This window comes from Cavia porcellus, unplaced genomic scaffold (genome assembly GCF_034190915.1).
Source record: "Cavia porcellus strain 051 isolate PalLab524CR breed Dunkin Hartley unplaced genomic scaffold, mCavPor4.1 scaffold_8, whole genome shotgun sequence".
NCBI lineage: Eukaryota > Metazoa > Chordata > Mammalia > Rodentia > Caviidae > Cavia > Cavia porcellus.
The window spans coordinates 29,844,903-29,916,991 of record NW_026947491.1 but is presented as its reverse complement, the minus strand read 5'-3'; the positions used below and the strand labels follow the sequence as shown (position 1 = coordinate 29,916,991).

Genomic DNA, 72,089 nt, shown 5'->3' with positions numbered 1-72,089 from the left:
TTTCTTTCTTTCTTTCTTTCTTTTTCTTTCTTTCTTTTGTTCTCTCTCTCTCTCTCTCTCTCTCTCTCTCTCTCTCTCTCTCTCTCTTCTTTTTGGTCTTTTTGAGACAAGGTATCACTAGGCTGTTCAGCCTGGCCTTGAGCTCCAGGCAGGCCACAAACTCATGGCCATCATCCTGGCTCAGTCTCCCAAGTGCTGAGATTATAGCTATGTGCCACCACACCCAGCAACAATGTGCTTTAATATAATCATATTTTAAAAAAAGTAATCATTCATCATATTTTGGATTATTCTTTATATTGGTCCTGAGGATTGAAAAGTTAATAAGACAAGAGTTTTGATGTCACAGAAACTTATATTCTAAAAGAAAGCATGGGTGTGTAACATATAATAAGGTACTGAAGTAAAGTTCTTGTGAATGAAGGCTTTCAAGTTACAGCTGTAAAAGGATGTTTCAGAGTACATCAGTCATGTGGAAAGAGCACGGTATGGCAAGATCATGCAATAAAATGCTTGCCTACACAGAAGACATTGTAGCACTCTGGAAATGAAAGATAGTCAAAAGAAAAGTATTTGGGAAAAAAAGTAAGAAATCTTCACATTCTGCCTTAATGATCACCACTCCTAACAATTGAACACTCTTAAGGCCAGCACAAGAAAGCACTATATTTCTCTTCGTTTGTCTCTCTGTGTTCAACCTATCCTCCTAAATTCCCCCACTGTATGAAAAATGCCACTGTAATCCAAAAACATGGCCTCGGTGAAGTTGAGGGTTGGCAAGCCAAAGGGCCTTTGTGGGAGGACTTGGTATTGGAGAGAAGTGATGGACTGGAGAACTGCACTGGCTTGGGTGAGTGTGAGGAACTCAGTTCTCTTGTGGGAGTGGATGATTGGTCAGGAGACATTTTGGTGTCAGGAAGGATAAGCCTGCTACCAGACACTGCAACTGGCTTCATTCAGCCACTCCTAGCACAGAGCAGATTGGTGAGAATTGCTTGGACTGAGTCCCACCTTGTGCACAATCCAATAGCCAAGACTGAGGTTTCCCTGAAGCTATCCCTACCAGGCCCTGACTGTGTGGCACACCCAGTGGTTAACCAGCTCAGAAAGGAGCGGCCAGCCTGCCACACCTCTACTTGTGCTCCAATGGTCATCAGCAGACTGGAGAGGGCAGCAATCCCTAGCCAGCATGCTTCAGAAAAACTATAACCAATATAGGAAGTTTCAGGGACCCCACTAATCACTTGTCTGGAAAAAAAAAAAACAGAAACATGACAAGATGAAGAAACAAAAGGATGTCTCCAGCCTCCAACCCAAACAGTACTGGACCAGGAGAGATACACACAGAAGAGATCAGGCATTGCACACCTGCAGTTTATGAAGAAACTTCATCTGACATAAAGAAATATCTTCATGAAATTATAAAAGAACTCAAAACAGAAATACTAATACAAGTAAAGGAAGAAATAAGAAAAATAATAAAAGGAATGCTAAGCACTTCCCAAGAAGACACAGATGGAAGAATGGAAGAGCATAGGAAAAGGAGGGAAACCTTTGATGAAGAGTATAAAATATCTAGAATACGTGAAACAGATTCAAAGAGATTACCAGGAAATTAAAAAAAAATCAATTTAAAGCTGGCAAAACTGCTTGAAAAAAGCTAAAGATAGACTATCAAACCTTGAAGACAGGTTTGCAAATTGTGATTGTGAAAGGAAAGATCTCTTAAAAATGACAAGGAACCAGGAAATAATAATACAAAGGCTAGAAGATGAAAAGAGGATCTATAACTTAAGAATAAAAAATGTGAATAAAAGAAGCATGGGTAAACACAAATGAAATACCAATGCTACTTAGAGATATAATTAAAGAAAACTTCCCAAGCATAGGAAAAGATATTCAAATATATGAGGCATACAGAACTCCAGCCAGCTATAATCAAAATAGATCTACACCCAGACATACAATAATCAAGATTCAACACAGGAACAGAGTATTAAAGCTTTCAGAGAAAAAAAGAAAAACAGATTACTTATAAAAGAAAACCCGTCAGAATCATGAGAGACTTCTCAATACTAATTGTCAAATCAAGAAGAGCTTGGAGCAAAGTATTCCAAACTCTGAAAAATAACCTCCAACAGAGATTATTGTAACCTTCAAACTATCTCTCAAAATTAATGGAGAAAAGGATGCTTCCCTGACAAAGAGGAACTGTGGGATTTCATGATCACCAATTTTACCCTACAAAAATATTGAAAGACATTCTAGAGAGGGCTCACTGAATGGGGTAGACATTAGAATGAAGAGGAAAAGTAGACAAAGAATGACAGAAAAATAGCATGGCATAGATGAGGCAGACAAGGTTGGACATAACCTTTTCTGCCTCACCAACTAATCCTGCTAACATGGATGGCCTCAATACACTAATAAAAAGAAACACAGGCAGAATGGATCACAAGATGGGGTCCATCAAGATACTCTATATAAGAAATTAACTTGAAAGAGAGTTTATGGACTGAAAGTCAAAGATGAGAAAATAATGCTCTATGTGACAGGGAACCAGAAAAAAAGAAGGGGTAGCTTGCCCTTCAGCTATGGATTGGTTGGAAAGATATAACACTTTTATACAATGGAGAACTACTCAGCTATAAGGAAGGAAAACCTTGAGGTTCTTGTAGGTAAATGCATACAACTTGAGACCAAGATCACGGGTAAAAAGATTCAGAACCACTAAGGTAAATAGTGGGTTGCCTCCCTAATCTAAAAACTAAAGGGGTTAATGGGATACAAAATGTACAATGCACCCTGTGAATGTGAAAGGGGAGGAATTGTCTAAAAAGGGAAGGCAGAGAACATTGTTAATCTTGTATCATGATTTGAAACCCATATTGCTTTCATCGCTCTGTTTAGTTTGGTTATATTCTGTTCCATTTTATCTACTTTTACTAGATTTGATGCCATGGACCGCTATTACAAAAAATAGCAAGATATACTACGGTAACCATTTTTAGCTTCCTATTAACTTAATTTGAAGCCCTGTATTGCTTTCATTGTCTTGTTTTGACTGATTGTATTTGAATCTGTTGTGTTTGATCACTGTCTTGTCTTATTTTATTCAAATCTGATATGCTTGATAGTATTGTCTGAGAGTACAGGCAACTACTCTGAAGACAGTAAGAGTCACTATGATACCCATTCTGGTTTGACTATTACCTTCTTTGAAGTCCTATAATGTCTCCAATGTTTTCTTTTTTTGATTTTGTTCTGTACAGTTATGTTCAATTTTATTGTGCCTGATGATATGGGCAATTGTATTGAAGATATCAAGAGGTATCATGGTAATCATTGTAGATCACCTTGCATTTTGGTTTTAAAGTATGTACTATGTTCATCCTTTTGTTTTGAATGACCCCATTTTTTTCTCCTTTGGTTTTATTTTTTTCAAAATAAAAATAAAACTAATAGGAAATGTAGGATCATGGGAAACACACAGAATCAATAATCATTTATACTTAGAAAACATCTTGGGAATAGACATTCCAAGGTAAGCCTTGACACTAGTGATAAAGCTATCTACTGTAAGAAACATAATTGTCAACAGAGAAAATAAAATGGTAGAAAATTATAAGACACAGAAGCAAAATTCACCCCAAGACCTCCACCCCACTCAGGACAAAACCAGGAAACAAAAAGAAAAAAAATCAGAAACCACTTACTTGAACTCTCTGGTATGATAGCAGCAGAGGTAAAAAATAAAAACAACTAAAAATCCCAAATGTATGAAGCTATAGAGGAAATAAGACTTAAAAACATGATGATCACAATGATAGACTTGCTTAGCAAACCTAAAGTAGACTGATTTTTAAAAACCAGAAAAGCATAATAAAATGTTGGAAATAATGAATACATAGCAAAAGAAATGGAATCCATGTAATATATTCAAATAAATCTTCAGGAAATTAAAAGATTCATTGAACATTTATAAAAGAAAACACGAACAGAATGAAAAGACAATCTACTTCCCATGGGATGGGGAAAAAAGGAACTCATCTCTACTGTTAATGCGAGTGTAGACTGGTTCAATATCTGTGGAAATCAGTGTAGAGATACCTCAAAAAAAAAAAAAAAAACCACTAAAGCCAGAACTGCCATTTGAGATAGCTATTCTCTTTCTTAGTGTCTTCCCAAAAGAATTAAAAGCATCAGACTACAGCAATATAAGCACACACATGTTTAAAACAGCAAAGTTTGCAACAGCTAAATTTTGAGAACAGCCCAAATGCCCACCAACTAATGAATGGACTAAAAAATGTGGATTTTTTAATACAGTGGAATATTACTTGGCCATAAAGAAGATTAAAGGAGAGATTTATAGGGAAATGAATATACGTTGAGACCATACTCTTAAGTGAAATAAATCAAACACATGTGTTAATATTGCATGGCTTCTCTGGCATGTGAAACTGAAAGTGTCAATAAGAATCAACATGTAAATAGATACTGTGAAATAGGAAGACATTGTTCAAAATGAAAGGGGAAGTAGGGACAGGGGAGAGGAAAAGAAAGAAGTGGAAAAAATGAAAAAAGAAGGATAAAGTGGGGGGAAAAGCTTTGTAAATCAGGCAAAGAAGAAGAGTTGAAGGGAATGGGAAAAAAAGAGTACTCAAGACATGTCACCACACGTAAAAATTCCTTATGATGAATGTGATCATTGTGTATATCCTAATTGTACCAATAAACTTACCAGTTAAAAATATGGCCTTTTGTTGGTCATTTTTGAAGGATGGCAGAGTCTAACCAACATAGTCTAATTTCTGAGAACAGAACAAAAATGAAACTTCATATTTAAATATCATATCCAATGTTTTTATCACTGGACTCAAGTTAACTGATCTCATCAGTCACAGAAAGGTCAGTCTTACTGCCTGGGTAATATGACAAGTGACACAAGTGGTGACATTTCAAAATAGATTGAATCAAACACTAGGAAAAAAGTCACCAAAGGTTGACTCGGCATAAAGATGAATTGGTTTTCTATCAGAACATCCTATGATTTGAAGAAAGCTGTAATACAATCCAAATTTAAAATTTTTGTGCTATATCATAATTTTTAAAACATTAAATATACAGACATAGAGTTGAATGTAAACCACCTTCAGCTCCAACTCACAACTCCAAGTAACCACCGTATCCTGGGAAAGGGAGCACTAGGGAAAGTATTGTCATTCTGGCAGTATAATAATCTCCAAAAGGTCTTCCCACAATTGTTCAAAGTTAGATTCTTCAGGCTGATAAAAACATGATAAACTCAGTGAGTTCCATGAACTTGAGTTCATTTCTAAATTAATTTGCTAGGAAATAAGTTTCCTGATCAGAAGCATTTCTGTGTGGAATTCTGCGATGGTGAGCAAGGAATTAAGTTCAGTAACAGCAGTTGTGACATGCATACACATTGAATGCGGGAAAGCAAATTCACATCTATAGTAAGTGATTCATCTTTACCAAATCTATATTAATTACAGTAAGAAAAAAAAAAAACACTGCTCTTTCCATGATGCAATCAACATGTATCAATTACTTGGCTGGTATCCACAGGGAATGGCACTGTTTCAAGGACTTGTTGCTCATCTTTCCTGCTAACATTCTGAGCACTCAAGAGTGGCCATAGACAGATTACCTTTGATAAATACAAGTTCCTGTTTCTGAGCCAAGGTATAGCCTTCCTTCCTGCCAAATGAACACTTTGTTAATGAGTCTATGGGAAATCACTGTAATTAGGTGACTGTGGACTTAACTTGATTACTGAGGTCACCCTTTCATGAGCATCTACCTGGAACACAAATATGTTCTTGTTTTTGCTCACGATAGAGAATATACATCTTTTCTCAAGCTCCATGTCACCAGTTTTCCAATTTTGTTTTAATGCCCCAACCATACAGCCAAACCAGCAGCCACAGAGTCTGAATGTATACATAATTTGACCTCAAAAAATTTCTCCTTTTAAGCAAAATAAAAAATTAGGACTGGTATTGAAAATATGTCTGCTGGGGATTTTTGGTGCCAGTGTATTTCCTGTTTGCCCCAAGATGAGGTGCAATATATTTACTTTCTACTTTCCAGTGGTGCCTGCGTAGCATGCAAGTCATGTGTGCACCAGAGTCAAATCTGTGCTTTCTCAGACAACTGGTCCTAACAATTTCCCAAAGTAGTCACGTGTTTAGGGTGTGAAAGAGGAGATAATGCAGCAAGAATTGAGATCATGAGTATTTGGACTTTTTTCCTTTTTTTTTTTTTAGACTTTTTTTTCATATAGCTTGAAAATAGGAACATACTTCTGTCCGATATTACATACATCACTTCCACTTGGTGATGGAGTCTCACTATATGCAACTGAACTTAATGGTTTGTTTGGCTAAACAATATCTAGCTAATGATAGGCAGCTTTCCTCACTGGTATGGTTTATCTCGTTGTGCTCCCAAAGCCACGTTCAGTCATGGGGGCACTTTTCAGAGGTGGCTGAATCCAGAGTGTAAGGTGCTAGAATCAAGAGTACGCGATTATTAAATCAGTCCACCAATTGGTCTGGCTTAGTCCTGGTAGGTTTAAGGCATCCCGCCCTGTGTATGAGTGATATCAGCTCTAAGAGTGGGTAGGCCGGATAACGTACAAGGGATAGAGAGCTGCTGCTTGCTGCCTTCTGCCTGCCTGCACTGTGATAAGCCTTTGCTGGAGCCGTCAATTATGAACTGTGAGCTAAATTAACCTTTATTCCTTTAACTTTGGGTGTTGGGAATTTTGTCTCAGGAACAATAAAAGTAACTATGGCATTTTATTATCACTATGTCTCACCAGAATAGCACAAGCATTACTATGGATGGACCTACATTAACACTGCATTATCACCCCAGATCTTCACAGTAGAGTTCACTCGTACTGTTGTACGTTTTCAGATGCATAAAGACATGTGTCTAGCCTTACAGCACCCCCCATAAATTTTCTGTGTTCCATTTATTCATTCCCCCTTTCCCACCAACATCTGGCAATCACTGACCTTTCTACTGTCTCCATAGGTTAGCCTTTTCTGGAAGGTCATATAGGTGGACTCATACAGCACATAGCCTTTTCAGACAGCTTTCTTTCACTTGTAATATGCATTTAAATGTCCTCTGTGTGGCTCAAGGCTTGATATCTCATTTGTTTTGCTTGTTTGTTTATTTGAAGTGTTGAGGAATCAAAAACTCAGGGCTTTACACATGATAGGAAAGCACTCTTATCTTTTGGCCAAACCTCTAACACCTATTAGGTCATTTCTTGGTAACATTGAATAATACTTCATTTTCTGGACATAACATTGTTTTTTTATTGATCCATTTATCCACTGAAAGACACGTTAGTTGCTTAGTTTTGGCAACTCTGAATAAAAGTGCTATCAATACCCATGTGTAGGTTTTAGTGTGGACAAAAGGTTCCAATTCTTGGGGCTGGGGATCTCTATATAAATCAGTGGCATAAGCGCCTGCCTTGCAAGCAGGCAGTCATGAGTTTGATCCCTGGTACCAATAAATAGGAAAAAAGGACAAAAAAAGTTTCCAATTCTTTTAAGCAAACATTTCAAGAACATATTATCCAGATGATATAGTCAAAATATGTTTAATTTTTTAAAAAGTGCTCAGCTGTCTTCCAAAGTAGTTATACCATTTTGCATTTATACCACCAATGAATGAGGGTTATTTTTGCTGCATATTGTTGCTAGCATTTGGATTTTGTCAGCGTTAGTGATTGTGATCATTCTAATAAGTAGGTAGTAGGATCTCATTGCTATTTTAATTGGCATTCCTCTGATAAAAAATAATGTAGAGAATCTTTTCACATATTTATTTGCCATCTGTCTAACTTTTTGGTGAGATGTACGTTAGGGTTTTGGCCAAATTTTGTTTGTTTACTTTCACACTGTTGAGTTTTAGGGGTCCTTTGAGTATTTTGGCTAATAATGCAATAACAGATAAGACTTTTATAAATATTTTCTATAATAGAATGGAAAACAAGCAGCTTTTCTTTTATTCTACTAGTAGTGTAATTTTGAAAAAGCAAAGCAGAAAATTTTCATTTTAATGATGTCTAGCTTACAGATTTATTCATTCATGTACCATGCCTCTGTTACTGTATCTAAAAATTATTGCTAAAACTAGTGGTTCTACATTTTTCTCTTGTGATATCTTGTGGGACTTTTAAATGCTTTAATTTTATTTAAGACTGTGCTTCATTTTGAGTACATTTTTTGAGAAAAGTGTGAGGTGTGTGTCTTGATTTATTTTCATGTGATTATCTTGTTTCAGCACTACAGATTAAAAAAAAAAAACTATTGCCTCTGCTCCTGTGTTGAAAATAGTTGATTATATTTATGTGAGTCTGTTCTGGGATTCCTACTCAGTTCCACTGATCTATTATCTATTCTTATTATAATGCCTTTACTGACTACTGTAGATTTATAGTAAATTTTAAAGTTGGGTAGTGTCAGTATTCCAACTTTGTTCCTCTTAAATATTTTATTATGTATTTTGTCTCTCTATATAAATTTTTAGATTCAACTTGTTGACACAAAAAATAACTTGCTGGGATTTAGACTGAGAGGGCATTGCATCTGTAGTTGAAGCAGGGAAGATGTGACACTTGAGTCTTCCTCTGTGATGGTTAATTGTAGGTGTCAGCTTGGCTGAGTTAAGGTATTCTCAGGTTGCTGGTGGAATGCTGCTTCTGGGTATATCCGTGAGAATTTTTCTGGGAAAATATGCCATTGGAATCAGTGGACTGAATACGGTAGATTCCACATGTTTAGGCACCATTCAATCACTTGAGGGTCCAGACAGACAAAGAAACAAAGGAAAGACAAACATGGTGACTTGTGGACATGGAATGCTTGTCTTCTCTTGTGTTTGTTAGAACTCCAGGTTTCATGTCTTTAGACCCTGAAACTTATGGCAGTTGGGCCTTTCAAAGTCTCAGACCTTCAGATTGAAAGTAAAAAGAACATTTCAGACTCCTTTGGTAAGACATGAAATGAATTATGCTACCATCTTCCTACTTATCCAGTTTGCAAGTTTGCCTATTGTGGAATTTCTTAGCCTCCGTAATCCAGTGAGCCACCTCTGATAATAAATCCTCTCTTCCTTCTCATATGCAGTATCTATATTGAGTTTTTCCTACTGATTATGTTTCTCTGAATAATACTAATATGCTATCCATGAACACAAAGTAAGTCTCTGTTTGTTTGTATGTAACTTTCATAAGAGTTTTGTAGTTTTCCCATATAAATTTTGTATGGATTTTGTCAGATTTATACCTAAGTATTTTATTTTTAGATCTGCTAATGCAAATGGCCATTATGTTTTAAATCAAAAACACTATTTTCTCATTGACTATCTGGCTCAGCTTTCTATCACTGGAACAAAATGCTTGATATTCACAATTTGAAGGAGGAAAGGTATATTTTTTTTCTCACAGAATTAAAGGTTTCAGTCGACAGTTTGCTTCCAAGAGAGTAACATTATGATAGAACTGCAAGTCAAAAGAAAGCCACAGAAAGCGGAAAGAAAGAAGGAAAGAAAGAAAGAAAGAAAGAAAGAGAAAGAAAGAAAGAAAGAAAGAAAGAAAGAAAGAAAGAAAGAAAGAAAGAAAGAAAAGAATCAGAGAGAAAGAGTCCAGGAACAAAATACCTTCTCTGAGGCTGCTCTCAATGACACATCTTGAGGAGGCCGAACAATATAGTAGCCCATTCAGTTTGGAATTCATCAGTGGGTTACTCCATTGACAAGGTTAATGCTTTCACAATCTAGTAAGCTCCCCAAAAGTCCTTTAATATAGATAACTATGAAGATTAGCTTACATACTGATATAATATTAGCAAATGATTAACTTCTAACCAGGTGCTTGTTAGGTTTTTCTTTCAAATTTTCTCAGAAATAATCATATTACTTAAAATAAAGGCAGCTTATTTCTTCCTTTCTAATCACTATACATTTTATTTCCCTTTCTTGTCTTTTTTCATTGTGTTGAAAGGATTGTAGTGAACTACTATATGTTTTACAATGTTTTGGAAGAAACCACCGATGAACTCATTTAGTCTTCATGCTTCTGTTTTATAAGGGTATTGTTTATTCAATTTATTTAATAGATGTAGGCCTAGTCAGAATGCTTATTTTTTTCTAATATGTGTTTTGATAGATTGTGTCTTTTAAAGAACTGGTCCCTTTCATCCAGCATATCAAATTTGTGGACATAGAGTTAAGCATAACATTTCTTGAGTTTCCACTTTAGGTGTTTATTTGTTTTGCTATTGTTGCTTATTTTTTGAGAGAGGATTTCAGTATATAATCCAGGTTGGCCTTGAATTTGTAGTGATCCCATCATAGCCTCAAAACTGTAAGTCTTCTTCTTTGGTCTTGTGAGTGCTGGAATTATAGGCATGTTCCACCATGTCTAGCCCTGAGTATCATCTTACTGTCCATGGAATCTATAGTGATTGGTAGTCTTTAATTTCTGATTTCAATAACTTTGTTTTATTTTCTTTTTTTTTAGTCTTGCCAATTTTATTTATTTAAAAGTGTGTTTAGTTTCATTTATTTTCTGTTTTTAATTTCATTGTTTGATAGTTAAGTTTTACTATTTTTTTACTCTTTGGTTTGTTTTTAATTATTTTTCTTTTTTATTTTAAAAAGGGAAAACATTACATTGGCTTTTGGCCTTTCCATTTTCTAGCACATATACTCAAAGCTATAAATTTCCTCTAAGCAATGCTTCTGATACATTCCACAAATTTTGATAAGTTGTATTTTAAATTTAATTCAAAATATTTAAAAATTTCTCTTGTGGCCCATGTATTAATTATAAGTGTGTTGTATAATTTTCTCATACTTCATGCTTTTCCAGTTATTCCCTGTTATTAATCATTAGTTTCAATCCAATGGTGTCTGGGTACAGATAAATCATGATTTTATTTCTACTCGCTTAAATTTGTTAAAGTGTGTTTTATCACCCAGAATAGGAGCTACCTTTTCATGTGAACTTGAGAAAAATGTATTATGTAATATGTACATAAAAGTATGTATTTGTTTACTGAAAAATGTATGACTTTTTACTGAAGTTGTTTATAGATGTCAATTACATCCACTTTATTGATGCTGCTGTTGAGTTTAACTGTGGTTTTAATGATTTTCTGTCTGCTGAACCCATCTACTTCTTTCAGAATTTGAAATTTTCAAACATAGTAGTGGATACATCTACTTGTCATTGGATTCAGTCAGATTTTGCCACAGATATTTTGATACTCTTTTGGGCACGCACATATTAAGGATTGTTGCTTATTTGTCCATTATTTTCACCAACTGACAGGTATTTCATTGTTTTCACTTTGGGGCTATGATGAATAATGCAAGTATTACTATTTATATAGAAATTTTCATGTGGACATATGATTTTACTTCTCTACACTCAATAAATAATTGGAAGTAGAATTTCTGATTCATATGGTAATGATTTTGACAAACTTTCAGGAAGTTTTTTAAAGTGAGCATACCATTTCACTAATAGTATATTAAACTTTCCAATACTATTATACCCTCATCAGTTCTTAATGCCTATGTTTTTATTGTCACCAGCATAGTAAGTATGAAGTGATATCTCATGATTTTTACTTCCACTTCACTGAGGACTAATAATGTTGAGTATTTGCCATGTTTTCACTGGACATTAGACATATTTTTTGAAGAAATTCTATTCAGAGTCAGTACTCTCGTTTTATAAATTTGGATTGTCTTATTATTGAGTCTTAGGAATTCTCTATATATGTTAGACAAATGTACATTGTTACAAAAACTATGATTTACAAAAATTTTATTCTGCTCTGTGGGCTTTTTACTTTATCATATTCTTTTGTAGCATAAACATTTCAAATTTTGATGATGTCTTCTTGTTGTAGTCAGGAGTTGTAAGGAAAACAATTAGAATTAGGACACAGAATTTATAATATCATTTTATGATGGTCACCCAGAGTTAACAGGAGAAAATATAGGAAATATGTCTACAACACTAAAGACTCAGAATATTCAGCCCAGGGTCTGAATCCCACAGCAACATCCTGCATGACTCCAGATGAAAACCTAGAGCCCACAACAATGCCCCCCACCCACCCACCCACAAGTCCAACTGGAAGTCTAGAGCCCATGAGAACTCATACCAGTCTGTTTTATGGATTGCTCTGGAAAGGGCCAAGGGTCAGTGGTGGAAACAAGGTCTATGCCAGTGAGTTGAAGGAGCTGTGCTGGTAGGTTGAGCTTTCTACACTGGAGAAGAAGGGTAACAGATCCCTGGGGCCTGACAAGGACTGAAGTAAGAATTGAAGCTCACAAGGAGAGCAAAGAAAAAGATTACAATGCAGAAGGAAGAGGTGCCAAATGGTGTTTTCTCCCTGAGGCCTGACTCACTGCATTGGAGGGACAGTTGTAATCTCTAGATACATGGTGACTATTGGTGGTCCCAGGGTCATTCATGGAGAAATGCACCAGTTAATTGGAACAGTGGACATAGAAGACTGCAGTGACCAGTGAGATATTTGGATTCTGATGCCCCACTGGGGACAGCAAAGGGCTAGTAGACAACCTAGAGAGGGATTAATTGAATTTGGAATTCAGAGTAAGTGCGTAAACTCTATCTAGAGACTTTTAGTGTAAGTGCAAGGTGGAACCAAGTTCAAATCAGCAGAGATCAAGGGGATGAATTCAAGCCTGAAGGAGACACATGGAGTGGTGCCAGTTGAACAAAATAGGTTCCAGACTCTTGGCCAGAAAGCAGCTTGAGCTTCAAGGTAACTAAAGGTACAGGCTTGTGAGGATAATCCACTACCCTATCATAAATCTGTGGCTAGCTTGCTGGACTTAATATAGATCCAAGCTCTGTCTATGAGTGACAGCAGACACACATCCCAAAGTGGACACTTTCTTTTCTTCTTTTTTTCCCCCATTTTATCTTGGCGTTCCTTTTGTTTTTGTAGAACAGTAAAAATTGTTTCTAGGGTTTTTTTCATTGATGTTGTTCTTCTCTGGCTTTTATTCATCCTTTTCTGTTTCCCTCCTATCTTCTCCACCTGTTTCCTAAAGTTCATACACCAGAGTCAAAAAATCCAGAACTAGGGAAAATGAGCACTACCTTCTCCTCCCCAATAAGTGAAGAGATGGGATCTTCAACAGACTCAAAACAGAAAATTCAGGTACTTATCAAAGACATCTCTGAGAAGCAGTCTTTTCTATTTCTTCCAGCCAACATCTATATACTTTGAAAGACTATTTTTCAAATTTGATGCCAAAATAAGATACTTTGATGACAAAGATCATCTAAAGAAATTCATCACCAACAAACCAGCACTAAAAAATATTATGCACCTTCTAAAAAGAGATAAAAAGGACTACAACTCCATGAACATGAACAGAATGAATATAACAGTCAAGGCAAATAATTAAACAGAGGGAAGAGAAAAGGGAATCAACAATTCATCAATCAAAAGAAACAGACTGGTGGAATAGATCAAGAAACAAAATTGAACAAGAAACTGCTTTCAAGAAACATTTAATTAAACAAGATATCCATAGACTCTAAATCAAAGGATGAAAACTAATACTCCAGAAACCTGTAAAAAAGCAAGCATATCTATTTTATTAGTAGACAAAGTATTTCAAGCCATGACTAAGAAAGACAGAGAGAGAACGACACTGCACTGTAGTGGGGACATTCCAAAAAGAAGAGATGACAAATATTAACATATATGCACCAACTACCACTGCACTCAACAGTGTAAAACAAAATTAATAGTTATGAAAAATCAAAGGCAATAACACAATTGTAATGAGGGACTTCAATACTTCACTGTCACTAACAGAGAGATCAAGTAGACAAAAAATCAACAAGGAACTATCAGAAGTGAAAAAAAAACATGAATTATTAGCTATACACAGAGTTTGGAGTTATTAGGTATACACAGAGTTTTCCATCTCACAACATCAGAATACACATTGTCAGCTGCACATGGGACATTCTCTAAAATAGACCATATATTAACCCATAGAACATGCTTAAATAAATGAAAAAGGAATGAAATTATCCCATGTGTATTATCTGACAACAGTGCATTGAAATAGGACATTAATGGCAAGAGAAGCTGCAAAGCCTACATAAAAATATGGAAATTAAAGAACACCCTCCAGAACAACCAATGGGTCACAGATGAAATTTAAAAAGAAATTAAACAATACCTATAATTCAGTGAAAATGCAGAATTAATTGGATGCAATGAAAGTGGTACTATGAGGGAAATATATGGCAAGTAATTTTCACATCAGGTAAACAGAATGAGCACAAATAAACAGCCTAATGCTGCATATCAAGCTTCTAGGAAAAAATAGAAGTCAATAACAAAGCTCATAGAAGGGAGGAAATTAGAAGTATCAGAGCAGAAATTAATGCAATTGAGACTAAGAAAATAATACACAGAATTAATGAACTGAGGAGTTGGTTGTTTGAAAGTATGAACAAAGTTGGTGAAGCTGTTGCCAAACTTATCAAGAAAAGGAAACAAAACATGCAATTTCATGCAATGAGAAACGAAAAGGGTGAAATTACTGCAAATCCTCTGGAAATTCAGAAGATCATCAACTCCTACTTTACTCACATACATTGGACCACACAGAGGAAATGGACATATTTCTAGAAAAGTATGAATTACCAGAGCTGAATCAAGGAAATATAAAAATTTTGCATAATCCAATATCAGTTATTGAAATTGAAAATGTGCTTTAAAAATTGTCAATAAAAAAGCCTAGAGCTGAATTCAATTTATTCAGATCTGAATTCTACAAGAAATTTAGAGTAGACTTAAGACCAATACTCTTTAAATTCTTTACAAAATTGAAAGGGAAGCAGTTCTCTCTAACTCATTATTGGAAGCAAGTACTGATCTGACACCAAAACCAAAGAAAGATAAAAGCAAAAATGAGAAATACAGGCCAATTGTTAAATAAACATTGATTCAGAAATAAAATACTAGGAAATACTAGCAATAAAATACTAGCAAACAAAATGCAATAAAACATCAAAAAGATTATACATCATGATCAAGTAGGATTCATTGCGGTAATGCAAGTATGATTCAACATACACAAATCAAAAAATATAATTATACACATCAAGAGAGCTAAAGGAAAAAAATCACATGATCATCTCAATCAGTACAGAAAAGGCTTTTGATAAAAGTTCGTTGCTTGTTCATGCAATAGGTTTTGTAGGGACTAAAAAGGGTTTTGTAGGGACTAAAAATCAGAGCAGATAGTCTTTACATCAATTTGATAAAAGTCATCTATGCCAAACTGACAAGCAACATCATATTAAATGGACATAAACTGAAAGCTTTGACTATAAAATCAAGAACAAGACAAGGATGTCCACTATCACCACTCCCATTCACTATAGTACTGGAAACATTAGCCAGAGCAAATAGGTGAGAGAGAAATATAAAGAACAAGGATAGGAAATAAAGAAATTAAATTAACATTACTTGCAGATGACATGATATTCTACATAAAAGACCTTGAAAACTCCATCAAAATGCTACTAGAGTTAACAAGAAAATTCATTAGCATAATTGGATACAAATTTGACACTCAAAAATTAGTAGTATTCCTGTATATAAACAATAAACTTACTGACAGAGAAATTATGAAAATAAGATCTTTCATAGTACCACCCCAAAAAATGAAATACTTAGGAATCAATCTAACAAAGAATGTAAAAGATCTATATCCTGAAAATTATGATATCTTACAAGAAAGGAGATTGAAAAGGGTATCAGAAAATGGAAAGATATCCCTTGCTCATAGGTAGGAAAAATCAACATAGTGGAAATGGTCATAATCCCCAAACTGTAATACAGATTTAATGCAAGGCTGATTAAAATATCATTAATATACCTCACGGATCTAGAGAAATCATTTCTAAATTTCATTTGGAAACAGAAAATACCTAGAATATCAAAGGCAATCCTAGGCCTCAAAGGAAAGGCAATATTACAAACCCTGACTTGAAATTATAGTATAAACCTACTGCGATAAAATCACCATGGTACTGGCAAAATAGACCTGAGGAACAGTGTAACAGATTAGAAGATGCTGACACAACTACAAAGACCACCTTATCTTTGACAAAGAGGCCACACATGTTCACTGGAAGAAAGAAAGCCTCTTTAATAAATAGAAAGAAAGCCTCTTTAATAAATAATTCTGGGAAAATGGGCTTTCCACATGCCAAAGTCAAAAACTAGACCCATGTCTATCACTATGCACTAAACTAAAGTCAAAATGAATTAAAAATCTAGATATTGTAACAGAAAAACTAAATCTACTGGATAACAAGGTAGGTAGAACTCTTGCCATGATAGAGGTAGGCAGCAAATTCATGAACAGAACACAAAATGCACAGGAAATACTTCAAAGAATCAACAATTATGATCTCATCTTATTAAAAGATTTGTGCACTTCAAAAGAACTCACCACCATGTTTTGTTTTGATTGGCTCTGTTCTGTTTCATTTTATTTTTATAAAATATAATTTTTAAAAAAATTTTAAAATACCAGAAAAAAAAAGAGAGAAACCACCAGCACCATGAAAAGCAAACCCACATAATGGGATAATACTTCAGTCAACTGTTCCTCAAAGGACTTATATATAGAACACATAAAGAATTGAAAAAGATTCACCCCCATTCAAAGACCCAATCCAAAAATGGACATCTGAGATGAAGACACATTTCTCAGATGAAGAAATACAAATGGCAACTAAATACATGAAGAGATATTCAAGATCACTGGTCAGTCAAAAACGCAAATTAAAATAACACTGAGATTCCATCCTACTCTAGAAAGAATGGCTGCCATCAAAAAAATCAATGAATAACAAATGTTGGCTGGGCTGTGGGGAAAAAAGGAACAGTTCTCCACTATTGGTGAGAGTATAGACTGGTACATCACTGTGGAAATGAGGCTGGATGTTCCTCAAAAAGCTGGGACTGGATGTCCCATTCAATCCAGGTATTCTCCTCGTGGGTATTTTACCAGAAGAATTGAAATCATCATGCCACAATGATATATGTGCACCTATGTTTATAGCAGCATAATTTGTAATAGCCAAATCTTGGAAGCAACCAAAATGCCCATCAACCACAGAATAGATGAGAAAGAAGTGATATTTTTACACAATGGAATATTACCCAGCTAAAAGAAGGAAAAACTTGAGGCTTTTATAGGCAAATGAATGTAACTAAGATCATACTCATAAGTTTAATAAATCAACTCACTTGAGTTAATATCATTTGTCTCCCTAGTGTAAAAAAACTAAAAGAGTAATAAGATCCAAAATATACTATAGATATTGTGAAAATGAAAGGGAAAGAAAGTCCTCAAAAGGAAAGACCAATTGGGATAGGGGAAAAGTGAAAAAGTAGGGAAAAGTTTATATATAGGTATACATATATGTATGTATGTTCAAGATAGATAACTATGCCACTATTCTCTTTAAGTCCATCAAGAACAGTTTTTGCTCTCATTTTTTGATTGTTCATTTTTTATGCCTAAATCTTATAATCTGCAGAACTAAGATAACAATATTCAATATGTTAACTAGTGTTAATTTTCTGTTTTAAAATTACATATCATTTCTATCCTTTGTTTTGTTTTATTTTTAAAATAAAAAAGAAGTTACAGAATAAATTAGGCCATTTACATAATTAAATGATAATATCAATAGAACATACCAGAACTTATGGGATATAATGAAAGCAGCCCAGAGAGGAAAATTTATAGTAGTGAACTCCTATATGAGAAAAATAAATTTTTAAAGAAGAACAACATGTCAAGATCAAAGTTCTTACAAGGAAGGAAGTTGTAAAGATCAGGGCAGAAATGAATGCAATTGAAATTAAGAAAACAATACAAAGGATCAGTTAATGGAAGAGTTGGTTCCTTGAAAGATTAAATAAAATTGATTAAACTTTAACCAACCTTAACAAAAGAAAAAAGAAAAAAGAAAAGGAAAGAAAAGACTCCAGGCAAGCAGGAATGAAAAGGGTGAAATCACAACAGATCTTGCAGAAATTCAGAAAATCATTAATTCTTACTGCAAGAACCTGTGTTCTAATAAAATAGATAAACAAAATAAGTGGACAGATACCTAGACATTTATGAATTACCAAAGTTGAATCTAGAAGATAAAAAGTTCTAAATTAACCAATGTCAATGAAAGTACAGATGCTCTTAAAAACCTACCAACAAAGAAAAATAAAAGTCCAATCAGATTCACTTCTGAATTCTATAAAAAATTCAGAGAAGACCTAATACTGCTACTTCTCACATCATTTATTGAAATTGAAAGGAAAACAACATTGCTAAATTCATTCTGGTATGTAAACATTATTCTGATACCAAAACCCAGAGAAGGATCCAGTAGCAAAAGAAAATGCAGGTCAGTCTTTCTAAGATAGATGTAAAAATCCTCAATAAGATTCTGTAAATAGGATGAAGCAAATCATCAAGAAGATTATACACCATGACCAAGTAGAATTTATTCCAGGAATGCAGAGATAGGTCAACATAAGCAAAGCAATAAATATAATACATCATATTTACAGAGCCAAGAAAAAATTAGCATGATCATCTCAACTGAGGCAGAAAAAGCAATAGTTACAATAAAATTCATAAAAAAATTGGAATGGATGGTCTAAATCTGAAAAAATACATGACAACCCAACAGCCAACATCCTACTAAATGGGAAAGATATGAAATATTTCACTCTAAAATCAGGAATAATACAAAGATGTTCAGTATCACCACTCTTATCTAATACAGTTCTGGAAACGTTAATCAGAACTAATGTAAAATATATAGGAACGGAAAAAATAAATTATCATTATTTGCAGATCACATAGAACTCTACATAGAATGCCCCCAAAACACAAAAATAATTCTAGATTTAATAACCAAATTCTGTTACACAGCTACAAACAAACTCAGCACTCCCAAGTGAATAGAATTCCTATTTACAAATAACAAACTCACTGAAACAGAATTAGGGTAACAATGTACTTCATAATAGCATACAAAAATTGAAATACCTAGGAATCAGTGTAAAAAGGAAGTGAAAGAGCTATATATTGAAAACTTCAGTAGCCTGAAAAAGGAGAACAAAGAAGTGATCAGAACCTGGAAAGATAGACCTAAATCTTGGGTAGAAAGAACCAATGAAGTGAAAATGGTTACTTCCAAAATTGTTATACGTTTAATGCAATCCCTATCAAATTGTCTACAGCACATCTTACAGAAAGGGAAAACATTTCTAAAACTTATTTGGAATTAAAAGAGAGCTAGAATAGCAAAAGAAATTCTGGGCAAAAAGATAAGGCACAAGGCAATACAGTCTCTGAGCTGAAATTATAATGCATAGCTACTGTGATTAAAAACAAACATACAAACAAACAAAAATAGAAATAGAATGGTATTGGCAAAGATCCAAGGATTAGTGGAACAGATTAGAATATGCGGAGAGAACTCCAAACACACTCAGGTACCTTTTCTTTGACAAAGGAGCCACATTCCTTCACTGGAAAAAAGATGGCCTCTTTAATAAATAATACTGGAAAAATGGCTTTACACATGTCCAAGATCAAAATATGTTCATATCTTTCACTGTGTACAAAACTAAATAAAAATGAATCAGTGGTCTAAATATTCAAAGAGAAACAAAAAATATACTGAAAGATAGAATATGTAGCACTGTTGAACACTTTTATATAGGTAAAGACTTTATTAACAAAACCCCAAAGGCACACGAAATACGAAGAATTAGCAAATGGAATCTAATCTTTTTTTAAAATTTTATTTTAAAGTGGGTAAAACTAAACATAGCAAAGCAGAACAAAGTCAATCAGAAGAAAACAATGTAAATTACACAGATTTCAAAGCAAGGAAACAGGATATCATCACTGGTTACCATAATGTCTCGTTTTCTTCTAAATAGTTGTCCGTATCTTCAGACACAATGAATTCATACCAAACAAAATAGTATTAAACTGATCAGAGCCAGACGACAGGGAAATCAACAATTGCTGCCATAATGTCTCTCACTGTTTTCAAAATACCTTCATGTATGTTGAAATTAAACAATACAAAACAGACTAAAATCACTCTGAACAAAGAATAATGGTGCTACTGGATTTCACAGAGCCCAGCAATCCAGGCAATCGACCCCTACAGCCAAGAAAGAGAAAATTCTGGCTACTGCTCCAGATGCCAGCAAACCTTGGCAGCATAAACATGGTATTCATTTTAGGTGCAAGGATAATGCACAAATTCTAAGGGTAAGACAGCTTCCACCTCAATTGCAAAGGGCCTGGCAGGCCAAGCAGTGCGCCCCTGAGAGGGCAATTTGTAATGATGTAAGGGTGAAGCCAAAGGTGCAGTGGAGACCCCAGAAATTTGGAAAAGCCAAGAACGTGGATCATCCAAGGAAAGCTACAAAAAATGAGCAGAGCGTGTTTAAGAGAGAAGCTGCAGGAGCTGAAATCCCTGAAAGTCCCATGGGGGTGGAATCACTCAAGCCTTTTGGAGCTTGCAACCAGATTGCTTCAAATGCTGAGAATGAAACTCTAGAACTTAATGTTCACTCTGCTGGATGCTGGACTTGCTTTGTTTCCAATGCTTAATATCCTGTTTGTAACTTTTGGAATGGTAATGTTTATCTTGTGGCTTTGCATCAGAAGTGTTTAACGTTGTTTCATCTGTACAGGGGGTTATGGTTAAGAGTGTCATAGATCTTAGAGGAGACTTGGGACTTGCACTTTTCAGCAATGCTGAAACTGTTAGGACTTTGGCAACTCTTGAAGATGGACTAAATGTCTTTTGTATAAAAGATATACATGAGTCCTGAGGGTCAGGGGTGGAACGTCATGGTTTATGTTGGTGGCCTCCAGGCCTTATGCAATTGCATTATGCATTTGTGATTGCATCAGGTCTACAGCTTGGATTGATGGTGTCAGTGCTACACCAACATAGGGGTGGAGCTAGCATACAATTTAATGGCAGGAAGAAGATATGTCTCTCTCTCTCTTGCTAGTTCCCACCTTTGGTTTCCAGCCACCATGAACTACAGCCCTGCCATGCCACCTTGCCTTGGAGCCACCTGAGTATGGATTGAAATCTACAAAAACTGTAAGAAATAAACCTTTCCTTTCCCAACTTTGGGCATCAGGCACTTTGTCTCAGTGATGAGTAAAAAGTAACTAAGGCAATATAGGACTTCAAAATAAGACCACAGTGAATCAACAATGGCTACACCCCTCAAAAGGAGATCCCCTTAGATGTCACACTGCCTACTGCTAGCCTCTGAACCTATAATCAGACCACTTGCCTGCAATGTACTGAAACATCAAAGCACCACAGGCATCCAGTTGCATTTCACTTCCATAACTATCATCACAGCCTGTGTTTCTCCAGATAAGCCCATTGTTTGCAGTGAAGATGGAGAGGTAGGGGTGTTGGTACTTCTTTTTTGTCTTCCTGTGCACCAGAAGGGGCTGGGGTTTTGCTGTTCCAGTCTGGCGGTGGACTACACATGGCACTGGTTCCCAGACTGGGCTTACTTTTCTCTCCTCCTGGTATGCAAATGACACTGATTCATGGGAAGTGACTGGTGCCTGGCTGATATAGTCTGCTAGAAGCCCACATAAGGCGCTGGTTCCCAGACTAGCCTTGCTTTCTGGTCCTAAGTTCTTTAAATGTTCTTTTAAGATCTTGAATTTCCATATAAATTTCAGCAATTTATTACAAGAAAGTACTGAGATTTTTATAACTATTGTGTTTATTTACAATTTTATTACCATGTTCTCACTTAGTAATTTAAATTACTTCTGATATCTAAAACTTTGTTTTCAAGTATAGACATTCTTCTTTTACTAGATTGTAAGTTTTATGACAGTAAATATTGTTTCCTATATTTAAAAAGTCTTGAAAATTCCTCTAAAACCTTTTCAAAAGGCAGATATTTACACATATTTAAATTGCAGACATCTGTAAAACCAGGACAAGCTGAAGGGTAGCAAATATGATATTTTTGGTCTTCTTCAAAGTAGATTGTATAAATTGAGTGTTAATTTGGTGAATAAATTGCCAAATAAGGGTACCAGTTTGGTTTTATAGTAGTATAAGATTGACTTGGGTCATACTATTCTTTATTCTCTATTTCCTTATGTGCAAATTTCACTTTGAGTACAAGGCTCATTTGAAGTTATGATTTTATTTTAACTGGTCTTTGCTTTCTAGCCAAATTGGATTCTAAAGATCTCCCAAAATAAGAAACATGGCAGCACACATATTAGATTTTTTCAAGAGTTCAGAGAAGTTTTATCACATGAATACAAGCCTATTTTTAAATGGATTTAAAATAGAAATATGCAGGTGGTTGAATGTTGGTCATGATTCATGAACTATTCATAAACAGCAGGAAAGTAATAGTTACTCTGTATGTGCCATCTCCTTGGCTAAGGAAGAAGAAAATGCTGCTATGTGTAGCAATTCTTTAGCCAAAAATAAATGGGTATCACTTTTAGTTTCTAATTGCTACATCTGTTTTTCCAGTTAGTCATGGCATTAACACAATAGGACATGACTTAATGACCACTAGACATAGCATAAATTATTTTCAGCTCACAAAAATGTTGCCAAGAGATTCTCCTACACAGAGTAACCGTCCAAATAATTTTTCAAACTGTAACCAATGCTGGGTCACCCACAGCACTGTTAGCACTGAATTACTTGACACATCTCTAATTAAAACTACACAGTAACATTTCTAGTCAATTGCACACCCCATGTGCTTGGTGTGCACACATTGTTGCCAAATTTCTAATTATTCCATGGCAGCACAGACCCAGCTGGTGTGGCATTCTTTATGGATGGTTCCCTGACATTGAAAATCAGCCACATTTTAAAATTGACACAAGTCCAATTAACCATGCACTGTGGTAATGGATGCGATTTCCTGACTATATTTCACTTGTACCTGCTGAGTCAGTTACTAAAAATTATTTTTTGGTGATACAGTTCTTTTTGAAGTGAATAATTGCATTCTTTCCAATCCAGTTAGCCACATATGTCATTCTGCTATCTTACATGGACATATCTCCAATTATTTACAAATATCACTTATAATAGCACAAATACGCCCATGAGTGTGGTTAAATATGCAAACAACTGAACTCAAACTATAATTGATATACACTAAATAAATTAGGCACTGCTCACTTCTTAACTCCTTGATGGAAGACTTTTTTTCAGTATTTAATATTTTTGTTATTCATTAGTAGTCTGAACTCCTCAGTAGTTATTTCAATGTCCTCTACAGCCAGCGCTAGCATTGTGAATATTCTGCAGTTCTCTCTTTTCAGATCATTAGTACATTCTTTCCTGTGACATATTAGTCAGGTTCTTTCAGTCATTTTATTTATATAATTCAGTAGTGTTATGTGACATTTAAGCTATACTGTCAGCTTTACTGGCTTAATAGACTTCAAGGAGATTAGTAAGACACACTTCTGGGCATTTCTGGGAAGTGTGCTCAGGGAGGGGTGACCTTGGGTAGAGTTTCTGGTCTCTGGCCCCTTCCTCACTAGCACTGTCCTTGGCTGTGAAGAACTAATAAGTTTTGCTCTACTGAACCATTTTACCATGATTTTCCCACCTTGTACCAAGCCTACCAAGAGCTGAATCCTCTGAAATTGTAAATCAAACTAAGCCCCTCCTTTTATTTGTAGATGTTGAGTCTTATGTCCCAGTGATAGAAAAGTTGAACAATAAACATTATAGCATGCAACACACAACCAGTGATTCTGTGATGTAATTCTTGCTCTTTTCAGTATGTAGCATTATAAAGATTAGAAATCTCACAGAGTATCCATTTTCTTCACTAAATTGAAAGTAAAGCAAACTTACAAAATTTTAAAAGATTTAAGTGAAGCAATGCAATTATAAGTATATAACTAGCTTATTATTGGTAGTAATTCTCCTGTCTTTATCAGATTCTACTTGAAAATAGTGAATTCTTTATTACCCATGTTGTCCTCCTATTATAAGTTAAAATTTAGAAGTGTTTGATACACTACATTTCCAGGGAGGTACACAAGCTATCCTTTAGAAGTTCCAAAAAATCAAGCTAGATTTTCAAAATGACTTATCTTTTCAGTTTAAACTCAAAATTTGGTTTGTCTGTCTCTTTGACTACATCAAACTGTAAGATGTTTATTCACTATAAAAAGGCCTAAAATGGAATAATGGATAATACCAGAGTGTTGATTTCACTTCCAATGAGAGAAATAATCATCAAGTGGAACAGATATTCACTCTTTTGACTATCACAGTCTTTCTCTGCAGGACGTCAAATTACAATCAGGAGATTGCTTGGGGATCCTGACATTAGAGCTGAGGTTGCTCTGATTAATGGCCTCCTGTTTGGCCAGGTTCCGTGGTTGTGCTTGCCTGCCAAACAGGGCATGTTTGTTTTTGGGACATGCAGTACAGTTGTTGGGGATAGCATTCACAGGACAGTCTATGCAGCTGATGGCCCTGGAGTTGGGGAGTAGTGCTCAGAACAGAACTGTTTTCCTTAAAATGCTATTTTAATGCATATAGTCAGTAATGTGACCTTGACTCTCTTTTTTTCCCCCTGTAATCGTGGCTATTTACAACTGATCCCGTCCTCTTTTAATTTTGCATTGCACTACTTTAGTGTTAAATGTTCCCTTCTCACTGTCAGGAAAGTTAACTTAAAATGAGTTAATGGCAAAAGCATTTTACTAATATTACATTTGATTACATTTTAAAGTTTCAATAAGATTTAGAATGGAGCTTCCAAAAGAAACAGTACAGTAACTAAGAGTCTCAGCATCCTGGGTCCGGTAAACTAGATATGCTTTAGTCAAATGACCTAAACTGCTTTCCAGATGAAAGGAAAACACATCTTATCTTAAGGAAAGTGGAAGATGAGTTCCTAGACTCCATAGAACTAATCATTTCCCTCTTAACTTTGTTATTATTTCTGTAGTAAACTAAATATGATGAAATCTATTTCATTCTTTGTCCTCTCATAGTCTGGTAACACATGTTGATAGATTGGAAAGTTCTTAAAGTAACTTTCTGGCTTTGTTTAATGTAGGGTGTCCTGAACTTTTACCATCATGGGATTTTGGACAACCTATAAAAATTCTTTTCCATACGCTTTGAAAAGAGGGACTTACTTTCTTTTCATATGTGCAGTCAGTATGATTGACATCAAGGTAGAGGAAATATAAGTGACAGTATAGAGTCATAAATCACTGTATCTATTCTGATGTATATTGTAAGGTTTTATTTACACTCTGCTACATGTTCTAGACTACACTGGGCTCCTCCAGTCAGTAAACCTGGCTTAATTTCAGTGCACATGAACCGTCATGGAGCCTCTACCAGAGCTTCAGATATAGCATGTTGAAAGTTTCAGGTTTTGTCTCATCACTTTACAATGAATATCAACTCTTGGAGTATTAAATACCTTTTATGGGGGGGCCTCTCCAACTGATTTTTCTTGATGGTAAATCTCCTGTGGATGTATTCAGTAACCAAAAGCTAATTAATTTCTGCTTTCTCAGGCCTGTTTTCTCCATCTTTGCCTTTCTTCTCTCATCTTTTACACATACACACATACACATACATATTTTTTTAAAAAAATAATTGGATTGAAAAGTATTGCAGAGTACTGTAAAAACAAATTAGTGTATTCCTGTTATCCATGTCATGGTCACAGATTTTTCTATAGAAGAGTCTCATCTCTTGAGAAAGCTTATGTCATTTTAAGTAAACATATCTCCAGAATATTTTATGATAGGATTTTTCTACATGAATGCATCTTCCCAAATATTTATTAATATGTTCAATCAAGACACACTGCATAACTTTCAGGTTTCTAGTTCACTGGTCTCAGTGTAATTGTCTCATGGTTATTTATCTGCCTAATTAACAAACTTCCTTTTCTTAAATTCTTCTGTGATTTTTGTTATTTTGAGATAAGGTCTCCGTAAGTCCCTAAATTGCCTAGAATGGGCTCAAATTTGTTCAACTTTAAAGAGTGCTGGGACAACCAACTTATATGTTCTTCTTTTGTAAGAACAAAACATAATTCTTATATCATGTAATACATGGCAGAAAAAAGATAATTCTTTTTTCGTGTTTTTCAGTCTTTAATTTTCCAGAAGAGGAAAGATTGAGGATAAATAAGAAAAATAATGCTAGATGTGGTGGTACATGCCTGTAATCCAAGCATTAGGGAGGCCAAGTCAGGTTTGCAAGTTTGAGACCAGCTTGGACTACACAGCAAGGCCCTGAACTATATAGCAAGGCCCTGTCTAAAAAGCAGAGGTGGAGAGGGAAGGAGGGGGGACAGATAAGGAGAAGAACATTAAAGATGCATTGTTTGTGAATAGATAAGAGAAACTTAACATGCCAAGACCTCCAGAGAAGGGATCGTGACTCTCCCACTGTTACAATGACTCTCAGTTTACACTTGCACATAACATAGTTTCCCTCAATATCATTAAAAGTCAAAATCTTTAAAATTCTCTCCTTTTGTTTCAATCAATACAAGATTCCCAGAACAATAATTGAAGCTGTTTTTCAGCAACAGAGTTGTATACTGTATGTTCAGGCAATGAAGTGAAATTATGTGAGTATAACATGATCTTTAAACATATACCTTAGAAATACAACATTTGACAGTTACAAATAATGAAAACAAACCTAAATACCAAAACATCCCATAAGCAATATTTGTAAATTGGGATGTTTCCACAGGCCCTTGTTTTGTCTCGTGGGAAGGCCACGCTGCTCAGTGGGGTACTGAATGCTTACCGAGTTCCAGGAGAGAAAGTTTATCAGATAGCAGTAAGAAGAGACTGGAGTCTTATAAGCACAAGTCTGTCCAGGTTGTACTACCTGCCTCCTGGATGTGACCATAGTAGCAAATATTTTATACTGAACTTCTCCACTCAGCTAATCACAAGGCTTTCTCATCATCTAATGTGTTCATCTCCCTAAGTAGGATGTGAAATCCTTCAGAATGTCACTCTGTAGTAGGTATCTTTGCATCCTCATTCCAAATAAAGTGTCCAGAAGCCAATGAATGCTTTCTCATTTAATTGGCTGCAACAATACCACTACCACCATCACCATTCTACTAACACAACACCAGAAGAGGGGGCAATACCTTTCTTTTTTCTTCGACTTTCCAGGGCTGTGATTATTTACTCAAGTCTCATTTAAGATCATGGATCTTGGGAAGACTGAATAAGTATCTATTGAGACTCTACCAAGTAGCCAGTACTTTATGTGTGTTCTTCCATGACTAGTTATTTAAACAGTGCCTCATTTTATAGAGAAAGGTACCCATTCAGGAGAAGCTTAAGTAGTAACACTAACAAGGCTGGTATTTGCCCCAAATATGTTTTATTCTAAGGTGTAGTTTACCCCTGTACCATGCTGCATCCTTCAGAAATTATATTGTCATTTTATAGACAAAAGAATTAAACATCACAGACACTTTGAGCTGTGTAAAGCCATGTGACTAATTTCATTCATTATTACATTTCTGACTTCTAGGATAACAAATTGTTATGCTTTAGATCTCTACAATTTCCCAAAGCCCATGTATGTACCTCTTTGTCACCGGTCTGTGGTACTGTTGGGAGGTGCTGTAAACTTTACAAGGTTAGGGTTTTGGGGTGGGGTTTGCCCTTGAGAAGTATGTTGAGACCCCACCACCATGTGTCTCCTTTTTGCTTTCCTGTTGTCATAAGTTGAGCAGATTTACTGTTTTCTCCCTATCGTGATGCTCTGCCTTACTATGTGCTTAAAAGCAACACTCCCAAGTGACTATGGACAGTAGCCACGAGCCAAAACAAATCTTTCCCCTTTTATGTTAATTAGCATAGTCACTTTGTCACAAAAACAGGATGATAAAGCTCAACCCAATGGATTTTTTGGCTGGAAAGAGCATAAAAATGATACTTCCTACTGTCTTAATTTGTTCCCTCCTATATCCTGTTAGGGTGCCTTATAATTGGACCCAAAGACTAGAATTTCAGAGTGTGATCTAGTATTTTTGTAGAGGACGAGGTAGTGGTGGTAGTTGTGATTCTTGAGAGATGAAGATGGACTGAAATGGTAGGAGGTAGACATTCTTCCTGGTTCCTCCCAATGCTTCCCCTCGACACCCCCAGAAGTTAAGATTTGCTCTGATTCTCACCTTAATCAATGTAGTACCACACAGAAGTTTAAGAACTTTGGGCAATTTCCAACAGTTCTGGCTTGAGATGCTTATCTGTGAATACACACACACACACACACACACACACACACACACACACACACGAAAGAGAATTAAGGGAAAAGACAGTGCGATTGTATGAAGAAGACAGAAGCACAGAAGTAAAAGGCTGAAAATCACTAAGTTCCGTTGTTTTACATAAAATTCTTCCCATTAAATTAGGTTATAAAATCGAATTAAACTAACTCAAATCATGTAAAACTTCATGATTGGAGGTGTTTCATTAAAAAAATCAACAGAGTAAGAAGAGAAATTTATCTAAATTTATTATGTGAAATGATAATGATTTCCTTTTTTCACAGTTCGAAGGGCCACTCCTAATCAGCAGACAAAATTAGTTTTGTTCTTGTAGAGAGCAGGTTAAATGTTTATTTCAGTTCCTCTTAATACACAAGGATAAAATTGAAGTCATTCTTTTAGAAAGTCCATCATACCTTTTCTCAGTCCTCAGTCTTCTAATTGTAAAATGCTGAGGTAAATGTAATGATTTTGGGGCTTCATTTTTGCTTTAAAAATGTTATAAGAACAACATTTTTTAAAATGTGAGAAACAGAGCAATAGTGAGGCTAAGATTATAGCTTTGGAGTCCATCAAACCTAGATTTGAACCCAGTTTCTACTTCTTTATAACTGAAGAAACCTGAAAAGTTATGCATTTTATGCAAGTTTCAGTTTATGGATAAAATATAATTGATCAAACTTAGAAATATCTTTAATGCATTTAAATCTATGTTTCTTTATATCTAATTCAACTTAACTCCTAGCAATTCTATGCTTAAAATACATCTTCAATTCACTCTGTCTTAGTTTTATAGGGCTGCCATAACCAAGTATCACTGACTCGGGGCTTAAGCAACAGAAATTTGTCCTCACAGTGCTGGAAGCTGGGAATCTTGAATCAGAGTTTTCATATGATTAGTTTCATGCTGAGGTTTCCTTCCTTGGCTTATAGGTGGCTCTTTTTCCATGGTCTTTGTGTAGCTTCCCCTTGTGCCTCTGTGTCTTTGTTCCCTGTTCTTCTTGGGACAGCCCTCATAGAAACTTGAGACCCTCTCATATAACTCCAATTTCCCCTAAAGTCTTACTCTGCAAAGACTCTGTCACATACACAGCCACATTTAAAAGTTCAACACACGAACCACAGAGAGGGCAATTCAGCTCATAAATGAATCACTTCTCTTCTCTCAACTGATGCCATTTTAGATTAGGCAGCCATTGGCTCTCACCTGCTTTACTGAGATACCTTTCTAGGATATCAGAGTCGCTCCAATTTATTCTCCACACAGCAATCAGAGGTGTATGCTTTGAAAATCTATATCAGATCACAAAAATTTCCATTTAAACACCTTCCAATTTTTTTCTCATAGTAAAAAGAAAAATCAAAATACCTAAGATGATACCCAAGGCAGCTTATACATTAAGCAGTGCTTTCTATAGTGTTAACTATTTTCATCACTGAATATTTCTGCTTTTAACCTCCCTCTGACTATTTCCTTCAGGTTTCAGTTTAAATTTTACTAAAAATTAATGCTGATTATCCTCATGTTTTCAGAGTCAGGGGCATCTAGGGTCTGGATTCTAATTGTTTTCCTGGATCCTGTTTAGAGACCTCCCCTCTGCCTTGGAGCTGGTGTTTTTAGGTCTTTCTATGCACTTTTTTTTTTCCTGGTGTCAATTCCCACACTCATTATTCCTCCCACTCAAGCCCAACTCAGAACAGCTACTGACAATACCGATCTGATTATGACCCTGAAATCTGAGTGTGGGTATGCGATTCTGACAGCCTGATCATTGCAAAACTAACTCACTGGGAGTTTAGTATTGTTTCGTTACATCCAAAAGATAAAAAAAAGCAAGAAAATCTCATGATCAAGTTGGTTTTGTCTTTGCTCTAGATTAATTGTTCAAGGCATCGGACACTTTGGAATATAGTCATTTTTACCTATAAATTTTACCTACTATAACATTATTCAGAGATCCACATAAAAACAATTTTTTAATTTTACTAAATCTTGTTTTTAAATTGGTCAAACTCACAACTGCCTGCTTGCAAGGCAGGTGCTTATGCTGCTGAGCTAAATCCCCAGCCCCAATTTTACTAAATCTTAAAATGCTTATTAAAGTACATCGGATATTCATTCTAAAGTAATTAAAGTTACAAGAATATCTTCTATAAAATACTAGAGAAATGAAGACATTCATTTTTATTATCCGTGACGATTTACAAAAAAGCACTTCACAATCTCATTCAAAACTTTATAGAACATTATGCAACCTGACCTCACTCAGTTTCTTCTTTTTCTATTTTCATTTATCTTTCTCTGCTGCCATTGCTAAGTGTGTGGCCTCCGAATTTCCCTTGTTGTCCTTGTATCTTTCCAGAGCTTCAGTAGACTCTACCACAGAGACACGCATGCTCCAAAAGCAAAGAAGGGTCCATAGCTTGACCACAAGCCCATCATCATTTTTGCTTCCATGCTATAGTCTTCCATAACTTTCTGTGTTTTCCAGTGCTGCTACCCTCCATCAGGTTCTTATGCATTCTCTCCGTGTGAATGACACATAGTCCCGAAAGCTGCTGAACACCTGTATTTACTTAGTTACTCTCATATCACTAACTTTCTTCTCATTCTGACCACAGTTTGCCCACACCATGCTATTTTAGCCTTCTTCCTAGTAAAGGCAATACTTATCCAGTCTTTTTCTAACCTGATTTTTTTATGTCAATATTTGTTTAACAATCATATTTAAATCCTTTGACTAAATTAAACTGTAGTAAAAAAATGTACATTAAAAAAATGCAAAAATCCCAAACAGGACTGCATTCACTTCATTGCTCTAATGGGCAATAGCTTCTAAGTGGTTTTAGAGTCCATTTAGAAAGTAAGAATGAGGGCAAGTCTTATAATTTATTTCTCTGTTTGGTTTTTCAATTCCTTATAATATCTAGCAGTGTTTGGCACAATAGTAGTTATGCTGAGGACAAAGATATTGATCTATTGGCATCCATAGACTTTTGATGTGATAAAATCTCTAAAAAGGATCAATATTCTTATATTGGTGACTTTTTTAAATTAAAGTTTTAAATGAGAGCTCTATCAGTCAGTGCTCACTAGAGCAACATATAATGTAATATATACAAATATATAAGCATTTATAAGATTGGCTTACAATGGCCTACAAAATCTGGTGTGGAAGAGTAGAGAAGATCTGCCTGTGTACTGGAAAGCTGAAAGGTCCAGTTAAAGGCCTGGAGCTCAGTGTAGTGTCCCTTTTGAATCCATATCAGGAGGTTGAAGGGTCTGTGCTGGAATCCAGGTGAATGTCCAAGGTGAAGGTGAAGACTGGAGCTCCTAAGAAACAGAAGAGAGCCTGCTTTCTTGTTTTCCCTTTTATTTCATTCAGTTGACAGCCTATTGGTTGGTGCCACTCACATCCAGTGTGGGTCTTCTGACCTCAGTAAATCCCTTCAGCCACATCCAGAATGGTACTGATCCAATTTAGCTGGCATTTCTTATTCAAGCTGACATAATCAGTTATGTATCACAAATAAGTAAAGATCCTTTGGAGATGTGGCATTAACCTAGGATAATAACTGATATAAGAGAAGAAAAAATACAATGGGTTGAGAAATATGAACATTTGTGGGTTGAAATTGAAACAGGTTTAAAACACTTGAAGGAAAGAAGAAAGAAATCTTTACTGATGTGTATGTGTCAGATTTCTGGAAATAGAGCATGAAGAACAGAGAAAAGAGAAATTTGAGGAGTCCAGTCACATGTTAGGAATATGGTCACTGTGATTTTTTTAAAAAGAAAACAATACAAATATGAGACTGGCTTCCTATTTTTGACACTGGATTGATATCGCTGAAAATGTATCAGGAAAACTGAGGAATCAAACAGTTCTGAGATCATTTCTGTGTTTCAATGATGAGAATGTTCAAAAGCAGTTTGACTGCACTAGCAAGAATAAACATTCAGAAGCATGATCTTGGTATTTTCAGTATTCTTATGGAATTTAAATGCATAGCATCTTCAGCTTTATTATCTGAAAGTGTATCTCATATGATCTGAAGCATATAATTATGATGCCTACATATGAGTTGCTTTTTGTAAGTTACACAAACAGTATCCTTCCATTCACAACATCATTAAACCTTAAGGTAATTAAGTAAATTATGTAGAATAGACATCATCTCCATTTTTCAAATTAGAAAACCTAAACTCATAACTGCAAGATGCCTCATTCAAATTCATTAATATGTGTAGACAGAGAATGTCAGAATCAAAATTAAAGCTACACTTTCATCTTCTTCTTCCAAAATTCCCAGAAGGGTAGATTTTAGAATTATTATGCAAAGAGAAATGCCATTCTTGAAATTTTTTGTTGTATATTTAGCCTATGCTTTCTCTATCAATCTACTTCTACCTCTACCTCTACCTCTACCTCTACCTCTACCTCTACCTCTACCTCTACCTCTACCTCTACCTCTACCTCTACCTCTATCTCTATCTCTATCTCTATCTCTATCTCTATATCTATATCTCTGTCTCTATCTTGAGGAAAACCTTATTAGATTTTAAGCATTGACAACTTAAAAAACTTAGGAGATAATTCCTATTGCCAATCTCAAAGTGACCATTACTACTCTCAAAAGAAGCTGCTTCTTAGATTTTGCCTATTTGAATCAAAGCTTTACCACTGTAAAGTGTACAACACTGGGAAAATCACATATGGAACTGGTGATAGTAAAACCATATCAGGTGATTTTGACAATATAGTGCAATATCACAGGATGCCAGTTCTCAGTATCATCTTCCCCTTCTTTTTCACCCTCTCTCCGTTACCTCACTGCTTCCTGTCACTACTCTATGCTTTCATTTCAATCTCAATACGATTAACTACATTCGACTTTCCCTTTTTCTCTTCTTCTAGTTAAAATATTTTAAAATAGCTCATTATAGATTCCACATATGAAAGATTTGTCCAGACTATCAACACAATATTACTGAAGACATACAGCAGAACAACAGCAGAACGATTCGAATATTCTAAATTCCAGGGTAATCTGAGAAATAAAGAGGCATCATCAGTACTGGCATTTTGGAGTTACCTTACTGCAAGCATTTTTATATGATTTGGGTAAAAAAAATACAGAAACAAACACAGAATTATGATATCTTTACTTTGGACAAACTTTAGTTATACTTTTAAAGTTTCCTTATTTTCTTGAGCATTGTGAGTCATGACATATTTCTCTGCAATTTTATTTTTTGGAAAATTCAGAAAGCACATTTTACATACTGCAGATTTCCCAGTTAAATTCAGTCATTTAATCAAAGATACTCTTATAATTGCTAACCACAGAATAGCAGATATTATATGTTATGAGGAGAACTAAATTTTAAAATATTAAAATAGTTTTAGGTTATTTTGATTTTTACTTAGTAAAAATCAAGAGAGTGAAGCAGGTAGTAAAAAGAAAAGCAAAACAAGCGCTGGTTCTCCCACTGAAGTTTACAAGTTTAAAAAAGGAAAAGACGAGACCAAAATATAATATGTGGCACAAGATAAGAATTTCTGAACAAGTAACGGGCCACATGTGTTAAGTAACTCTAAATAAAACGAGAGCATGCCTGCTGATATAGGATGGAAGCAGTAACCAAAGACACCTTAATGAAGACAGAGGTATCTGTGTGGAGACTGAAAGAAGGTACGGTTTCTACAGAAAGAACGCAGTAAAAACGTTTTCAAGAACAGTAGCCTAAGACTGGGAAGGAAATATTTATATTTAGAAAAGCCATCTTCCTTTGTTTTCAGGTTAAGGTAAGACTGGATGAGAAAGCTTTTGTAGCACAATGTGGAGATCTTGAAAGCCATACTAAAGATTTAAATAATTTCATACACAATGAGGAGCTAGGTGATTGAGGCTCTGCTTCTCAAGATGGATCAGTCAAGTGCTATTAAAATAAATTGAAAGGGAGAAGGGCATAGAAAACTAACAATTGTTTAAGATAAGTACCTGAGATTAGAGACAATGTAAAAATACTAAGTAGGGAATGAAAGAGAAATATTTAAGAGATAATTTATAGAACTTTCAATATTCTGAAATATAAATATTCCAATGGACTCATATCGTAAGTTTACTCTGATGTGTATTTCAACTTATTTAATTTTCAGATATCTGCATCTCAATCAAGGAAGAGAATATGGCTAGGAACCCCAGAAAATTTCTGTTTCTATTCTTGCCTCTACCCATTATACTGAATTAAAGGAATATATTATTTTTGATTGCTTTCATTCTTCATAGAAATAGAACTATTCATGAAGGTTTTTTGTGTTGGGCTTCTTTCCAGTCAACATCATGCTTGTGAGATGCGTCTGCATTTTTGTGTGCTGCATTTTTGTATGCTGTCAGTGCTGTATATTAGTTAATGTAGACAAACTATTCTTGCTCATTCAATTGTGTGTAAGAATTTCCATAGCCTCCAATTTGAATAACATTCAATGTGGCTATGGAATGTCTTGTACATGCTTTGTGATTACTACATGTCAAGTTTTGTTGGGTCTATCTATTTGGGGATAAATTTACAAATTATATGATATGTAGCTTTAATAGATAAAGGCCAATGCATATGAGAGGGTCATTTGTCCCATATTCTTACTAATATATGGCATGTTTTTTGTTTTTAATATTTTAGTTATCCTGGTGGATGTGTAGTAATTGGATTTGGTGACTTTAATTTGCATTCTTTTAAATGATTAATAAAATTAACATCTTTTAAAGATTTTTTCACTATTTGAATATCTTCTTTTTTGAAAGTTTTTTATCATGTTCTGAATATAATTCTTGGTCAGCTATATGAATGGCAAATAATTTTTCCCACTCTCTAGATAGCCATTTCTTAATTCTATCTTTTCATAAAGAAAAGTTGTAAATTTTTATGTAAGTTAATGTATCATGTATCTTTTATCTCTAGTACAAATAAGTTAGATACCATATAATAAACAGCAACACCTTGATCATGAATTTTATATAGATTGCTCAAATCTTCTTTTAGGGAGAATGCTAACTTCTTGCACATGCATACATGCAAGATTTCTACTAAAAAAGGAGAAGATACAAATATTTATTTCAAGTTACCTATTCTGGGTAAATTAGAGATATTCTTCACAAAATCAGCTAAGTCCATGAATTGCCTCCTCAGAATAAACATGGATTTGATTGTGGACATATTAAAATTAAGATAGAGTATTTATGAGGTATCTAAGAGTGATTTTCCACTGAGCAGCAGGGATTAACAGGTGAACTGGAATTATTGAAATGATTAAAGTAAGAGTATCATGCAAAAATGTGACTGTGAGTTTTCTGTTGCTGTGACAAAATATCTGACACAAACAACTTAAAATAAAGAAAGGTTATTTTGGCTGGTAGTTTCAGCCTATTGTTGATTGATCTTGCTTTTGGGACTGTGTTAAGAGACAAAAACATGACAGAACAATGTGTCAGAGAAACCAGGATAACCTCAGTGTGGGCAGGAGGTATAGAGAGAAGCAACAAAGGGCCAGAGTCCAATATCCCACTTAAAGGTCGACCCCAGCGACTTAACTTCCATCTGCTCAACCTCACCTCCTAATGGTACCATCCTCTCCTTAGAGCCCTAGACGGGGCCAAGTCTTAGGCCCATGAACTTCTGGGGAACACTCAAGAGTCAAATTATAGCACTATCTCAGTCCTTTTGGGGTCCTATCATAAATAGCTGTGACTAGACAATTTATAAAGAACAGATATTTATTTCCTCTGTTCTGAGAGCGAGGATGTTCAAGCTGAAGGTACCAGCAAAACTGGAACCTGGTAAGGATCTGAGCCCTGTATCTGTAATGGTACCTTGTTCTGCATCCTCAGAGGGAGGAATCCTGTTTCCTCACAGGAAGGAAAAATGCAAAGACCTGAGAGGGGCACTCTCCCTCTGCTAAGTCCTTTTATAAAGCCTTTATTACCACTCTCATGGCCCAATCACCCTTCAATCCATGCCTCTTAATACTGCTGCACTGTAAAATAAATTTCAAGTTGAATTTTTAAGAGGACAAACACATCCAATCCACAGAAGCCTGTGATCCAGTTTGTGTTATCATGTGTGTGTGAGTGTCTGTGTAACGCATAACTGTTGGAGAGGAGTTTGTGTGGTTGGCTTATGTTACAGCATTGAATCTTTTTACATCTGTTTAGACAGTGAAAAAGCTGAGATGCAGAATTGTCCTGTAATTTAAACTTTAGCACAAAAGCATTTTCTTGGATGTAACTGATTGACTGATTTTTCACTGAAAATCTTTTTAAAATTTAAATCCAGGCCCTTAAAACCCTTATCACTTTAATTTTATACAGAATATTTTGTTTTCTGTTACCAAAAACAACTACATTCCAAAAAGCAAGAACAAATTGGAATACATTTTCTTTAGGAAGATACTATGTTTTATTTTATCTTATTTATTTTTATTGGTATAATTTTGACATACATAATAATCCCAAATTTTGTGCCTGTACATATTATATTTTAATTATTTTTTTCCTGTTGTCTTCTCTTCCATCTTTCTTCTCTTCTCCCTTTTCAAAAATTTTTGTATTGTTTTTCTTCCTTTTTTTATTTTTTAGATTCTTATTCCCTCCTTTCCTTTCTCCTACCCCCTGCCTTGTTCCCCTTCCGATTTGAACATTTTCTTCCCACATCCCAATATCTATCATCCATTTTGGTCCTTATTTATTTACCCTTTGGGTTTCTCACATAAGAGAAACAATGCAAGAAAGATAGTATCTTGAAAGACAGTACCTTGAACATAAAATTATAAAATAATACTTAATTTAAGGTTTAATAAAATAGTTTATTGTCATAATTATTTTACAGTCAAAATAGTTAATGATAGAATGAGGTCTTTCTAGATTTATTGAAGATTTCATTTTCAATGGCCGGGTTTGAGCCCAGAACCTTGCACATACTAAGCAAACATTTTAACCCTGTGCTGCATCCCCAACTCTGCCCCTTCCATTTCCCCTTCCCCTTGCCGTTCCTCTTCCCTTTCCTCTTCTGCTTCTGGGAATTGAACTCACACCTTAAACTTGCCAGGCGCTGTGCCACTGAGCTATATTTCTGGTAGCTCTTCTATTTTTTAAAAAGTTCTTACATGAATTTTTAATTAGAAAGAATATTTCATTGAATTCATGTAAGTTACCAGGAAATTAGAGCTACAATTTTCTCCCTTGTCTGAAAAAGAACACAGGAAATATCACAGAATTCAACTCCTACGATAGCATTTTCACAAGTAAGAAATCACACAGCATTATAGCAATAATGCTATTAGAAACACAGATTGGGATGATCAGAAAAGGAAGATAATATGTCGTTTCCAATTTAGAGACTGATCCTGAAGGTAACACTTTTCATGACTCACCAGTGTATGTGCCTTTCGGTTCTATGACACCAAAGCAATGCTGTGGCATTGCCATGAAGGTTCAGTGAGGAAAGCAGGCAGATGAGAATCAAAATCCTTTGAGAATGCTCACCCTGTGAAGTGACACCATTCCAGGAGCTATGCTGTGTCAACATAGCAGCCTGTATCTGTTCTAAGCAAAGCAATCACTGAATTCTACGATACAATGTCTCAATGTATTCCAACCTCACTGGGTTGGAAATTGGCCTGGATATAACTCTTTCCCTTTTACTAGGCATCAGATATAAGTGTAATTTTTTTGCACTACAAAATTAGAGAATTTGACATGGTTAATATCTAGCTATGACTTTTAGAATTACTTTCTTGTCTGAATTTTGACAGAGCCTTTATTACTGTGTGCCGAAGGGGGCATTTGCTTAGGATAGCCCAACTAATGGCAAGTCTTCTAGGAAATAATTCAAGAAGAAATTACTATACTAGCAAAGAAAACAACTCTAGTTAGCATTTTTATTTAAGCTTATTTTGTGTTTGACACAGGAAAACTAAAGCTACAATAGTTTGGTGGCAAAAAGACACACAAAAAAAATCAAATTTCAGGCATTTTTTGGTGAAACTAAGGAATTATTAAAATGTTTATCTAAATTATATTACACTTTTATGAACTAAATATTAACTTTTGGTTAAAATCACCTTTAATACATAAAGGCAAAAACATATATGGATGTGTTGAAAAGAACAAAAGGAATAAGCTCAAAAGATGGAATAGACCCAGGGAAACAAGTGAGGGTGCCATGCAAAGGTGGTGGAAATTACTGGGTTAGGTGTCAGGAGAGTTTAATATTAATTTCAGCTTTGCTGGTGAAGAACCATTTGATTTTAGGCTAAGTGGTCGCTTTATCTTTTGCAATGAGTTTACCCATCTGTTACATGTGGGTCATAACATCTGGGCTCTCTTCCACGTTTGAGCCAGAGTAAATCCTAAGATACAATAACGTAGGTAGAAACTTTTTGAAAAATATGAAATTGGACATAAGGGCAAGGTGTTATCTGATTGGTGAGCTGCCAGGGAGAACAGAAGTGGATTTTGCAGCTCCTGTTGACAAGTGGGTGATTTTGTGTGCAAGCGTAGCATGCCTGGCTGCCGCCTCAGGCTAAGCCTGTAAGACCTGTGACTTCATATACCAACCGTTACTGAGAGGTGAACCAATCCGTGGCCCGGATTGTTTTGCAGCAAGATAGCCAAGACAGCAAGGCTGCAAAACTTCAGAACCTTGTAGTTTCTTCTTCTAACCAGAAATAAAATAGGAAAATATTTTTATGGCATAATTTTACTTCTCTTAGCCCCTGGTAGGATCAAAGAACTCCCAGAAGACTGGTTTTCTTCACCAGGCCTGTCCAGTCCTTTGAAGATTGGCAGCCTTGTGAACTATAAGTTATTTGTTAAGGGAAAAAAGGTAACATGATTCATTATTTTTAAATTTTATTTTAAAGAGGATAAAACAGAATAAAACTAATCAAAATAAACCAGTGTAAGAGATACAGGACTTCAAAGCATTACAAAATCAACAATAGTTACCATAATGCCTTTTGATGTCTTCAAAATAGCTGCAGATAATTTTGGACATCATAAAAATCAAACAGAACCGAATGAACTAGAAACAATAAAAACAAAACAATGAATTCAATAAAGGACTTCAAAACAAGTCAATAGTAAATCCAAAATTGCTACCATAATATATCTTGCTATCTTTGAAATAGCTACTCCCGCCATCAGATTTAACATAATCAAACAAAACAAAAAAGAATAAAATCCAACACAACAAAACAATGGAAATGCTACAGAACTTCAAAACAAGACCTCAGGGAATCAGCAATGGCTACAACCCTCAGAAGGAGATCCCCCCTAGATGCCACACTGTGTACCACTAACCTCTGAGCCTATGATCAGACCACTGGCCTTAGACCTGCAATGTTAGTGAAACACCAAAGCACCACAGGCATCTAATTGCATGTCACCTCAATAGCTATCACCACAGCCTGTGTTTCTCTGGATAAGCTAGTCACTTAGATGGGGAGGTAGGGGGATGACTGGTACTTATTTTTGTCAGCCTGTGTACCAGAAGGGGCTAGGGTCTTGCTGATCCAGTCTGCTAGTGGCCTGCACATGGTGCTGGTTCCCAGACTGGGCTTGTTTGCTGGTGTGGCCTTCTTCTCTCTCCTTCTGGTCTGCGAATGGTGGACTCCGGGGGAGAGGCTTGAGTTTGGCTGTTCCTGGTCCTGAGGCGGCATGCACATGGCGTACATTCCCAGACTGTGCTTGCTTGCTCAACATGATTAGTTATTATTTACATAAAATGTTTACATATTTGCAGTTCATCTGGACCTTGTCAGCTCTACATACAATTTTACAGGACTGAGAAAATGAACACTTGAAGTTTTATTTCACATTGCCCTGAGTTCTACTTCCCCTGACCATTCCCCCACCACCAACGTTTTCAAAGGTGTTACCTTTATATACTCATTTTTTAATTCATTCACTCATTAAATATGCAATAATTTCATAATCATCAAATGATTAAAAAACTATAGAAAAGCTTGCTCATCTTCTGGGAAGATGGTAGAGCAGTAAGCAGCAACAAATTAGACTCTCCAAAATTTGAAATCCAGACAGTGGAAAATAACTTCTTGGAGAAGAAAAGGAAGGAGGTGATCCCTGGGACCAGGAAGGATCTGATGGAAAAATTGGAGCCAACACAGAAATTGAAGACAGATCACATTGCAGAAAAAGGAAAGGCTAGTTCTGTCTATCCAATTCATCTTCTGAAACCTACACCACTGTTACTATTTGATTCTATTTTTTACACACACAAAGCAATAACAACTTTTTATCTTATTTCTTTTCTTCACATTAAAATTTTGCATGCTAAACACACTCTTGTACTTCTTGTCTCCAAGCTTTTCTAATAGCACTTGCCAGTTAGGTACTTTGTAATGTTAAGGTCACACGGTCCCATTTATAAGTCTGACTCATTGAAGAGGTTATTGTCCTTCTCAGGAGGAAATTAAATCTTATATAGCAATTTAAATTTTAAAGTAAACTGTGGTGCTCTGGCACAGTACTGACCCTAAGCAACAATCTTGGAGCTTTGTGCTGGCATTTGATGGCTTTAATATCCCAAAGATGTCATTACTAAAAACTACTTTAAAGTATATTTGTTGGATTCAATTGAATTTAAGAAGAATCTTAGAAGCTTTGCTTTTGTTTCTTTTTTACTTTATTTTTTAAAAAAAAGAGGATAAGGAAATTGCCTTAGATGTTAAAAGTCAGTAATAAACAGATGAAGACAGACAGAAACTGTAGAAAACTAAAGTCCATCTATACATCCACTAGCATCACACAGCTCCTGCATACTCCCAATGATTCTGTGCTATGCTGAGGGTATAGTAATTTAAAATGCCGAGTTCACGCCACTCTAATGCCTAGTATTGGGCACACTGTATCACCCCAGATAGAAGCATCCTTATTATCTCTGACTCAAACTAACACTTGGTCCCCTACCTCATTACCTGTACTTCCGGACCTCCACCTTTCAGTCCCTACTCAAAAAACAGCCACATCTGCTCTGTTACTAACATGGTACACTTGCTCAAAACTTTCCAATAGTTTATTATCCTCTTTGGGAAAAGGCTAAACTTTACAATACTATAAAACCTACAAAATCTAACCCTCTCACTTCTTAATGAAACCATACAATAATAAATTCAACTACAATGTTACAAAGACTATGAAAAAATTAAATGAATACTACGGGGCAGTATTTATCTTTCCAGCTCAGTAACATTACATGCTTAGTAAATATAGCTTACTGTTGCTACCACAAACTTCAGAGATGAGAACAGATGTGATTAAACACTAAACTCCAGCATTGGCTTAGATAATCATAGGTTTACTTTCACAAAACTATCCACAGGTTTAATGGAAAGTATACATACTTTCGTTATTTTTGTGGCAACGTTCTCTGTTAGTCAATAAACCAGAAATAACCACAGAAGAAAATTTATTGAAAGTAGTAGATTTAGCTAAGTTTGAATTTCATCTTTGATTCCTTTCCCTTTAGAATTACCAGACTTCAGAGACTTTCACTAATCAAATAATTCAATGTCTTATAAAACATATATAAGCCGTTGCCTCAGAAAATGATGTTTAAAAAAATCAACGAAAAGATTTCAAGGATACTTTTCTCATTACAACAAAAGAGGAGATAAAAGAGGGTTAGTTCCATTTCTTTCAAACACAAAGTCAGGTATTAAATACTAGAGACAATTCTCAGGCAATTTTGAGATTTTAGTATTTTGTAGCCCTCTATGTAACTTTTTGGCAGAACAGATTATACTGCTAGAAGTCCCAAACAATATACTAAATAATCTCTCAATCCCTTTAAGGAACATAGTTCAATACTGTTTATCAAAGTTCTATTCTAAAACTATACTCAATGAAATATTTTAAGGGATGCCTTTACTTTGTCTACCAGGTTCCTTTCCTGACCCATCTTTATTTCTTCACAATAATAACCTACTATCTGAAATTATCTTGTTTCCTTAATTGTAATATACGCTTTCACTATAATGTATCCTCTCTGAAACCAATTTAGTTCATTGCTGTTTCCCAGCCCTGGAAAATTAACTTGTTGAATGAATGGATGGTGTGCCTGCCTATAGATACTATTAAGTAAATACTTTCTTTCTCTTATTGAGAGAATGTTCAAAGTTTAACATGGTTTAAATAATGTAAGTGATCAATAATTAATATGGAAAAAATTTTAAAAATTAGATTCATTCCTTAAAACATTCTTTGTTATTTATAATTAATTTTGACTTGCATAAAACAATGTATGTGGCTATTTTATTCTGCCAACATACTCTTCTGCACATGATCCCGTCTGGCATTTCAACTACTATCTCTATATAAAATTAGATGATTAAGTCTCATGAGGTTACAGATAAGTAATGTGTTTAGCCAAACGTTTACCCCAGAATGGTCAACATTTGATTCTTTATCTTTGTTTATAGTACCTTACAATGATAACTAGTTTTAACAGGGTGATTCTTTTACCTTTTGTTAAAGCCCAGGTCAGGAAACAGTAATGGCTCCTGGACTTGACAAAACAGCTTTGTGTCATCAACCCTCAGCACCTCTCTCTGGAGTAGTCAATGATGAAACAAGAATGTATGGGATAAGAGTGAAGATGTTCTGTGTAGCTCAGATAAAGTATAGAAGCTGAACACCTGCTAACAAGGAATGAAAGACAAAAAGGAGTCAACAGAAAAGTGAACCCTAATTTCTATGGAAATCTAGCTTGCTCCATGCCAACACACCTCAGAAGATATGGAATTAGTTTTATTCTCCAGTTAAATTTGTCTTTCAAAGTTTCTGTTTGTCTTGAACTTTAGTTTATAAATTACTGTGTCATTTCACGAAATGCTTTATTTAATATCTAGTTAGACAAAATGCTTATGGTGTTTCTTCAAAAAATCACAGTAAAATAAATTACCTTGGTAAAGTTGATGACTGATGCTCACATAATAATAGTCCAATATTCAAACAGGGCTAATCACAGTGATCGTGGAATGAATTCCATGTAAGATTTTTTGGGGATAGGTCATTGTTTAACATGATCATTTGCTTTCCAGCAAAAACTACATGCAATCCTTTTCATTATTCACCTCTCTACATAAAACTGAGATTGTGACCCATCTATTGTTCTGAATTACACATTGTTAAACATAAAAACAGTAAAAAGAAAAAAAAAGAGAAAAATTTCTATAAGTGTATTTCAGATTCACAATATTTTCACAGAGGAGCATTGCTGGCTATGCAGATTTGTTTTATAATATGAATTGCCATTTACTTGGGGCTAGGGAGATTACACAGAAATTTGGGAAATAGTTGACCATTTTTTGCATCAAAACTCTAAACCATGGAAGATTCACTTGAACATCACCCTGGGGCAGGGACTGTATTGAATCCTCCTTGTACTGAATCCTCACTTTGTCTCTTGCTAGCTATGTGACTTTGAAAACTTATTTAAAGTTTTGTTCAATTCCTCATGGGTAAAATTGTATGACATAGACTTACATTTACTTTATATGATTGCCTCCAACATTTCTTGTGAGAGTTAAATTTGAAATCACGAAATCTCTGAAAAGTATCTGGAATATAGTGAATTTAAATGGTTTGTATTTAATGACGACAATAACCTTCTTTGGTTCTGGAACCAGAGTAATTAAAGGTAATGAGTGGAAGAAACCTCAATCTTGATGTTTCTGCCCTGAGTGACTGCTGAGACATGGGGTAAGCTCCGGGTTCCTGCTCGCTATTCTTCCCAACTGAAGGAGGAAATCTGGCTGTAGTAGGAGAGAAAAGCCAACAAGTGGAGAAAGAGAGACAATGACAGAAAAACTATTTTGAGAGCCAAGTCTAGAGCCAAGATTCTAGGAAGGCCTTATGTTCTTACAGCTGCTTCTTGGATCTTTCAAAAAATCCCTTGTTCTATTTCATTTGTGATTCAGTGGCGGGGTGAGGGGGTTCTATTACCTAAAACTAGCAGGTACTGCTTACTGGACAAGGGACTAAGTGAATGACAGCTGAATGAAGCAGGCAGAAGGAATGAACACTCCCAGTGGCTTGTCAGGCTCTGACCAGGCCCCTCTAGCTCCAGTCAGTTTCCACTGGGACTTTTCATGAGGGGCCACTGATACTGCAGGGACAGTAAGGCAGCATTGGATGAGCTGATGACAATGAGGGAGGCCAGGAAGAAACCAAAAAAATAAATAGTTTGCCCATGGTTCCAGAAAAAAGAAATGATCTTTTTTTTTATCACTGCAGTCTGTAACTTCAGAATTTTTAAGAATAATTCCAAAGAGGAGACTCCAAAATATCTAGAAAACATGTTAATGATTTAATGATATCAATAAAAGGAATATCCACAGGGTCACTATTTGGCGTGCTTACTTAAATACATGTAACATCTACAACTTTTGAGGAAGGTCAGTGTAATGAAGCATTTATAACACCCCAAAAAAATGTAGGGTTCTGATAACAGTTGAAGCATATTTCAAGACATACAGCTCAGATTATTCTTCTTTCCTATTTGTGGGATTTAGAATTGTGTGATTCAGTGTTCAGCATTGTCTGAAACAAGTGTCTAAAAGTGTCTGCTCTCCCAGTTGATGAGGAAAAAAAAAACAGTACATGAGCTGACAATGAAAGCTGGAGAACAAATTCGTACATGTTAGGAAGAAACTAATGCCATGGATATGTACTAACTTGCTTACATTAATGAGAGGAAAAACTTGCTGTTTAGACCACCGATTTATGTCTAATACCAATTATAAATACAAACTAACTCTTTTAAAAAGAGAGCAAAGTAGGAATCCATGCATCAAAATTTGTCTGTTGTTAATTTTAATAATGATCATAAATTCTTCGTGCAAGACCTTTGGCAGTGTGGTGACTTTAGGTTGAGCACATGTTTTGATTTGTCCAATGGCACAGTACCAAATATAGCAGAAATTTGCCTTCTCTCCCTACACTTGGGACCCCTGATAATGCCATCATTTCTGTGAAAGAACCCAGACTCGTCTGAGAAATACTTACAGCATACAAACCCAGTCAACAGCTAGAAGATTATCTTTTCCTTTTGCAAGTGAATACCTTAGCTGAACTTGATATGTCAAGATGCGATCAGCAGAACATCTTCCAGATAAGCTTGGTTCAAAGTGCTGACCTGCAGAATCATGAAATAAATAATATTTGCTTTAACTGTTATAACTAGTGATATTCATGTCACAATGGCAATCTTATCAATACTCACTTTACATTATGGTCTATGAGCTAAGATACTGACAACAAATGCAAAATCCATAGAACTACTTAGGATATAAGTATGATTTGATGGAATCATGTACAGGTTAAATTGCAACCCAATCACCTTTTTATCAAAACTCAAATCATCTTTTCCAGAAAACATGAGAACTTTTTCATTAAGTATAAGATTTATCTATTTAATTGATAAAATGGATAGCAAATGAAAAGTTGTATACACACAAATGAGTATATTTTTTCCAGAGTCTCACCATCACATTGGAAAGATGACACCAAATAATAGCTCTGCCTATTGATGTAGATTAAAAACCTCTATCTCCATATAGGCAGAAAGAACAACAGATTTGGGCAATAAAAGATGCTTATAAAAACAAGTAAGAATCGCATACTGAGATGCTATATTTTTCCTATTTTACTATTATTTTTATTACTACATATTGATTTACCTAAATCTCATATCTCTTTTAATTCAGTTTCCCCTGCTCCTTGTATTAAATTAAAAAAGGAAAATTCCATAGAATATTGCTACTTAAACATGACAATAATTCTATAATTACAGAATGTAAAGTTATGCTGGTTCAGTTTCCTTAGTTAGTTAGATATTCATTTACATTCACATGATCAGTGAATGACTAAAACATTTGTTCAATCACTGAATGAATCAATTTCCTGAACATTTGTTATATTTGTATGATAAAAACCTATGAATATAACAGATCCAATCCTGGATTTCATGAAGTTTAGGCTAGTAAAGAATACAAGTAAGTAACTCTGCATGGTGTAATGTGGCTCCAAATATGGGAAAATATAGTGATGAGGAGCACAATGTCACAGAAGACATCCTGAGACTAGCCCCTTATGTCTCCTCTTAACATGTATAACACATGGAAAACATTGGGTTCTTAGAAAATAACTATTGTTTGATCCAGTTATTTATCTTTTTTTGTAGGGCCATAAGAAGAAAGTTGGAAAAGTCAAATCATACATACTAATATCTATTTATTACATTAAGGTATAAGATTGTTATTAAAAGATACATTTCAATTTGGATGTATCCATGGAAATTCATTCTTCTTACAGAAGTAAAAAGAGGAGCATTGCTGAATAAGGTTAAAGCAACTAGAGAGTTAAATTATAATGTAGTCTACTCTGATATGTTGGCTATCACAGACTCAATCTGACTGGACAAGCAGTTGGAACCTGACTCAAAGAAAATAGGTATGGATTATGTCAAGTGAGCAGTTCAGAGTGAAGGTCTGGCTACTAAATGATTGAGGGATGTGATAAATCCAGATATAACCTTTATGGGTCTGGATATGTGGAAGGGGTAGATAACCAAAGAAAGGTGAATTATCTAGAATCAGTATTTTATCCAAAGTCATTTTTCTCACCAGGCTTTGCTACACACACCCTCCCCCATCAGTAGGTCCACAGTGGAAGACTATAATAGCTGGAAAGATAAGACCTTGTGTCTTGTAGAAAAGTTCAAAGACTCATGCACTGAAAGATTTGTCCCCCTGAGATGTTACCTTGGGAAAGAGTGGAACTTTAAAGACATGAGACCTAAAGCTAGGTCTTCAGGTCACTGGAGGGATGGTATCAAAGGGGGTTATGGGACCTCAGTGTCTTCCCCTGTCTCTTTTGCTTCTCAGCAATGAGGTGAGCAGTTTGCTGCTATACTGTTCCTGGCATGCAGTCCTACCTCCCCACAGGTCTAAAGAAACAGGGCTGACCGGTCGGGGACTGACACCTCCAAAACTGCAAGCCAAAGTAAACTATTTCATAATGTGATTATTGGAGGGTTTTGTTGTTGTTATAGCAACAGCAAGCCAGCATACTCTCCTAACTCAATTTTTTTTTGTCTATTTTCAATGACTCCCTTATCTCTTTCTTACAGGAATAAAAAGTCCAACTAATGTAATTCTAAGTAGTGTACCGTATGCAATAGCCATTTTAAAAGTGAAATTAAAACATTGTTTATTTGGGATGACAACACAGTTGTTGAGCATAATTAACAAGAAAATCATAAAATAGTTTCTACAATCCAATGGGAAAAAATTACCACTTTACATGCTAAAAAATTAAAAATGTCCTTCAGATAGCAATTATTTAACTATGTAGTATTATTTACTATCATATAAATTATAGTATGACTTCATAAAATTGTTGGCACATATTCTGAGTCATATTTAATAAGCAACTCATGACATTGTGTGTGATTACAGCCTTTAAGTGACTGTCATGTGTATTTTCTGTTCTCTTAATCATGACAGCTTCATTTTCCTAGATCTAAACAGGTTGTTAATGACAGAGCTAGGATTTGAATACTGGTCTTCTGAGTCAAGCTTAAGTACTCTATATTTTTAGCTCTGTTTCTACCTCAGACAAAAGGTAGTCTATCAGAATGTAGCATAAAGTAGGAAGTTGGTTTATTTTTATTTTATTCAATCCCTTTCTTTCATTATTAGAGGTTAGCTCACTAATAATAAAGTAGAATTTTTTTTTGTCTTTTTCATTTTTATCGGTACCAGGGATCGAACTCACGACCGCCTGCTTGAAGGCAGGTGATTATGCCGCTGAGCTAAATCCCCAGCCCCCTAAGTAGAATATTTTTAAGTCTAACTTTGATTATGTTGAATTTCCCTTGATCAAATATTAAGTTCAACTATCAAACCCTTAAGAAATATAAAGGTCAAATTTTATCAAAATTTTCTTTTTAGATGCTCGCTAATTATTTCTCATTATGAGTGAGTTTCTTCCCTACACTATCATCATTTCAGTTTGATAAGAGAAAACTAGCTTAGGAAAAAGTAAAATTATGTTAGTCTTTAGTGTTTTAGTTAAAGATAAGCATTTAACTGAAAATTTACTAAAAAAAAACAGTATATTTTAGGAGTTCACAGATTATATGCTAACAAATTTTTGATCTTACAAATAGAATTACTTTTTGAGACAGAAAATCTCACTAGGTGATCAATAATTTGCAAAACTAGAACACCTATATCAAAAAAAGAAAACCTAGCCCAAAGAACAATTCATTATAATTCCAGACTTTATAAAACTGAATGATCCATAGTTTATCAGCATTCTAGTTGTATAGAATTCAAAAATAACAAAAGCTAGATGGGAAATCACATAATACAGAATTCACAACAGGCAGAAACACCCAAAATTGCATTTATTTCAGCTAAAACGCATGGCTATTTTCTAAAAATAACCCACTTTCTGTATCACTCATCTGGCATTACTAACACAATTACTTTCCTTTCTCCCCTTATCAGGTAACTTGCTCTAATACACAGCTGTGACAGAATGGCTGGCTGTATTTCTAATGGCTTTACAGAAGTAAACCGCCCATCAATAAAGCTTTTCAGAACAATTCTAACATTATGTATGCATTAAAAATTCCACATGAATTAAAGCTGTGCATAAAGTCCAAGTTTAGCTGGCCTTCCAATTGGAAAGAAAAATAAAAACCACTAAAGTTTCCATATATTTTCTTGGGGAATGAAATGCAACAATTATCTGATTAAAGATTTCATGGATCATATTTTTGAAATTTCATGAGAAAAATAATAAAATATATGTGCTTCAAGCTAACCATGTTCAAAGATTACCTTTGAAATAACAATTAAAGCTGATTAATATGTGACATTATAGACACATAAAATGCCACAGGGTTCCTATCAGATTATCTAGAAAAGATGTCCAAGAGTGCCACCTAGAGTGAAGTCTAGGGTACTTTAATACATTTTAGAAAACAACAAATGATTTACCTATCGTTATTAATTTTACAGAAAAATTAACATCACTAAATTTTTATTGCACAAATAGCGTAAGATCAGTATGGTCATTTACACAGATGTTAGTGTATTCATCTATGTCAGCATCTTATATAATATTTGATCACAACATGGTCCCTGAATGCTTAAGGAAAGTCATTGTAATTCACTTTGGAAAATGTTTCCCTCTCCAGACAACACTTTGGCTGGCACTTTGTCTTCCTTTTTTCTCAGCAATATTTCTAAATTTCACATGTCCACCATCTCCAAATATACCTATGCTTATATGTTGGCACAAAGTATGTGGGTACATGTATGTGGATATAATTGGAGGAAACATACTTAAGTATTCCCCTAGGGCATTAGTCAATTAGCTATAATAGGGTTGTTTTTTTTTTTTTTTTGTCTGCTTCCCAAAGAGAGACAAAAATTTTGTGGTCAAGACACACGTTTCTAAACTAATTAAAAACTACTTACTTATATCTCTTCCCATGTTTCTCCCAAGCTCATGACTGGCTTACCGCTCAGACACTTTTCAATATATTTGGCCACAAGACCCAGTATCTGAAGAAGTTATCACTCAAGTTCCCAGTAAGGCTGTGTTTTTCCATCTGAACTGGATCCTCTTACCAGATTTTCAGAGATAAATTGCAAAGACACTAAGAATTACAACAGTGCTTAATAGGAGTGGGACTTGACACCTGCTTTCTCTCACAAAACACTTCTGAAATCTCTCCTAGCCTCAGAGCCTTTCAGGTTGAATGCTGCAGTGAAGTCCCCAAACTGATCACAGCTCTGATTAAGAGAGTCCTTTTAACACCTGCAACAGTATTTAAGGGATGGACACAAAGCCAACCCCTTTATCTTGTTTGAAATGAAACCTGACCATCCTTTCTCAAATGATAGCTATTTTCTCCATATTCTACCTCTTGTAGGGTTGTCATGTGGCGTTCTCCACGCTCCCCACTGCCTGCAGAACACTGTTTAGTTCTACTTAGAAATAACCACAGCTGCTCCAAAGGACAGTTGATCAGGTTGTGCAACTGCAGCTGGACTGGAACCGCATGTCTTGGTTAAGACAGCATGTTCTGGGGCTGGGGATTTAGCTCAGCGGCATAAGCGCCTGCCTTCAAGCAGGCAGTTGTGAGTTTGATCCCTGGTACCGATAAAAAAGAAAAAAGAAACAAAAACAAACAAAAAAAACCCAGCATGTTCTAAAAACCATATGGTTTTTCAAACTCTTTCAATTTGGTTCCTTACTTTCCTGATCTGTAAAATAAAGATCACAGTAACAGTTGCTTCCTGGAGTCCTTAAAGATTAAAAGTTAATCTGTCACACAGCAACACTCCACAAAAACTGGTTCCTATTTCCACCCAGGATCAGTCAGTAATGTAAACTCACCTCATTACTGTGGAACTAAAAATATATTCAGTGTAGTGAAGGCCACTCATTACAGGCATTTAAATATAATTAATTCTATTATTTCTAGAAGAATAAGTTTAGGATGGAATGAGTTTGAAGACAGGAAAGGGCTAGCAGTACAAGGGGGAAAAACTGCCAGCCTTGTTTAGATTGAGAATGTTTTATGTAGATACAATAAATCATAAATTATAAAACATGAATTTATTTACAAACTCAACAGAAACATATTGCAACCAATTTTAAAAAGGAAAAACTGTTTTATTCTTATAAAGGATACGTTTACTCAAAAAGCAATTTTAAATCACATGAATTCACAATTCAATTTTAGAATACAAACATTTCCATTTTAGTCTAGTATCTAACAAAATGCAAATTTTGAAAAATTTTAGAATATATACTCATATACTTTTTAAAATAAAAGATCAAGGTACCCCAGACAGAGTTTTTTTAAAAAATCCCAAAATGTCATGTATAACTAACAATTTGCTTCCAAGTAAATGTCTCTTTAGAAAAGTGTTTTGAAACAACTGCACTCCTCCATTTGTTAACAGGTCTTTACTTGTGTGTGCATGAATGTGACAAAGCTCTAATTTCTTCCTTCCCTTAAATTTGTGTTATGCACATATACCAATTTGAGACATTGTGTCAAAACACAAATGGAAGATACAAAGGTAAATGAAAGCTTATTTGTCTCTAGAGGAGCCACAATTCATGGAGGACTCATTTTTGTGATCGGGGAAACCAGGCAGTATTATTATTCATGGAGACTCTTCCTCCTAAAATGGCACGCGTGGTCTTTCTGAGATCAGAATAGTTAAAAACAGTGTGGTCTGGGCAGGCTGTTGGTTATAAATCCCAGCTCAGCCAGTTAGACTGCAATCTTGGGCAAATACGCAGCACAATCTCCTGAAGTGTAGGATGCTATTAACAATAGTGGTGATTGCATAGGGTTGTAGGAAAAATTAAATGAAAAAAGGTAGATAAAACACTGAAGACAGTGGCCAATACAATGCTATGCTGGTTTTCCAATTCACCATGATCACTACTTGTTTGTAGGCAAAGATCCTATGCCTCAGGAAGCAAACTGTCACACTGACAAGTATGTAAGGTTCATCATCTCATATATGACTATAAAAAACAAAAATGATTTTTTAACATTTATAGTTTCATACAACTCAAATCATTTTCAATAATAGCATAATAGACATGAGTAATAAATCTTTGAGGTTCAAAACAATACAAAAGTATAAAAAAGTTAATTCAAACAATGTTGAATTACAGTAACACTTTAAAATGCAGCACAATATCACCACCTAGTGAACACTAAATTCAGTTTTTATAAGTTTGCCCTCTATCACTAGGGAACTAATAAACCTTTTCATTCATATTTCCACTGATATGTAGAACTAACATATAAATCTTACTAGTACACAGAAACGTAACTATAATACCTATTATTAGTTGTACATCTCAAAGTATTCTTTAAACATAAGATTGGAGTTAAAGTAGTTTTGTTCAGAAATACAAAATATATCTCACATCATGCAAACCACCAGAAATACTTTGCCATGATTTATCAGTTAGTGCAAACAGTTATCTGTGACAAACTTATGAACACAGAATCACAGTGTAGTGAACTCCTACTTACTTGCTATTGTAATCTACTAAAGAATCTCTGATAAATACAAATTTTTCTTCCAAAGAATATCAAACAATCTAGGTGGTCTATTTTTCTGCAGAGTAAGCAATTAGGAAACCTGTTTTCTGAGTAGAAATCAGTAACATCTGACTTTTACTTCAGTCAATATAGGACAATTTCAATCCAATGAAATAATTATTCTTCATATGACAGCTTAGTGAGTTACTGAATTTCTGTAAACACACCATGTTTTTTAACTATTTATCTTGCAACAAAATCATAAACTCTCACCACTTTGCTCAAGCTCCTTCAAACAGTTGCTAGCATTTTTTAAAAACTACATTCAATAAAAAATAGTATGCTGTAAGTGATCTGGCTAGTGCATAGTAAAGACAGATGATCAACTCTCTCCATATTCCTTTACTTCTCTTAATGAAAATCTTCCACAGTATGGCCCAGGAAAATAATCAATAATCATGTTTGGAAGTCAGACCAACCTCTGTTCACTTATCAGAGTAGATTTTGAGCAAAGCATTAGATATGCTTGACCTTTAGCTTCTCCAGCTATGTAGAAACCAACATCTACAACATAGGCATGACCAGAATCAGACAAGAATATTCTAAATCAGTCAGTATAACACCTAAAACATTCCAAGTACTCAACAGACAGTGGCATCTATCATTATTACTTTTCCTGTTTCTGCCTCATTTTGTATGTGCTGTTTGTACAGACATGGCTCAAATGAACTGCTCATGTTTCAAGAGGCAAAGCCAACACAATAGTTAATATTGTTCTTGTTGGAAAAATACAATGGAATACAGTTGAATAAAGGTGATGGACTGAACTAAAATGAAATTAACATTAAATTCATCAAAAACTCATTTTAAAAAAAGCGCATGATAGATGTTGAATTATAACACTGTGAGAAAATTTCTTACTATACAAATAATTTGAAAATTTTAAAGAATTTATTTTTTATTTCATGGGTATGTCAAAAAACATATTTTAAAACCATTTTATTATTATAACCATTTATTTTCTCAGCTACATTTTAGAATATTAGAAATGTGAGCTGCTAGTACTTAAATAGATACAAAGTATCCCAATGAAAAAATAATTCCCAGTTATTCTTAGAGTAATAAGTATAGCCTAACAAAATATGTTAATTAGATGGCATTTCTTTTCCTTTTAAGGTCTTATTCATCAAAGTAGTACTGTTCCTATAATGATTGAAGATTACATTTCATACTTTAAATAGCAATAATCTTCAAATTATATCCTATTACAAAAACAACAGATATTTACAAATAAATACACATGTAAATACGCTATAACAAACAAACTGATTTAACACAAGTTTAGAGAATGAGGCAGAAAAGAGTCAGGACACTCTTGCTATGAAATGGTGTTCATTTCCTAAAACTAGATATGGTTATATAGTTTATTTTTTTCTTAGATAATTATACCATTTCATACATGGTTATATAGTTTATTTTTTTCTTAGATAATTACATCATTTCATACTAAAGAAAACTTCAATCAGTATATATTTACCTGCTATTTTTAATAGGACGTTTATGAATTTTATGAAAATATGGCAGGGGATGAGTCTCTTTTGAAATGAGGCCAGACTCATATCAGACACTGAGTACAGTGAGGACCAATATTATTCCTATTTGGAATGAGGACCAACAATTTTCCTTAAACAGCCTGCCTTAGAGATTCCAGAGCCACAGTTAAATAGGGAAACAATAATTGCCACATTAACGCATTTCTACACGCCTGTTTCCTACTTTGTAATAAATTTCCACTTAAAAAACCTTTTTCATACTTAACATCATCTTGTTTTACTATTCAGTAACATAACTGCTTCAAAGACAATACATTTTCATCTAATAAACAATTTATTTATGTGACACACATTTTATTAAAAAGTGGATCCAAAATAATAGTCCACTTAGGGGGTATAAATAACACCAGTAGATCCCTTCTCTTTGCTTGACATGAATATGAGACAATAACATCAAATGGTAACTAAGTTCAAACTATACATACATTCTATGTGAAGCTATTTATTAGGAATAAGCAACTTATTATTTATGACAGGCTATGCAAATTCCAGAAATGACTCCAAGACATCGCAGTCAGAGAATTACATTGCTTTGCTTGCCATGATGTTGTACTGTTTACTGGAAGGAAACTGTATTTCCAATCATTTTCACACATAACTGGATCCAGTTATAAAAGGTATGTAGGAATCCATTAAAATAAAACATCAAAATGACTAAGCACACAATACACTGGAACCTTACTATCTACAAAAAATAGTGTTTATATAATTTCACCTCAAGTGGAACTCACTGAAAAAGATGACTTAGCCTAGAGCAATTATGGACTCAAGCTTCTCATGGAATCCTTTGAACCTGTCTCAGACCAGTAACAGTAACTGAAATTTTCCTGGGTTTTCTAGCAAGGCAGCGTGTCTTTCTCATTATCATTTTACAGTCATATGGTTCAAATAAGTATAATTTTTAAAACTCCTGATAAAAAAATTTACTGGATTGTCCTTGGAAAAAGTTCAAATAGGAGTATTAACTTACACAGAATCTAAAGAACTAGACATAAATGACTTCCTCAATCTTCTCCACACACAGAAAGGAGTTTGGAATAGGATCTTGAACAACTAAAAGCAACTCAATCAGCTGTGTTAAGCCTGTGTATTTCTCATACTCATTTAAATATGCTGGGAAATTTACCAGTCAACGATTATCTTCTAACTGCTCAAGAAAATTTAATCAAAACCTGTATATTAAATACAAAAATATTATTAGGAATTTGTTTCAAAATAATAATTATTGAAAAATAAGTAAACAGCAATAATTGTGAAATCATATCCTATTATAAAATACATTTACTTGGCATTTAATTCACAGCATTCTTTTCTATAATGTCAAAAATTATACTCTATGTACTTTATAAAAACTGAAGATAAACCTTTTCCTTCTGGTAATGTAGTTGTTTTCTAAAACATTTCTTAAAGTGGAAGTGATTCATCACTTAAAAACGAACTAAGCCAGGGATTAAGCTCAGCAGCATAAGTGACTGCCTGGCAAGTGCAAGGTCAGGAGTTCAATCCCCAGTACCAAAAAAAAGAAAGAAAAAAAGAACTAAAACAGTGAACTCTTCTAAAGGTTTTAGTTATATGGTGTTAAAGTGGTTTCTTCCTTTTTGCCAGATAAGTTAGAGTGCAAAGTTTTTTCCTCTTAGAAGTGTTTCTAAAGATCAAGACTTGCATTAGTTCCATTAAACAAGGAAGTTGGTTTTTTTTTTTTTTTTTTTTTTTTTACGTTGCACTGTTCTTTTTTTCCCCCAATTTTGGCTTTCAGATTTGATTCTCCATTACAGTAAATTTGTAGAAAAGCATTATTTCTTTGGCTGTGCTTTCTCATTCTATTAAAAAGAAATCTAGGTAAAAAATATCTGTCCTGCTGTTGTAACTGAGTCAATCTACTAAATTCTGAAAATATTATATTTATAATTCTTATCTGCATACAATTTAATATTTGCAAATGCTGGATCTACTATTTATTTAAATCCATATCTACTATTTAAAACCCAGAGAAAGCATAATTCAACACTGAAGGGAAAGTCATTTACTTAAAACTGTTTTTTAAAAAACTTAGAAATATAAAATTAGGTTAAAAGTTCTATTCACAGTTTCTACTTTACATGTCAAAGTTAACATGCATCAAAATACAATCTCCTGCAGTGGAGCAGATGTATGATAGATACACTGAAAACAGTGAACATGGAGACCAACATATATACACACATCCTACTTCAGCAGGTGTTCCCTCATCCACAGAATACATTAAATGACTTCTCAATGTCTAATACTAATATTTTTGGATAAGGGACTCAAATATCAATTTGATTTACACTTACAGGAGGGACATCAGAAATTACTTTTTAAAAAACTTCTCAATGAAGAGAAATTTTTATTTAAAATGAACGTGCTACCTTCTGAAAAGTTTATGAGGTTTATTCTAATATGTTCCTTTTCCCCCCACAAAAAGACAAGTATCCAGAACCTACAAATGTGACCTTACTTGGAAAAGAAGTCTTCATAGATTGGTTGTAGGTGTAATTAAAGATCTCTGATGAGAAGATCTGAGATTGAAGTGTTTTAAATCCAATGGCACTGTCCTTTCAGGAGCTGGAAACAGAGACTAAGGAGACAGCCTCGGAAAGATGGAGGCAGAGATTGGCTTATTACTGTGTCAATAAGCAAGAAAGTTCAGCCTGGCCCTTGACGGGGAAAGAAAAGGAATGGATCTTCCTCAAGCTTCCCAAAAGAACCACTCCTGTTATACTGACTGACCCTCGTCTCTATAAATGTGAGGAACTTTTTGAAGTCACCAGGAACATGATCACTTGTTATAGTAAACCTTAGAAAACTAATACAGTAATGTATTTCTGAAAAAAATTTCTTTGAAGGTATTGTAAAATTTTTAACGTCATTTATTTCTGGCCTTCATACATGTCATATTGGGAATTAGTGATAAGTACAGTTTCATCATTTGTAGGTTTTAAATAAAAAAATTTTTTTTGATTCCTAGATAAATTTGTTTGTAACGTACTATCTATACAAGTCTGTTTTAACTTATGAGTAAAACTGTATTTCTGAAATGTTAAACAACTTTCCAATCAGGAATGTTGGATCACCAGGGATTTAGCTCAGTGGTGCAGCACCTGTGTGGCAAGCCTTAGGCCCTGAGTTCGATTCCTGGTAACTCCCCCACCCCGCCCCCAAGAAAAGACTAAAGCATAATAAAACTGCTAGGAATGTTGGATCATCATTGTAAATATTTTTCAAATATTTTGCCACCTTTCTGGAAAAAATATAATTCTATTATTATGAAGCATCCCAGTTTTCTTAAACTTAAATATGTAAAAAGTTTCCAAGTTTTATGGTTAACAGTATCAGAGATATCATAATGAGATAACTGTAAACACATTTATTTTCCCATCATTTGGGCTTTGGAACCTGGTCTGTTATTTTCTCAGTTCTTTATTACTGAACTTACTTGGATTTGTTTTACATGCTTAAAACGTATGTAAAAATGAGATGTGATCTTAGGATCACTGTAGTACCTAAAAAAAAAAAAAAAAAAAAATCCGTAATTTTTACTTTGTCAGTTACTCATTTTGGAGATAGTCTAAACATTAAGCCTTAAAGTTCAAAACATTCTTGGTATTACCACATAAACCTCTGGATATCCTGACTATCTGGCCACTGAAAAGTCTTATTCAGAAAGATATAAAAAGTTAGGAAATTAACAAGTACATAGCAACTCAGTTCACAAAGGAGTCTGGAAGTGGGTGGCAGAGGTATGTTAACCCTGTAAATAACATAAGGTAAAATAAAGTAACGAAATTCTAGCAGTTTCTGAGGAACTGTAGAAGTAAACAAGCATATAAAAAACATTAAATTCCAGAAAACTGATTTTGATTTCAATGAATCAGCTATACTCCAACCAGCAAATATGTAGCCTGGAACTAACAAATATTTCACAATATCATGTTTTTGAAAAACTCGCTTCCACACATAGAACGTATAATGTCTATTGTCTGCTAGCAAGTATTTATGAACATAAGTGAACTTCCAAACTAAAAGTATGGACACTGAGGTAATCACAAGAAACTGGATTTTACGTTTCCAAGCTAAGCAAATAAAAGCCTTAATTTTAGCAGGAGATAGTAGGTGAGGAAAGGAAAAAAAGAGGGTGAAAGAGAAAAAGTAGAATAGCTGAGGAAAGTGAAGACAGGCTTCATGATTACTCCGATCACCAATAACAATTCCACCATTAACTGCTACAAAAGCACAAAAGGCCAGTACCAACAGGATGTAGGGCCAAGTCAGGAGGATGAGCACACTCAGGTTCTTAAAGGACATGCAGTACCCCAAAAGGAACCGAAGGATTTTTCTGAATTCTGCAAAGGGCCCTTTCACAGAGGGGAGTCTCTCTTCCTTCTTCTTTTGTAGCTCAGTTTTCCAGGCTTCTGTTAACTTGTGTGCAATGACGTGTCCTGCACAAAAGACGGTCCAGATGATATTTGTTTGGCGAAACATGAAGCCCCAAAATCCAAGCAAGGCTGAAGTTTTATGATTTCCATAAAGACACATCAGATAGGCAAAAAGAGTAAAAAACATGGATCCTGCTTCTGTATAATAAAGGAAGTTAAAAAAATAGAGAGTTGGAAATATTGCGAGTGCCAATGTTGATAAGACTCTCTGGATACTTGAAGCAGCCTTGGAGGAGGAAAAAAAAGGTTACAATTATTTTCATGACAAAACAAATATGCTATTTTTGGTGAACAATGGAGAGATTTGTTTTTTTTTTTTTTTTTTAAAAAGAACACCACTTCAACCTTATTTGAACAAACTTGTTCAATATTAATTCCATGTATGGCTTTGTAAAACTTCGATATGCATTTACAACAATATTTCCTGCTACTTTTTAGTCATAGCTCTCAACTTGGAGGCCACTAGAACAATTGTGTGCGCCACTGTTTCTATGGCTTAAAACACTGTGAGTAATTCAATGAAAGGTTAAGGGTTACTGGGCATTAGAGAGTAAACTATGTCTTGCAGGAAATACAGAGATGAACAGGACACTAAGCAGGTAGCTTCACTTCTCTAAGCTTAAGTCTTAGCCTTGCAATAAGCACTCAGTCACCGTCATCAATTCCCTCTAAAAGTATCTCTTCAAATCCTTGGACTAGAAAAATAATAAATGTGTGTGTAATATTTGTACTACTCTATCCAATGATTTTTTTTTATGATAAAATCACAAGTGTTTTCTAGAAAATAGCAGACTTAGTCTAAAGTCAAATACCTTCTTTTGGCTTTTCTACAGACAACTTCATAACTTAAGAGCTTTTACCTCCTTAAATATCTTTCACTTAACTCATCAAATCAGACCACACCATTCCCTTGATTAGTTGGGCCATCATCTAGTAGAAAACTTCAAAAATCTTTCCATGACATGGAGATCTTACAAGGAATACACACAAATACACAAATACACACGCCCGCACACACACACACACACAAAGATACTCTTGATTTCCACTCCATCTACATCTCTCTAATTTATTTATTTATTTTAATTTAAAGCCAAGCACTTTATTGCAAATCTCTTCCACAGAGAGAATTTACAACATACCACTTCATGGAATGTCATCATAGTTGTATTCTACTGCTGGTGTCTTAAAACTAGCACATCACCACGAAGCATTTCTTTTTTTTTTTTTTTTTTTTTTTTTTTTTTTTTGTCTTTTTCCTTTTTATCGGTACTGGGGATCGAACTCACGACTGCCTGCCTGCAAGGCAGGCGCTTATGCCGCTGAGCTAAACCTCCAGCCCAAAGCATTTCTTTACTACACATGAGGAAAGTAAGGCCAATGAAGGCTAACTTAACCTACTCTAGAATTCTACCAATTAATGGCAAAATCAAGACCAAAAATCTGGATTTCCAAGCTTTTTACTCAGCTCAGGAAGTAGGCAACCAGGAAAAAAACCAATTATGTCACATATTTTCTTCCATAATGAAAAATTCACTTGTGTTCTGCCAGACTTCTTTTGATAATATTTTGGTTTCTTAAGAATCAACATAGTCGGAATCATAGTGCAGCAAAAACAAAAGATGTGGTCTCTGCTTGCTATTTTAATCCAGAAGCAGACTAAAAAAAAAAAAAATGGGTATGTCCCTGAGAAGTTTGTTTCATTTTGGAATTGATTCAACTTAGCTTCTGGGAGAACATAAAATGTATAGAATTAGAATTGAAGAAGGAGGACAACAAGGATGAGTGTACCTCAGTGATGGAGCAGCTGTCTAATATTATGTAAGGCCTTAGGTTCAATCCCCAATACTGCTGCCTCCCCCAAAAAGAAAAAGAAAAAAAAAAAAAAAAAAAAAAATTTAGATGGCTGTTGCTCTGAATCTCTTTCAGAACATAATTAGCATAAATAACTCCTAATTCTTCCCATTTAATAGGTATCATTTCCAACAACTGAAGAAAATTTCAAACACAAATTCATTTAGGCAGTGTACAACAATGGAACTACAAAACCATCTACTATCCAATCACCAGGTGTTAGGGCTACAGAGAAATTTAGAAAGCCCTTGTCCCTTTTAACAGTTGTCCGTGGACGTTACTGTGAAAAGAGTTTGTTCTTATGCCCATTTCCTCATTAAATAAACTAGACCACAGCTGTGGGATCAAAACACAGATGGATCAAAGCACCTAGGCTGAACACAAGTTAGTTTTGACCCCTACTATATAAATGACAGCAGCACAGTGTTCCCTCATCCAATCACTGCATATAGCACTGCTTCTCATCTAGCTCTGACCCCAGTACTTAATTCCTCCCAGTTAAACATTCTAATAGCTCTATCCAGATCAATATTGGACTTAGCTTTCCGGGGCCTTTAATTTGCCATATATGTACTGTACACTAAAAGTGATCAACTGCAAAAAATAATCTCTTCAAGAAAGTGTCATAACAAAATACCAGATTCCCTACTAACACAAAAAGAGGATCAAGTTTAACAGGCCAAAATAGACAAGGAGTCATCAGCAGAAACCCCTAGGTGTGCGAGCTGTAAATATCCTGAGAGGAGTGGGAAACAGATATGTTTCTTTCCCGTTTAGTTATCCTCTGAGCTCTCAGATCTTTCATCTGTAGGCACTTTCCAATTTGTGCCTTTGTTGTACTTTTATGTACTTCATTGTCAGCTATAAGAGGGAAATGGACTCTTTCCCCATTCTTTTTCCTTTTGGTTTTCTTAAGAGTCTCTTTCCTTTCTTTCTTCAGAACTACTAGACTTTGAATCATTTGACTGGGAAGTGTGACTTTCTGGCCCGACAAACAAAACTGGTTTTTTGAGACTTTTTTCTGGATTTTTTTTCTTGTGCTTATGTGGTTGCTTTCTTTTCCTGGCACTAGAAGCATGTTTCTTCTGCGAACTCGCTTGAGGAATCTGCTGTTATGTCCATGGCTTCTTTCTTGCTTTTCTTGTTTTTTTGTGAGATCTTTCCTTCTGCTTCTTTTTGTAGAAGTTCTTTGACTTCTTACGTTTGCAGGATTTATGGGTAGATGATTTTATCTGAGATGTTTTCTTCCCATTGGTATATTTTGCTGATCACTGTCTGTTTTGAATTCTTTAGGATATAACTCTTTATAACCACTGTGACACTGTGATCTGCCTGGCATGTTAGTTTCATAATCCTATAACTTCTTGTTCCAGGAGTTAGTATTTAGAAAATCCTCCAGTGACCCAGAAATTTCAGTTTGTGGCCTCCAATATTCTCTCCGACTTTCTTCATCAAAGCCATCACTATGCACCCAATTGTAACTGCTGGGTAACATTTTTCTATCGGTTTCCTGGTTAAGTACCCTCCATTTGTGTTTCCTCTAAAGAAAATATAAATTCCACAAGGAAAAGGCTGCCTCACACAGCTTTCTACTTTCTATGCCTAGCTCATGAAATAAGCTCAAAAAATATCAAGATAGCTTGCAATTCACTAACACCTATTTTAAATTCATCTTTACAAAATATACACAGATAACAATGGTTTAATCTTCCTCTAAACGCCTAAAACCTATTCGTCTTAACTGCAGACCTGACAGCACACACTTTTGTACCAGAAACGTACCTTGTGTCTCGGTTGCACTTTCCGGAAAAGCAAATATAGTAAATAGAAGTTGCCAACACTGAAGAGAAGATTGACGAATCTGAGCATTCCAATGGAGCATACAACATGTTCAGACCATCCAAAGATCCAGCTGGCAGGCTTGACCACACCCACTGACACCAGGTATAAGCCAGGCAAGGTAGTAATCATGGGATCCCACTTAAAAATGAAACAACAATAAAACAAAAGCAAGCGGTAATTCAGACAGAACAGTACAGACACACGTATGCCAAGCTCAAGGTTCATCTGTATCAACAATCTAGAACCTTGGGAAGTTATTCCATAACATGGTTAAATAAGTCTTGATTAGATGCCTCCTTAAAGACAAGTTTTTCCTTTTTGCCTCTACACCTGTTTATGATTAAGATACCAGCAGCCAACAAATAATTTAAAATTTATTTCTATTTTTTGAGACTTGCTTTTTAGAAAGCCTGCATTTTGGTGAATAAATGGCCAAGCCTCCAGTTTTACAAAGCACATAAACAATAGTTGAGAAAAGATGTGTTGAGAGACTGGACCACAGGCTCCATAATAACCAAGGTTGTATCAGTCTAGGGACTATGCCCAAACCTCTGCATTTAATCTTACAATACGACTTACATTAGTAGTACTGTCATTATGCAGGTGAGTAGCTTGACAATCATTGCCAAGGCTTTGAAACCAATAAAGAACAGCACCAAGATTTAAAAACAGGTCTTCTTTAGTATATTCTGTATTTCTAGCCAGTACCCCATGATGTTATCAGAAGTGAACGAATAGTATGTTTTTGAACCTTTATCTATCGATATGGGCTGTCAAATTCATTTTTAAGTGATGCAATTTGACCGGCTGACAGTCTTCCTGGCTAACAGGGTTCTTTAAAACATCCAGGGAAGAAATGAGTCAACTGTCCACTTTCTGGCAGCTGCAGATCCATCCCTGTCCCCGATTACAGCACTGCGGAAAGGACCTCACGAGGAACTACAGGAGCTTTCTAGCCTTCTAGCCTAGGCCCCTTCGGGGCCTCCTGACTTGACACTAGGGAAGGCGAGCTGGGACAGACACCGTCGGGTGCCACTACTTACTCCCTCAGCTCAGTCCTTCTCAGGAGTCAGAGATGCTGTTTATTCATTCAGTTAGCAAACGTTTTGCAGGGCTCAGAGGCAGGAACAAAGGGTTCCCCAGCTCTCGTGCTGTCTGGAGGCTGGAAGGGTGAGCGGAGCGCCCAGAGGGGGATGCAGGAGGCAGCAGGCTGGCTGCCCAGGCTGGGTCCCCACCTGCGCGGGGGAGAAGCGGCCCTCGCAGTAGCGCTGCGCCTGCGGCAGGTGGAAGACCTCGTCCATGTAGGGCTCGCGCAGCGCCCGGCTGAAGGCGGAGAAGAGCAGGCAAGACACCAGAAAGGTGCAGCTCAGGGCAGCTGAGAAGTAGTAACCCTCCAGCTGTGCCATGCCTGCCCCCATAACCGCGGTCCAAGAACCCAGTCGTGAGAAACGTTAAGCCTGCAGAGCACAAACAGCAACTCAGGCTCGAAACGGGCGCGCAAGTCAGGACTGACCGGAAGGGACTAGGCGCAGCCGGAAGGCAAAGGATTCTGGGAGAGCGCGGGCGGGAAGAATCCTGTAATTGTTTCCGGAATGAAGAGTTTCTGCAACTGACTGGACTGTTGCCCTGTCAATCATATTTTGCAAGGCGCACAAAGCAGTCAGAGCTTCCTGGTGGGGCGGGTGTAGCAATTCCGCGCCTGCGCAAAAGTAGCGTGGTCCAGCCTTAGGGGGGGAAAAAACCATAACATGCAGCGGTTTTCACTGATCGTTTCCGTCTCTGACCACAGGGTGACGCTGTGTCCCCACGTTTCCGAAAATCTCCAAACTCAAACGTTACATTTCTTTGATGATTTTTGTTCTTCCCTTTGCTCTGAATTTTTAAAACCTTCAGTCAGAAGGCATTTCATTCCAAGAAACTGGATGGTGGAAAAAGAGCATGGTCTGTGAGAGCAAAGCTTGATACTTTTAGGTTAAAGCTGGAATAAGCCGAAAGTCGTGGAGATTCAGCCTCCCAGCGCTAAGGGAAGGAGTGACGCGCTCCCGCTCCACGTCGGGCTGCATCCAAACCCAGGCTGCCAGCTCCATAGGAAAGGGAGGAGCAGTTATTTCGGAATTTTGGAGTTTTAGGCGAGGGAGGGTGCTGTGCACGTGTAAATGTGTTAATTCTCTATCGCACGAGCATCGAAATGTGTGTACCGTGCTTGACTTGTGTTGTTCCCAGAATCCTTTTAATGAAGTTGTAGACCTTAAAGGCAGGTTGTATTGTTTAGATATTACATGTCCCTGTATTCTGATACTAGAGGCTGGAGGGCAGAGCGGGACAAGTTGAGGAATGCAGGAGATAAATTGTTTTGTAATTTTTCCTCAAGCACAATTGGCAATATTTTGTATAAAAATCTCTCCAGTGGCCTCTATCAAGTTCCTTTCTAGTGCAAAATAGCAAACAGTAGCCAGTATTTGTTGAGGGCTGCTAACATCAGGGTTCTTAACTTAGTCTTTCTCTGGAAGTTAATTCAGTCTGTCTCAGTTTAAGGGCAGCTTCTCAAATAAATCTGACTGGGTCCTTAAATCGTCTTCGTTATTTTCTCAATAATAAGAGGAACTTAGAATCAACCCGTGTTAATTTTCTGTTCTGATGTGATGCTTAACTTTGTCTTCTCTATTTATCTCCTATTTGAGTATTATGTCCATGCTGACGTATTTCCAGATTCAGTAATCAAAAAACTATTGTTTAGCAGTACTGTAATTGGCCACAAGCCTAGACAATCTTAATATACAGGGGTGGAGCAAAACTTACATGTATATTTAAAATCTATTGCGGTAAAGACACATTGTAATTAACCCTTTTAAAATCCCTTCACTTAGAATATATCCTATCTTTCTGGCCAATTTCAGAAGTATTTCAAGAAGTCATCTTCCATGAGCATCCTTAACACGTGTGATTAAAAAAAATAAAAACTGTGAATGTGGCTTCCAAATGAAATCCAACAGAAAGGCAATCTTGCTAAAATATTACGATGTGTTCTTATCCACCTTAATCACTGGATCTGGCCGCATGCAACTTCTGGCTTTTCCCCAAAGTAAAAATGACCATGAATAAAAAAGAATTTTGAATCAGTTTAGGACATTAGGGCAACCATAAGAACACAGCTAAAGATGAAAGAGGACATTCAGCATTGCTCTAGAATGTGTCAAGAACAATTGAATACAAGTGTTTGAAATGAGTGGAAGTATTTTGAGGGGGAATTGATGGCAACATATCTTTTACTTTAATTTTTAAAAATTTAAATGTTCACCATTTATTTTTGTCACAACTCATAGTCTTACTCTATAAGTAGTGGGCATATATTTTTTAACGACTAAAAAACATAATATCTGTGTAGAATTTCAAAATAAAATGACACAAAATTAACAGTGGTTTTTATATTGCATACTATTGTTTCAAAATGGTTGCTCAGATTACCAGATAGTTGATCAACCAATATAACCTTTAACTATTTCTGTTAATGAACTAATAGAATGAACAGTAGAATTATTTTAGCTATTTTCTATATGTATGTATATATTTTCTCCTTCCTTCTTTTTTATTTCCCCCATTCCAGTTGTTTTTTCTTTTGAGAAGTTTCTTTCCCTTTCCCACTCACAATATCTGTTATACCATTTGGATCTTACTTATTTATTCAGTTTCTTACACAAAGGAGACAATATGATATTTACACATACAAGGCTGATTTATTCACGTATGACTTGGACTATAGTTGCATTCATTTACCTCTAAAATCCTCACATTTGTCTTTGTTTATACCTGAGTAGCACTCCATTGTATAAAAATACCACATCTTTTTTTTTTTTCTACCTTGGTTGATGGACATGAGGGTTGTTTCCAGGATTTAGCTATTACAAATTCTCCTGTTATAAACATGGGTACACATACATTGCTATGGTATGATATTTTCAGTTTTTCTGGGAAAATACCCAGAAGGAAGTAGCTAAGTCAAATGAGACCTCTAATTCTAGTCTATTAAGGAATCTCCACACTGATATCCACAGTGGTTGCGCCAGTCTACACACCTCCCAACAATGGAGAAGGGCTCCTTTTCCCTCACAGCCCACCAGCATTTGTTATGGGATGGTTTTTTGATGACCACCATTCTTCCTGGGGTGAGATGAAATCTTGGTGTTGTTTTAATTTGCATTTATTGAATGATAGATGATGTTAAATTCTTCATATGTTTATTTGCAATTTGTATTTGTCATTCATCTGAGAAGTGTATTCATCTCAGAAGTGTATTCATCTCATTTTTGGGTTGGGTCTTGGGGGGTCTTTTTAAATTTCTTTACATGTTACAGATAGAAATCCTTTGTCTGAGGGACAGTTGGCTATAATTTTTTTCCCAATTCATGGGTTTTCTTTTCACTCTATTGGTGCTTTCTATTGAGACACAAAAACTTTTTAATAAGCATTTTAATAAATACTTTTAAATTGATGATTCTTTGAATGATTTCTCATACAGTCTGGATTTTGCTTGTGATCTCTGCCTACACACTAGGTCTTCAAGATTTCTACCTACTTTGTCTCCAGTAGATTTAGTGTTTCTATTTTAAAACTTAAATCTTTGATCCACTTTGAGTTTAGTTTTGTGCATGGTGATAGACATGGGTCTAGTTTTATTCTTCCGAATGTAGAGAGTCTTTTTTTTTCCAGCACCATTTATTAAAGAGGCTATCTTTCTTCCATCCAGTGAAAAATGCTTGGCATATTTTTCGAAGATAAGGCAGATGAGTGTCTCTGTAGCTGTGTCTGCATCTTCTATTCTGTATGAATTCTTCTAAGTAGAGTATTATGTTGTCTGTGATAATAACAATTTCACTTCTTCCTTTCTTACCCTTAATCCTCTTGTTTCTCTTTTGGCTAATTGCTCTAATTTTTTTTAGAACTATATTGTATAGGAGTGGTAACAGTGGATATCCTTGTATTGTTCTTGATTTTATGTCGAATGCTTTCACTTTTGTGTTTGTAGTATGATCTTGACTGTTGGTTTGTCATAGATGGATTTTATCAGATTGAGGTAAATACTGTCTATTCCAATTTTCTGTAGGTTATTTTTTTTATCGTGAATAAGTGTTGGATTTTATCAAAAGGTTTTTCTGATCTATTGATATGACCATGTGATTTTTGTCTCTGGCTCTGTTGATATGGTGTATTATGTTTATTGATTTACATATGCTGAACCATCCTCACATTGCTTGGATGAATCTCACTTGGCTATCTTGTATAATCTTCTTGATGATTTGCTGCATTTTTGCTATTATTTTATTGAGGCTTTTGCATTCACATTCTTTAAGGAGATTGGCCTGTAGTTCTTTATGCTATAAACTCAGAAACCCAAAATGTGCTGTACTTATTACTTAGCATGCATTTATAACTTGTTCTCTTTCTGTGTAATTGCCAGTTAAGTTGCAATTTTGTGACATACGCACCATGTAACCCCTTCCCAGCTTCCCTGGTTCCTGTAACTGCTTGTTCCACCTCCTTGATTCCTGTAAAACTAAAGGAAATTACCTTTTTTGGAGACAAACTGATCCTAAGACTCTGACCCCTTCCCATGCAGTTCACTGCTTTATAACTCCCTGCAGCCCCTTGCTGGAGGCGCACACTTCCCTGGCTGCTTTCTGGGACAGTGTCGCTGCTGAGCTCAGCTAATAAAGTGCTTCTTTCTAATTTTTTGGAGTCTGTTGTTTTTTGACTATCACATTTTGGGGGCTCACTCGGATTACATCTTTTACGGGATTTACACCCCCCCCCCCCGCCGGGAGGCTCCAATCCCCCCTGGGCTCTTCCTCTTTGGATGACATCAGGATCTTTTTGAATGCAGCTTCCTTCTACTGGCAAGTATTTCTTACTTTTGTTTTGCTCTGCAATTTTCTTCTTTTCTATGTCCCAGATCAAGTTTTCAGGCTCGTTCCCATTTGGGCAAAACACTTCCAAAATTAGGGCAGGCTACTGCCATTTGAGTGAGAAATTGAGCTCTGTTGGGTGCACCATGCTTGGGGAGTCAAGTTTTCAGGCTTGCTCCCATTTGGGTGAGACATGACCAAAATATTATCTTAGCTCCCATATACTTTCATCTTCTTGTTCTACTCCTGATTCATCTGTTACTGAGATGCAATTTAAGCCAGACCTAATATGTAAACTACCTCCTAGAGCTTTTTATATTGATGATTAACTTGAGTTAATTAAATTAGATGTTTTTTGTGGGGCTATTTGGGTTACTCAATTGAAAATGTGTGCTTTTCCCTAGACTAGACTGCAGTTAACAAAAATTGATTATTTTTAAAAAAAAAGTCCCTGTGGCAGGTCTGCAATCAATAAATAGGAGAGTGGCAACCTGGTAATGCAAAATCAAGGACCTGCTCTAGTCTCCATAGCCCTTTTGGGTGATTCTCTGTCTTTGTGATAGGTTCCTGCCATTTTGCCTTTGTCTTTGAGGCAGTTTTCCACCAGCTTGTCTTTGTCCTTGTGGCAGGCTTCTGCCATTCTGTATTCACTCAACTGTACCCTTGTCTGGCGTGTCTACTGTTATGGGCCAGACAGCTTCCTTTCCTTTGCAACTGGTACTTAGTCATTTTAAGGATTTTAGGGATCCAGCTGCCAGATATGGAGATCCTGTCTACCCTAAGAATTAAGAACATTCTGTAAACTCAAATGGCCTTCCTTTGGTGTTAGGTGGCCTTCACAGGGAATTTTTAGCTTACAAGTCTCTCAACAGGTCTTTCAAGTCATTTTTGGAGCCCCTCACAATCCAGCCATGCACCCTGATCCAGTTGTCTATATTGAAGTTTGGATCAACTTGATCCAGGATCACCCTTATGGATAAGAAAACTTCAATGGGAAGGACCCTGGGGGGTGAAATCTCCTCTTGTGGCAATGATGAAAACTAAGGTGTCACCTTCTCTTGCTGTTCTATCTCCTCTTGATGATTCCTTTCCTCTTTCCCAGCCCCCTCCTTATTACCCCAATTCCCTAAGCTCATCAGAAACCTCCCTGCAGACCTCTACCCCTCCCAGTCCACTCCATTCTCACAGATATTGTTCCCCACCATCCTTCTCCACACCCAACCCTGACTCCACTGATCTACCCTCCATTCTACCCCTTCAAGAAGTCCCTCCCTCAAACTTCTCTCAGGGATCTTTCTTCTTTCTTCACCTATGTTCCCTTCTCTAGCAGTGATTTGTACAATTGGAAATTACAGAATCCACCTTTCTCTAAGGACTCTCAAGCTCTAATATCTCCTCTTGAGACCATTTGTTTCACTCATTTGTTGATCTATGAAGAGTGCCAACAGCTTTTGCATACTCTCTTCACATCTGAGGAACTCGAATGAATCTGCACCTTGGTGTGTTGATCTGTCCTTTGACACTATCAGGGAGCCCACTTCAGATCTAATGAGGCACAATGCTGTTTTCCCTTTGACCTGCCCCAACTGAGACCCTAACACAGATGGAGATAAGGAGGCTCGAGATCGGTATTGTCAGACTCTTCTTGTGGTACTCTGAGCTGCTGCCTGGAAGACAACTAATCTATCAAAAGTAATTGAGGTAAGACTATTGGCTTTTGAGCCTCTGTCAGCTTTCCTTGAGTGCCTCCCAGATGCCTATTGTATATATACATCTATAGACCCAGAGGCACCAGAGGATAGATGAGCTATTAAAATAGCATTCGTCTCTCAGTCAGTCCCTGATATTAAATGAAAATTGCAAAAATTAGAGGGTTTTGAAGGAATGATGAGAGGTCAATTGAAAGAGATAGCCAAAAAGGTTTTTGACAATAGGGAAAACCCACAAGAGAAGAAATTAACCAAGATCCTGGCTGTACTAGTGGAAGGACATACTCAAGGCAAAGGAAAAGACCAACAAACAAAGTGATACTGCTAGACAAGTATCACTGTGCATATTGCAAAGAATTGGGCTATTGGAAAAAGGATTATCCAAAGTTAAAGGCCAAATTGGAGAAAGGGAAAACTACCCTTCAGATCCTATTGGAAAAAGATTCACAGTTTCAAGGTTCATCTGCTCCCTCTCAGCCCCAGATAACCTTAACTGTGGGGAGGCAACCCATAGATTTCCTGGTTGGTACTGGAGCCAGTTACTCAGCATTGCAGTGCCCTCTTGGGGAGATACCCAAGAATACTCTAACCATTCACGGGGCCACAGGTAACATCTAGCATTACCCATGAACACAAACTAAGATCACCTACTTGGGAAATCAAACTTTAACTCACTCTTTCCTGGTGGTGCCCAAATGCTTCAAGCTCCTGCTTGGCCAGGACCTACTTCATAAGCTCCAGGCAGCCATTAGCTTTTGTGGGGGAAGCTCCATTGTTCACCTCAAAGGCCCAGTACTGAAGACTCACCCATGAGTCTCCTTATAACCTTCCTCATTACTGAGGGACATCTATTGATGGCTGAGCCACCAAAAGTGCCCTCAGAGCGTCAGACCAAATTGCTGGACCTCTTCATACATGAGATTCCTGTTGTTTGGCCTGAAACTAACCCTCTTGGACTGGCTATTAACCATGAACCCTTTGTCATAGAACTTTTACCTCATGTAATTCCCATCAGGGTGCACCAATACCTACTCAGACTCTATGCTGGACTAGTAGTCTTGAAACACATACAGAATTTAAAAGAAGCAAATTTTCTAATACCTTGTACTTCAGCCTGGAACACCTTGCAGCCCCCTGTCCAAAAGCCTGGGGCAACAGACTATTGTCAAATCCTAAATCTAAGAGGGGTGAATAAATGTGCCATTATTCTTTATCACACTTTTCCAAATCCTTATACACTCTTAAGTCTTTTGCCTCCAGATCAGACTTGGTACTCAGTTCTAGATCTCAAGGATGCCTTCTTCACTCTTCCAATTGCATCAGGAAGCCAACCTATTTTTGCCTTTGAATGGACAAACCAAGACAGCAGGGAGAGGGGGGTGCCGGGGGGATCTTACCAACTAACCTGGACTAGGCTTCCACAGGGGTTCAAAAATGCTCCTACCTTGTTTGATGAGGTCTTAAGCAAGGACCTCCAAGAATATTGTGGTGAACACCTTGGAGTCACAGTGTTGCACTATGTTGATGATGTCCTGCTGGCAGCCCCTAACTATGAAGGTTGCCTACAGGCCACTCAAGATTTGCTACACATGCTCAGGTGCCTGAGCTACTGTGTTTCATCTAAAAAGGCCTACAGACGAGGTGACTTACCTTGGCTATACACTTGTTGAGGGAAATTGCTCGCTTTCAAACAAAAGAGTTCAGGCCATCCTCCAAATTCCTGAACCTCAGAATAAAAGGCAGATTTGGGATCCATAGGCTATTGCCACCTCTGGATACTGGACTTCACTGAGTTGGCACATCCTCTCCATGCTGCATCTGGGGAGAACCCCTTCTGATCCACCCGTTTGGACTGAGAGGGAAAACCAAGTGTTCCAAAAACTAAAATTGGCCCTTGCATTGGCATTAAACCCTTCCTGCTGTTTGTTGCAGAGCAGCATAGGATAGCAAAGGGGTACTGACTCAGGTGCTGGGACCATGGAGCTGCCCAGCCACTTATCTCTCAAAAAGGCTGGACTCAGT

The 72,089-nt window shown here is 35.8% G+C and overlaps 1 protein-coding gene and 1 pseudogene across 5 annotated transcripts; both read right to left on the bottom strand.

Moving 5' to 3' along the window:
- Window positions 1-37,394: 37,394 nt before the first annotated feature.
- On the bottom strand, window positions 37,395-63,986 carry LOC100727296 (dol-P-Glc:Glc(2)Man(9)GlcNAc(2)-PP-Dol alpha-1,2-glucosyltransferase). Of its 5 annotated transcripts, none has more exons than XR_001200584.3 (4): window positions 63,694-63,986; window positions 62,399-62,596; window positions 45,603-45,732; window positions 37,472-40,675 (listed from the first exon to the last, which is right to left on the bottom strand). XR_001200584.3 is itself a non-coding variant. In XM_063254538.1 (4 exons), the coding sequence occupies exons 1-3, from the start codon at window positions 63,874-63,876 to the stop codon at window positions 45,679-45,681; spliced, it is 435 nt and encodes a 144-aa protein (XP_063110608.1). In that variant the 5' UTR covers window positions 63,877-63,986; the 3' UTR covers window positions 37,472-40,675; window positions 45,660-45,678. The 5 variants fall into 5 exon arrangements, 4 of the variants coding, with proteins under 4 accessions (XP_013004766.1, XP_063110608.1, XP_003466807.2 ...); XM_063254538.1 differs by having other exon boundaries at window positions 45,660-45,732; XM_013149312.3 differs by having other exon boundaries at window positions 37,395-45,732.
- Window positions 58,995-62,392, bottom strand: LOC106026985 (uncharacterized protein NKAPD1-like; annotated as a pseudogene).
- Window positions 63,987-72,089: the final 8,103 nt, after the last annotated feature.

Coding starts and splice junctions, on each gene's coding strand:
- LOC100727296 (XM_003466759.5), bottom strand. CDS start 63,876: ATGGGGGCAGGCATGGCACAGCTGGAGGGTTACTACTTCTCAGCTGCC. Junction 62,597..63,693: donor GCCGCTTCTCCCCCGCGCAG/GTGGGGACCCAG, acceptor TTCATTTTTAAG/TGGGATCCCATGATTACTAC. Junction 58,989..62,398: donor AAGTGCAACCGAGACACAAG/GTACGTTTCTGG, acceptor TCCTCCTCCAAG/GCTGCTTCAAGTATCCAGAG.